Source organism: Daldinia vernicosa (genome assembly GCF_022497035.1).
Source record: "Daldinia vernicosa strain CBS 139.73 unplaced genomic scaffold F5Y00scaffold_48, whole genome shotgun sequence".
Classification (NCBI taxonomy): domain Eukaryota; kingdom Fungi; phylum Ascomycota; class Sordariomycetes; order Xylariales; family Hypoxylaceae; genus Daldinia; species Daldinia vernicosa.
The window spans coordinates 1-64,918 of record NW_025953964.1 but is presented as its reverse complement, the minus strand read 5'-3'; the positions used below and the strand labels follow the sequence as shown (position 1 = coordinate 64,918).

The 64,918-nt window shown below is 45.0% G+C and overlaps 22 protein-coding genes across 22 annotated transcripts in view; 8 read left to right on the top strand and 14 right to left on the bottom strand.

Moving 5' to 3' along the window:
* F5Y00DRAFT_244774 (glycoside hydrolase family 3 protein) overlaps positions 1 to 3,984 on the top strand; it is a 4,174-nt gene extending 190 nt beyond the window's left edge. Inside the window, exons 1-5 of the mRNA XM_048008880.1 lie at positions 1 to 609; positions 911 to 1,065; positions 1,120 to 1,508; positions 1,562 to 1,748; positions 1,812 to 3,984. The exon at positions 1 to 609 is cut by the window's left edge and continues 190 nt beyond it. Coding sequence (XP_047861967.1) covers positions 538 to 609; positions 911 to 1,065; positions 1,120 to 1,508; positions 1,562 to 1,748; positions 1,812 to 3,627 — 2,619 coding nt within the window. The 5' untranslated portion in view covers positions 1 to 537 and the 3' untranslated portion in view covers positions 3,628 to 3,984. The remainder of the gene's footprint in view (positions 610 to 910; positions 1,066 to 1,119; positions 1,509 to 1,561; positions 1,749 to 1,811) is intronic.
* Positions 3,985 to 4,240: 256 nt separating this feature from the next.
* On the bottom strand, positions 4,241 to 5,572 carry F5Y00DRAFT_272302 (uncharacterized protein; the record flags this gene model as incomplete). The annotated part of the gene is made up of 5 exons (XM_048012949.1): positions 4,241 to 4,266; positions 4,323 to 4,801; positions 4,852 to 4,856; positions 5,016 to 5,117; positions 5,165 to 5,572. 5 exons carry the CDS (start codon positions 5,570 to 5,572, stop codon positions 4,241 to 4,243), a joined length of 1,020 nt encoding a protein of 339 aa, XP_047861966.1.
* Positions 5,573 to 7,386: 1,814 nt separating this feature from the next.
* Positions 7,387 to 9,118, bottom strand: F5Y00DRAFT_244765 (FAD/NAD(P)-binding domain-containing protein). Its single transcript, XM_048008879.1, has one exon. The coding sequence runs from the start codon at positions 8,967 to 8,969 to the stop codon at positions 7,533 to 7,535; it is 1,437 nt and encodes a 478-aa protein (XP_047861965.1). The 5' UTR covers positions 8,970 to 9,118; the 3' UTR covers positions 7,387 to 7,532.
* A 757-nt stretch (positions 9,119 to 9,875) lies between these two features.
* Positions 9,876 to 13,708, bottom strand: F5Y00DRAFT_244763 (uncharacterized protein). The gene is made up of 2 exons (XM_048008878.1): positions 13,432 to 13,708; positions 9,876 to 13,255 (listed from the first exon to the last, which is right to left on the bottom strand). The coding sequence occupies exon 2, from the start codon at positions 13,075 to 13,077 to the stop codon at positions 10,210 to 10,212; it is 2,868 nt and encodes a 955-aa protein (XP_047861964.1). The 5' UTR covers positions 13,078 to 13,255; positions 13,432 to 13,708; the 3' UTR covers positions 9,876 to 10,209.
* On the bottom strand, positions 13,232 to 13,708 carry F5Y00DRAFT_150500 (uncharacterized protein). The gene has a single exon (XM_048004525.1). It carries the CDS (start codon positions 13,660 to 13,662, stop codon positions 13,387 to 13,389), a length of 276 nt encoding a protein of 91 aa, XP_047861963.1. The 5' UTR covers positions 13,663 to 13,708; the 3' UTR covers positions 13,232 to 13,386.
* Positions 13,709 to 21,417: 7,709 nt separating this feature from the next.
* On the top strand, positions 21,418 to 23,279 carry F5Y00DRAFT_254873 (general substrate transporter; the record flags this gene model as incomplete). Its single annotated transcript, XM_048010221.1, has 2 exons — positions 21,418 to 21,952; positions 22,012 to 23,279. The coding sequence occupies 2 exons, from the start codon at positions 21,418 to 21,420 to the stop codon at positions 23,277 to 23,279; spliced, it is 1,803 nt and encodes a 600-aa protein (XP_047861962.1).
* Positions 23,280 to 23,602: 323 nt separating this feature from the next.
* On the bottom strand, positions 23,603 to 24,673 carry F5Y00DRAFT_150398 (uncharacterized protein). The gene is made up of 3 exons (XM_048004524.1): positions 24,472 to 24,673; positions 24,213 to 24,390; positions 23,603 to 24,141 (listed from the first exon to the last, which is right to left on the bottom strand). The coding sequence occupies exons 1-3, from the start codon at positions 24,484 to 24,486 to the stop codon at positions 23,927 to 23,929; spliced, it is 408 nt and encodes a 135-aa protein (XP_047861961.1). The 5' UTR covers positions 24,487 to 24,673; the 3' UTR covers positions 23,603 to 23,926.
* Positions 24,674 to 29,825: 5,152 nt separating this feature from the next.
* F5Y00DRAFT_244749 (putative GMC oxidoreductase) lies at positions 29,826 to 32,353 on the top strand. The gene is made up of 4 exons (XM_048008877.1): positions 29,826 to 30,683; positions 30,737 to 31,337; positions 31,385 to 32,001; positions 32,067 to 32,353. The coding sequence occupies exons 1-4, from the start codon at positions 30,359 to 30,361 to the stop codon at positions 32,270 to 32,272; spliced, it is 1,749 nt and encodes a 582-aa protein (XP_047861960.1). The 5' UTR covers positions 29,826 to 30,358; the 3' UTR covers positions 32,273 to 32,353.
* A 1,369-nt stretch (positions 32,354 to 33,722) lies between these two features.
* F5Y00DRAFT_264925 (uncharacterized protein) lies at positions 33,723 to 34,016 on the bottom strand (the record flags this gene model as incomplete). Its single annotated transcript, XM_048011726.1, has 2 exons — positions 33,723 to 33,837; positions 33,913 to 34,016. The coding sequence occupies 2 exons, from the start codon at positions 34,014 to 34,016 to the stop codon at positions 33,723 to 33,725; spliced, it is 219 nt and encodes a 72-aa protein (XP_047861959.1).
* Positions 34,017 to 34,541: 525 nt separating this feature from the next.
* Positions 34,542 to 36,670, top strand: F5Y00DRAFT_244747 (carbohydrate phosphatase). Its single transcript, XM_048008876.1, has 3 exons — positions 34,542 to 34,897; positions 34,949 to 36,021; positions 36,192 to 36,670. The coding sequence occupies exons 2-3, from the start codon at positions 35,118 to 35,120 to the stop codon at positions 36,377 to 36,379; spliced, it is 1,092 nt and encodes a 363-aa protein (XP_047861958.1). The 5' UTR covers positions 34,542 to 34,897; positions 34,949 to 35,117; the 3' UTR covers positions 36,380 to 36,670.
* Positions 36,671 to 37,765: 1,095 nt separating this feature from the next.
* Positions 37,766 to 39,556, bottom strand: F5Y00DRAFT_272301 (uncharacterized protein; the record flags this gene model as incomplete). The annotated part of the gene is made up of 4 exons (XM_048012948.1): positions 37,766 to 38,389; positions 38,451 to 38,740; positions 38,805 to 39,207; positions 39,263 to 39,556. 4 exons carry the CDS (start codon positions 39,554 to 39,556, stop codon positions 37,766 to 37,768), a joined length of 1,611 nt encoding a protein of 536 aa, XP_047861957.1.
* An 808-nt stretch (positions 39,557 to 40,364) lies between these two features.
* F5Y00DRAFT_150336 (uncharacterized protein) lies at positions 40,365 to 41,888 on the top strand. Its single transcript, XM_048004521.1, has 3 exons — positions 40,365 to 40,999; positions 41,073 to 41,508; positions 41,570 to 41,888. Exons 1-3 carry the CDS (start codon positions 40,694 to 40,696, stop codon positions 41,665 to 41,667), a joined length of 840 nt encoding a protein of 279 aa, XP_047861956.1. The 5' UTR covers positions 40,365 to 40,693; the 3' UTR covers positions 41,668 to 41,888.
* On the bottom strand, positions 41,889 to 42,980 carry F5Y00DRAFT_150337 (uncharacterized protein). Its single transcript, XM_048004522.1, has one exon. It carries the CDS (start codon positions 42,631 to 42,633, stop codon positions 42,109 to 42,111), a length of 525 nt encoding a protein of 174 aa, XP_047861955.1. The 5' UTR covers positions 42,634 to 42,980; the 3' UTR covers positions 41,889 to 42,108.
* Positions 42,981 to 44,995: 2,015 nt separating this feature from the next.
* F5Y00DRAFT_264920 (uncharacterized protein) lies at positions 44,996 to 46,763 on the top strand (the record flags this gene model as incomplete). Its single annotated transcript, XM_048011725.1, has 4 exons — positions 44,996 to 45,059; positions 45,128 to 45,621; positions 45,676 to 45,807; positions 45,858 to 46,763. 4 exons carry the CDS (start codon positions 44,996 to 44,998, stop codon positions 46,761 to 46,763), a joined length of 1,596 nt encoding a protein of 531 aa, XP_047861954.1.
* A 176-nt stretch (positions 46,764 to 46,939) lies between these two features.
* F5Y00DRAFT_150322 (uncharacterized protein) lies at positions 46,940 to 48,412 on the bottom strand. Its single transcript, XM_048004520.1, has 2 exons — positions 48,016 to 48,412; positions 46,940 to 47,890 (listed from the first exon to the last, which is right to left on the bottom strand). The coding sequence occupies exons 1-2, from the start codon at positions 48,181 to 48,183 to the stop codon at positions 47,117 to 47,119; spliced, it is 942 nt and encodes a 313-aa protein (XP_047861953.1). The 5' UTR covers positions 48,184 to 48,412; the 3' UTR covers positions 46,940 to 47,116.
* Positions 48,413 to 49,182: 770 nt separating this feature from the next.
* F5Y00DRAFT_254868 (uncharacterized protein) lies at positions 49,183 to 50,830 on the bottom strand (the record flags this gene model as incomplete). The annotated part of the gene is made up of 2 exons (XM_048010220.1): positions 49,183 to 50,289; positions 50,420 to 50,830. The coding sequence occupies 2 exons, from the start codon at positions 50,828 to 50,830 to the stop codon at positions 49,183 to 49,185; spliced, it is 1,518 nt and encodes a 505-aa protein (XP_047861952.1).
* A 1,006-nt stretch (positions 50,831 to 51,836) lies between these two features.
* On the bottom strand, positions 51,837 to 53,234 carry F5Y00DRAFT_264917 (uncharacterized protein; the record flags this gene model as incomplete). Its single annotated transcript, XM_048011724.1, has 1 exon — positions 51,837 to 53,234. The coding sequence occupies one exon, from the start codon at positions 53,232 to 53,234 to the stop codon at positions 51,837 to 51,839; it is 1,398 nt and encodes a 465-aa protein (XP_047861951.1).
* Positions 53,235 to 54,224: 990 nt separating this feature from the next.
* F5Y00DRAFT_264916 (oxidoreductase domain-containing protein) lies at positions 54,225 to 54,961 on the bottom strand (the record flags this gene model as incomplete). The annotated part of the gene is made up of 2 exons (XM_048011723.1): positions 54,225 to 54,619; positions 54,700 to 54,961. The coding sequence occupies 2 exons, from the start codon at positions 54,959 to 54,961 to the stop codon at positions 54,225 to 54,227; spliced, it is 657 nt and encodes a 218-aa protein (XP_047861950.1).
* Positions 54,962 to 55,217: 256 nt separating this feature from the next.
* On the top strand, positions 55,218 to 57,283 carry F5Y00DRAFT_150200 (cystathionine beta-synthase). The gene has a single exon (XM_048004518.1). It carries the CDS (start codon positions 55,409 to 55,411, stop codon positions 56,972 to 56,974), a length of 1,566 nt encoding a protein of 521 aa, XP_047861949.1. The 5' UTR covers positions 55,218 to 55,408; the 3' UTR covers positions 56,975 to 57,283.
* F5Y00DRAFT_150267 (P-loop containing nucleoside triphosphate hydrolase protein) lies at positions 57,283 to 58,604 on the bottom strand. The gene is made up of 2 exons (XM_048004519.1): positions 58,586 to 58,604; positions 57,283 to 58,529 (listed from the first exon to the last, which is right to left on the bottom strand). Exon 2 carries the CDS (start codon positions 58,444 to 58,446, stop codon positions 57,592 to 57,594), a length of 855 nt encoding a protein of 284 aa, XP_047861948.1. The 5' UTR covers positions 58,447 to 58,529; positions 58,586 to 58,604; the 3' UTR covers positions 57,283 to 57,591.
* Positions 58,605 to 58,871: 267 nt separating this feature from the next.
* F5Y00DRAFT_244732 (ankyrin) lies at positions 58,872 to 61,988 on the top strand. The gene is made up of 6 exons (XM_048008875.1): positions 58,872 to 59,063; positions 59,131 to 59,534; positions 59,589 to 60,398; positions 60,448 to 60,520; positions 60,581 to 60,845; positions 60,905 to 61,988. Exons 2-6 carry the CDS (start codon positions 59,277 to 59,279, stop codon positions 61,695 to 61,697), a joined length of 2,199 nt encoding a protein of 732 aa, XP_047861947.1. The 5' UTR covers positions 58,872 to 59,063; positions 59,131 to 59,276; the 3' UTR covers positions 61,698 to 61,988.
* A 97-nt stretch (positions 61,989 to 62,085) lies between these two features.
* On the bottom strand, positions 62,086 to 63,868 carry F5Y00DRAFT_244728 (glycoside hydrolase superfamily). The gene is made up of 4 exons (XM_048008874.1): positions 63,510 to 63,868; positions 63,115 to 63,400; positions 62,883 to 63,042; positions 62,086 to 62,826 (listed from the first exon to the last, which is right to left on the bottom strand). Exons 1-4 carry the CDS (start codon positions 63,625 to 63,627, stop codon positions 62,536 to 62,538), a joined length of 855 nt encoding a protein of 284 aa, XP_047861946.1. The 5' UTR covers positions 63,628 to 63,868; the 3' UTR covers positions 62,086 to 62,535.
* Between the last annotated feature and the right edge of the window lie 1,050 nt (positions 63,869 to 64,918).

Genomic DNA, 64,918 nt, shown 5'->3' with positions numbered 1-64,918 from the left:
TCTCTAGTTAGTCAATGCGTCATCCTTCGAGGCGAGAGCTGTAGGGATTTCCCAATGTAATCTTCCTTGTTTTTGACTGCCCATTAATGCTTTGTTAAGATGTACTACTACCACCCGTTCTTGGTAAGTCTCGCCGATTGTTATGACGCCACAAGACGCGTATTTCTTAGTCTCTGTATTATGATAATGCCGTCTCAGCTCGATTTGTCCCGTCTAGTTCAAGCTTCCCATCTCGAATCGGATCCTTAGCTAGCCCCCCAAGCGGAGAACCCTGCTCATCGTGGGTTCGCCGTAACCTTGCAGCGTGCAAAATTGTGCTGACGAGGAATCTTGAGAATCCAATCTCTCACCTTGATTAGTCGCATGCAAATTGCTGATCACTTGATCCGCAGGTTTACAGGGGTAAGAGCAACTTTCGAAGTTATTAATAGGGAGACTTGTGCTCGATTTTATTGTCCTTTGGTGATCTATCCCTCTCGGACCCTGCCTTGTCTTCTCATCGGATAGGACGAACTTCATACGAACGATAACTACCGTATGATAGCCGCGATGCGTTGCGTTCCGTGGGTCGCCTTATTGGCTGTGACCAGGTATACAGCGGCAAATGCGGTCAGTCACCCCATCCATGCATTCTCCTGTATTCCCCTCGGGCGTCTTCGCACATTCCTCTTCATATCATCCACAGTACCGTGAAGACTGTCGTGGAGTTTATCCCCATCGATTTAGCATCGAGTTCTAGATCCCCCCACGCCAGTCGTATTGCATGTGAAGCAGCTTGAATTCAAAATCTTATAATCTCTGATGTCGTGATCTGATCACGGTTGAGCCAAGGCTTTTCAACATGCAGCTCCGCAGATTTTTGGCACAAATACTGCCGATTTCGCAGTTCGTAATATCTGACAATTCGCAGGTCGAAAAGCGAGATCTCGCCTACTCCGAGCCGCACTACCCTTCTCCTTGGATGAACCCTACTGCGCAAGGATGGGAAGATGCTTATGCCAAAGCTAGGGAATTCGTCTCCCAGCTTACTCTAGCAGAGAAGGTCAACCTAACAACCGGCGTCGGGTGAGTATCTACATTCTGACCATTCACAGAGCCGTATCGGCTGACGAAACCTAGTTGGCAAGGGGAGCAATGTGTTGGTCAAGTTGGTGCTATTCCTAGATTGGGGTTTCGTAGTCTTTGTATGCAAGACTCTCCGCTAGGCATTCGTTTTGCGGATTACGTCTCAGCTTTCACGTCCGGTCAAACTGTGGCGGCTTCGTTTGACAGAGACCTCATCTACCGGCGAGGCAAGGCCATGGGCGAAGAGAATAAAATTAAAGGCGTCGACGTACTTCTAGGGCCAGTAGCTGGACCTATCGGGCGAACACCTGTAGGCGGACGTAACTGGGAAGGATTTTCTCCCGATCCATATCTGACCGGCGTCGCAATGGCCGAGACCGTTAAGGGAATCCAAGATGCTGGCGTGGTTGCTTGCGCTAAGCACTTTATCGGTAACGAGCAAGGTTAGAAGGATTAGACGAACCCTTTTGAAGTGTAATTGCTAATACAGGTGCAGAGCATTTCAGACAAGTCGGCGAGTCACAGGACCGTGGATACAACATATCCGACACTCTGTCGTCAAACATCGACGACAAGACGATGCATGAATTGTATTTATGGCCATTCGCGGACGCGATCCGGGCCGGTGTCGGTTCTATCATGTGCGCGTACACGCAAATCAATAATTCATATTCTTGTCAAAAGTAGGTACCAAGTGGTTGGTTGCTATTTTATTTCCGTGCTAACGCGCTTTTCCCGTTTTATAGCTCGAAGGCGTTAAATGGGCTCCTCAAGAGCGAATTGGGGTTCCAAGGATTTATCATGTCAGACTGGCAAGCTCAGCACTCTGGCGCGGCCAGCGCCGTAGCCGGGCTTGACATGACGATGCCCGGGGACACCGTCTTCAACTCCGGATTTAGTTTCTGGGGCACTAATCTTACTCTTGCGGTGCTAAATGGAACAGTACCTCAGTACCGAGTTGACGATATGGCGATGAGGATTATGGCGGCTTATTTCAAGGTCGGTAGGACGTTAGACCAGACTCCAATCAATTTTGATTCGTGGACTCGGGATACATTCGGGCCCATCCACTACGCCGCCAACGAGGGTCATCAGCAAATCAACTGGCACGTAGACGCCCAAGAAGATCACGGAGATTTTATCCGAGAGATAGCTGCCAAGTCAACCGTGCTGCTCAAGAACAACGGTGCTCTCCCACTGAAGAAGCCCAAGTTTCTCGCCGTCATCGGGGAAGATGCCGGTCCTAACCCGTTAGGCCCGAACGGCTGCGCTGATCGAGGCTGTAATCAAGGAACTCTCGCAATGGGATGGGGTTCGGGAACCGCCGACTTCCCTTACCTCGTCACTCCTATCGATGCTTTGCAAGTACAAGCTCTCGAAGACCGTACCCGTATTGAAGCTGTTTTGGATAATTCCGCGTCGGCGACGATTGAAACCTTGGTCAAGCAAGAAGGGACTACCGCTCTAGTATTTGTCAATGCCGACGCCGGCGAAGGTTATATTAGTGTTGATGGCAATGAAGGGGATCGTCGCAACCTCACACTTTGGGGCAACGGTGATGAGCTTATTAAGAATGTTTCTTCTTTGTGCAACAACACAATAGTTGTGATACACTCGGTTGGGCCTACGCTTGTATCGGACTGGTACGATTCACCCAACGTTACTGCTATCTTATGGGCTGGTTTACCCGGCCAAGAAAGCGGTCGCTCAATCGTAGACGTACTATACGGAAAAGTCAATCCTGCTGCCCGAACTCCTTTCACATGGGCTACGAGTCGAGAAGACTACGGTGCTGACGTTCTCTATGAGCCTAATAATGGCAACGGTGCACCGCAGCAAGACTTTACCGAGGGTATATTTATCGACTATCGGGCCTTAGATCGTGCTAAGATCGATCCTATCTTTGAGTTCGGATTTGGGTTGTCGTACACGACGTTCGAGTACTCGGATATCCAAGTCGAGAAGGCCAACGTCGAGGAGTACAAACCCACAACAGGCACAGGTGCTGAAGCCCCAACCTTCGGCAACTACTCGACAGAGCTTGAGGACTATCTCTTCCCAGAATCCTCTTTCCCTTATATATGGCAGTACATTTATCCGTATGTGAACACAACGTCATCGCTCGAGGATGCATCTATGGATCCTGAGTTCGGCAAGACTGCAGAAGAGTTCCTCCCTCCAGGAGCGCTAGAATCCGCCGCACAAAAGCTCGACCCCGCCGGACCAGGCCTTACGGATCAGCCAGGTGGTAACACTAGATTATTCGACGTCTTGTATACGGTAACCGCTAAAATTACCAACACTGGCGACGTGGTGGGCGATGAGATCCCGCAGCTGTATGTTTCCCTCGGTGGAGAGGATGATCCGCCGGTAGTCCTCCGCGGTTTTGATCGAATTCGGATTGATCCGGGCTGCACCGAGGTTTTTACAGCAACCTTAACACGACGTGATGTCAGCAACTGGGATGTCGAATCTCAGAACTGGGTCATTACCAGCTCCGCCAAGACCGTATTCGTCGGTCCCAGCAGTCGCAAGTTGCCTTTAAGCGCTCCGTTATCATAGGATATAACGACACATAAAATCTAATTTCTGGCCAGGGGATGTCAACAAGGATAGAATACCTGCTAACATAATCAGTAGTTAGCCAGATGCAAATATTCTAGTATATAATCTATAATATTAATTCTTGGGCTATATGTGATAGGTTACGACCCTCGATAAACCAGTATAATATGTAAGTTTACGAGGCCTATGTATTAGGATGTAGTTAAGAGAATAGGTTCCCATCGGGAGGTGGTCAGTTCCGGTTAAAATAAAACTAAGTTCAGAAGATTGGGGATAAGACTACATTGGGAAACAATTTTAGGTATAGCGTATACCCATTGTATGTACATATGAGTAGGTGGGTTTTAGATAGTGACTTGAAGTTAACATTGTAGGTACAATAACTACTGTGAAGCCAAATTAAACATAAGGTTTTCGGCCCGCTAGCTTGGACCCACATCCGCAACCTAACTGCCTAATACAACGACGCACATTCAATTCAATACGTACCTAGGTACCTAAGTACCTATGTAACCCATATAATTTCCGTCTTATACAACCATATCTCTTCTCATGCCGCCGAGCACAACGACATTACATATGTCGCCGAATGTATCCAAGAAAAGATAGTTTACCAGCCAGGGAGACCGGGGAGCCCTAGGTAAGAAGAAGGATTAGCATCTGTCTTATATGAAATTAGGGAGACCACTTACAGTCGTCACCAATATCTTCCTGAACACTTTGTGACTTGACGCAGTCTATGGCAGCCTGGTCTGTTTGCCTCTGCAGCGGCGAGCAGCGGTCGCCGGAGCACTTTCCATCCATAGCCCTCTGAAGCGCATCGCCTTTCCAGCCGAATAGATAATCGCCGTGCAGGCCATATCCTGTAGTGTCGTTCATGCTCCATACAAAAGGCTGAGAGCCATCTGCAGGCCACTCGGCCTTGTTGTTGAAAGCACGTGTGTCGAACATGATCTCGTACATGATCTGCGGGATCTTGACCGGGTGGGTTGAGGGACAAGCACCACCGCTCTCAAACGTTCCCGAAGCAGGGTACGCCACGTGAGACTTGTGGTCAGGCGAATCTAAGTTCTTGCCGTCCCAGCATGAAGGGAAGTGCACGGACACTCGCCATCCTCCGCCGCATGGCTCCTTGGGGAACGCTTGAGTGTCCGAACCTGTGCAAGGGGCACTACGATGAGTTAGCATATATATATTAACTTAGATATCAAGTTAACTTACCCCCCCTGCATGTATAAAAGCATTTCATGTCAGCTTTGCAATAGTACAATTCTAGGGTCTCCGCTTTATTCTTTCGGTGGAGTCGAAATGATAATCATCGTATACCTCACCACGGCGGTTTCGAGACCATTCTTCGACAAGGGGACACGAAAATAACTACATACAAATGGATTTTGTGCAAGATTAACTTCACATCTATAACAGAGGCCCTTCTGCATTGTGCTGGCTTGTCTGTTCATCGGGTCACCGACTAGCATTCGGAAACCCTGACCAAAATAAGCGAATTCTTTTCAAGACTTCAGAACCCACTCACCGGCGGGAATGCAGTCACTTTAGCATTCGGTTGATAGCCACGAATGTAGTAGATAGTCATGCCGGCCTCGACATTAAGTCCTAGGTTGGCGAATTGTGGTACTCTTTTATAGGTGCCGTTGCGAGCCCGGAAATATAGGTTGGCCGTCCAGTAGTTGGAGAAGTCTTCGGAATAGGTACAACTAGTACAAGTGGAGACCGTAGGCGGGTCATGATCGACAGGTTTCATGGAAGCGTTAAGAGAGTTTCCGCCGATGATTTGGTGCATGTGCGCCGAGGGCATATTACCCGGCTCTACCAGCGGGTCGATTCTGTCGATAGTAAGTTGGGAGCATCCGAAGCGCATAAGTTCTTGCGCAGCAGCCATGTGGACGGCTGCTGCCACGGGAAGAAGAGATTTAAGCAGCATCTTGGCTTGGAATATGAGAAATTACTTAGAGAAAGCAGAAAGATCAAAACAGCCAGCCGGTGGAGGCGAGCAGGCCTTCATGCTTTTATTCTTCGCCGAGACGGCGTAATTCGTGGCTCTCCGGATAAAGCCAAGACGGACGGAGTGGTAGGTCTCCGTGGTTATTGGTTAGGTTGATATGGCAGTGCAACTGCCGCTCGACGAAGCCTTGCCGGTTAATAACCCTAGAATCTGGGGGACAGGGCCGGGCAGCAAATCTGATGGGAAGCCCAAATTACTTTTGGCGGACGCATTCCTATTCCGACATATTAAGCGGGGGCAAAAGACTCGGTAGTGTTCCAGCAACCGAATCAACCTTCGCCTAAGCAGTCCAACGTCATTGAGCTTCAGCTCAGCATCGCACGAAGACTCTTTCTAGACAGGACGGAACAGGCTTCCTTAGAATATACTGGCATAGACGCATCTCAGCATATGCCGAGACCCCCTTTGCAAGTTTATTTATATCATCCTAGCAAAACTAAAGTGCAATCACCTGCCCAGACATTCTCTGGGTGATAGTATCGAGAGAGGTGAATCGCGCACGTGTAGGCGCATATGAGATTTAATATACTACAGGGCCTATAAGCGATTATAAATCTACCGGATCAGGAAATTTTGACCAGTCCGATGGATAGCATATACAATTTTATCATTTCTCCTCCCCCTTACTCCTATACTGACACTGCCTCATAGCATGACAAATTATTGTGGCGAATAGGACGAGCTCTTGCCACTAGAATTATCAAGGGGTTGCAATCTTAGGGCCAGCATAGTCTCAAACGTATGACGAGGAAGTGCCATGATGAGTATTGATGTTTGACACTCGGATCCTTTGTTGTTCCTACTCGGCAGCGTTTTGAAATTAAGGCACCTATATTCATCACTACAATATAATCATAATTCCCCGTTGGTTGGTAAGAGCTTACAGCGCAGATAGGCATCTTGAACTATACTTTTGGAAATTTAATCCTGGCCAGACGTACTTGATAATAATTTACCTACTTAAATACCTTTACCTAGGCAAGAAATAAAAATAAAACTAGACTGTGCCCCAATCCTCTACGAATACCAGCTACTAATGGTTTACGTACCATATAGGGGTACCTAACTAACATCATGAGCTATTTCCAACTCTTCCAGCTATATCGCAGGGAAGATAATATGGACAATCTCGTTTCCTAAGACTACCGTCCTTTGTTTATAGCGAGTCTCCGGAGTCATGCAACCTTATTTGAGCAATATGGCATCCTTTTGTACCATTCATCAATCCAACAGATTTCAAAACCAGAGGGATGAGTACCTAGGTATATAACATGCAATCCTACTATAGCTGCAGATGACAACTTATTTATCCCGAGGCCTGGCCCTTTCATCAACGAGCAAGCCTTATTGCAGGACGATTAAGCTTATGAGTAGCCATTCATGTTACTTTGGCAGGTTCCCGGGGAATGTGACTAGGTAGAGCTTATCTTTGATTGCCAACGTGATAATTAGGGTTTTAACATTATACATCTTAATCCCTCCAAAACTATAACATATAACAAAATAGCGACGCATTCTTGGAAAAGCACCCAAGGTCCTTAACCTATTCTCCTCCATGGCAACAATGGTATATAGTTTCCATTATAACCGCCGCCAAGAAAGTATGGACCTAATATACTGGGAATATGAAGAATAAGTAGGTGTCATTCAAAATATCCACAAAGTCATGACAGGCCTCGAGACACGACGAGAACAAAATAAAATCTTACTAAACTAATACAAGTATTCAACAGCTACGGAACTACCCTGCTAAAATATATTGTTCATCCTCCAAACCACCGGGGTTATGCTACTAGCACATACCGTCTATACATACTTCTCTGAACAGCACTTCTCACTCCAAATCTGGATCTAGCTACACTACTAGATAGGTGGTAGGTTATAGCTTAAGCTCAGGATACTCTGGTAGACGCCACGCGTAATCTCCCTCTGGCTTTGGTCGGTAGGTTAGGGGTTCAATTTTAGATACCGCCCATATTACGTTTTGCAAAATCCAAACGCCCAACTTGGAAGACGGGAAAAAGACACCCATAAGCTCTGTGGGAAGTTTCTGGATCTCATCAATCCCAGGCCGTACTACCGTATCATACGCTTTTAAGGCACTGGGGACATCGTTATTATGTCGTGCCAATTCTCCCGCAAGGACGTAAGCGCCGATAAGACACCCTGTTGTCCCCATTCCCGTGAATGGAGTAGGGCAATAGCCTGCGTCTCCGAGTAGCGCAACCCGACCCTTGTACAGCTGCTTCATTCTGATTTGAGCTAACTCGTGCGCCCAAAAATCTGTCGTTGTTTTCATACTGTTTAGCAATCGATCGGTCTGCCAACCGGCACCCTTGAAGGTCTCCGTAAAAGCTTCCTTCTGCTTCTCGACTGATTCTTTGTACGACTTTCTCAGATTATCTGAATCTGCCATGGTAAAGAGTAGGACCTGTGTCACCGGTCTGCCACTTGTTCTGGTAAGTAGCATCCTTCTTCCCGGTGCGTTATAAACCCTTGCAAGTGTGCCCTCGTCTTCGCTACGTGGGATGCTGTAGTAGGCGGCGTGGACTCCGATAGACTTGAAGGCTTCGTCGTTAGCTTCCTTGCCAAAAGCCATGCGTCTGGTACGCGATGCTTGACCATCTGCCGCTATCACCAGGTCGTAATTTTGCTTCTGCCCGTCAGAAAAGGTAACGTCTACCCCGTTATCGGTTTGTGTGAGTTCTGTAACTTCCTTGCCGAATTCGTACGTCAGGCCCCCCTTTCCCCCAAGCTGCTTCGCTTGTTCATTCTGCTCAATACTTGCGTCGTAAAGCACTTTAACCATGTCACCACGCATGATCTCAAACTCGGATGTCAAAGTGCGACGGCTTTGACCAGCAGGGTTGATGCCTACAAGCGCCTTCCGTCGTCCACTCGAATCTATGACCTCAAGGCCGGTTTCGTCAACGCACGCTTTTTTGATCGCATCGAAGATCCCCATCTTCTTTAGGACATCAACACCTTGGTTCTTGATATCAATTTGTTGGCCTGCCACACGTAGCGAGGAAAATCGCTCTATGACGGTGACCTTGTGATTGGGATCGGATTTTTGTAGAAATATTGCAAGGGCCGGGCCAGCAACACCAGCACCTATAATCAAGATGTTCAAAGGCATCCCGACTGATGAGTGTAGTGTTTTGTTATTGCTAGAACTATGGTGGGAACCGTTCGTGGCGAAGAATCGAACAGTTGATCGCGGAGTGTACCAGCCAAGGCGTCGACTTGATATGATGATGTTTCTAGCTGCTTTGACGGTTGTCAATGTGGATAGATTTGGGAGAAGACGCTCCATACTATGTGGTGTTAACGGTGAAGTATAGCTCTCGTCTTGCGGACTGCTGGAGTTGCTGGACTCGGATTACAGGACAGAGATAAATGTCGTTGCTCAAGAGAATGAAGCTGGTCATAATGCCATCAAAACTCAGCACGGTATAGGCGAGGCCAATGATTATATATTAAATTAAACAGCATATCACCGAAGGAGATTTACTTGGTCGCCCAGAGTCTATTACCTCCGTCATTCCCGCTTACGCCCGCTTAGGACCGTCTCGCACCTAAGCACAATAACGCGTCTCCTGACTCGGGTTTAATTTTTCGCCTTTACATTTTCTAGCGCGTTCTATAGTATGTATTTTGGTCCTTTTACTTTTGAAAAAGATTTGCGGTAGGTTGTCGGACATAATCTCGATGGTGCAAGGGCTAAGGACGAATTCGCACTCGTCAACGAAGAAATCCGACCCATCCTTTGCTCCTTAACATTCGCTAACTATATTATTGTCTTATTTCTTGGCTACCTGAGATGCCCATATGTGATTAAGCGGAAAGCGAAATACCAAGTGATAGTGAAAAAAAAAAGGCGATATAGAATTATTTACTGTCCTTCCAGTTACGCTTGTTGATACGTAGTTACATTTTCTATTACGCGCCTTGAGTTGCAAAGTGTGCTGGCCCCAGCCAAGCGTTGTAAATAGGTAGTCATCTTCTACTTTAATAGACTCATGAGCCAATACTCGCCATGAGTAACTTGAAGAGCGCTCCGGCTGCGGCTCACATTTATTTCCCTTGCCTTATATCTCACTACTGGCCTGTCTTAGCTATGATAATAGTTAGGGATGCTCGCATCTTACCTACATAAATAACTTCGCGAAGACATACCATATTTTTACTCGAAATAAATTCGCACAAGCTATATTACGCGTTACAATGTCTCAAACTTGCAGTCATGGTATATTTAGGGCTATCTGTCCAATTGGTGGCAATTTCCAACTCTACATGCGGTTCCTCTTGTTCAATCGTGAATCGTATGCTTTATAAATTCACCAACTCACCCTCATACGCCACCACGCCCGCATCGCCATGCATAACGGAAATGATAAAGAATTAAGGCTCACACGGAAGGGGTGGAAATTATACCGGTGTGGAGATAGGGCGTTGGTGGAATGCTGCAAATCTTTAGCATTCCAGTATCCGCGCACGCCCGCCAGTTGATATCCCATAAATATCTCCCCAAGTCCCACGGATGCTGTCCTCAGTTACCAGCCAAACATGTCGAGAATGCCTTGAGCCTCTGTCTTTGCCATGCACTGGATGCCTAGCTGCCGATGCTGGGTGCCCTGGAAGAGCTTTCGCAGGCCCTGTGCAACCTTCCAGCCCTCTTCTTCATCAACAATAAACAAATGTCTCCTCCCGTCCTGATCTCGGATTGTGGCGCGCAGTACATGGAGACCTCGTCGCCGCGAACTACTAACATTTGACGACGCAACATCCCGTCTTCCGTGAGGCGCATGGCGGCACACGTCCCCGCAAGAATGTAGCAGTTCGTTAACACAGTCTTCGGCATCTTCACCTGTCAGAGTCTTGGGGTCGCCACGAATTGATGATCGGAAACGGCTCTTAGGCGTCACTTTGGGAGTAACGTTGGACTCGACAACGCAATGTGCGGGGCACCATATCTCCATCGTTTTCAGCGTCCAGGCCTTGACGTCCCAATCCCGCTGCGGCTCGTTGCGAACATCGTCGTCGATGAAAATACCAGCAGATGAAATGCGAAGAATTAAACCGTCTGTGACAGGTGCCACACCGTTAATGAGTTGAGAAGCTGGTGTCTTGGAGAATTGGTTGACAAAGCTGTAAACAGCCTTGATGACGATTTTGTCTGGGTCGTTGGTCCGATAAGGTGGGTGTTCCGAAGGTGGCGGCGTTGTCCTTGCTGTTGACTGAGATGGAGCATACGATGACTCTGTGAAGGTCGTCTCGCCCGACCTCCTTCGAGTATGATTCTTAGGCTGGTCGTATGGTCGAAACGAGTAAGTTTCTTCGCTAACGCCGCTCGAAGTCTTGGTTGTGCTAGGGGCTGGGTTCGGTTGCTTGGTAGAGGCAGCACTAGGCTTACTAGACGTAGTACTCGGGCTCGGCCTAGGGGGGCTTGATCTAGCAGGAGATGGAGGCCTAACGGGCGGTTTTCCGTTCGGCCAAGGGTTTGTTTTCTCCCCGACCGACGAGTAGGCGTAGGCACCTCTCCTACTTTCGGCTTCCCTTAATCTAGCAGCTTCAACTTCCCTGATTCTGGCTTCTTCTGCCTCTCTTAACCTAGCAGCTTCCTCCCTCTGTCGAGCCGCCTCCAGTTCCCTCTGTCTCTCAACCTCTCTTTGTCTCTCGGCTTCTCGCTGCCTTTCGGCTTCTCTTTCCCTGGCAGCTTCTTCTTCCTTTCGCTTAGCGGCCTCAGCTTCCCTCAGCTTAGCAGCAGCTTCAGCTTCTCTTTGTACGGCAGCCTCCGCTTCTTTCAGCTTTGCTCTCAAAGTCGCGGCTTCTTCTTCCCTTAGCCGAGCTGCCTCCGCTATAGCCTTCAGCCTAGCTGCTTCGATTGCTTCCTTGATTCGGATTGCTTCCTTTTCCTTAACTTCCCTCTCAAGCTTTTCTCGGAGCGCCCTCTCTTGATTCAATCGTTCATGCAGTATACGTTCCCTAGCTTCCCGTATTCTGGCTTCTCTCTGTTCCTTCTCTCGCCGCTCCTTCTCCTGCTGCTCCTTTTCGCGCTGCTCCCTTTCTCGCTCTTCCTTTTCGCGAGCCTCACGTTCCTGCTTCTCTTTCGCTTCTTGTTGACGTTTGGCTTTCTCTCGAGCATCCTTCTCGCGTAGCTCTTTTAGTCGTCTAGCTAGCTCCTCCTTCTTACGCCTTTCGGCCTCCTTCGCTTTTAACTCCTCTTCCCTAGCTTTTCGTTCTTCCTCTTTTCGCCGCGTCTCCTCTCTAGCTTTTTCCCATGCGCCTTTAGGTGGGTCTCTAGGGGCCTCTTTAGGAGTTTCCTTGGGGGTCTCCGTAGGAAGCTCCTTGGGAGGCTCCTTAGGAAGCTCCTTGGGGGGCTCTTTGGGAAGTTCCTTGGGGGGCTCTTTGGGTGATTCTTTAGGTGGCTCTATGGGAATTTCTGGAGGGGGCTCCTTGGGCTCTTTGGATGGCTTCTTGGGAGATTCCTTGAAAGATTCCTTATGTTCCTTGTGAACCTCCTTGTGAACCTCCTTAGGCAGTTCCCTAGGGGCTTCTCGAGGAACCTCTTTAGGAGCTTCCTTGGGTTTTGATCTGGGTTTTGGCTTGGGAGGCTCCTGCGGGGGTTCCTTCGCAGGTTCCGGAGACGGCTCCCGGGGCGGTTCGCGGCGGGGTTCCCGAGGTGGCTCAGGTCGCTGCTCTGGTTTTGGTTGTCGTTTCGGCTCACGTCTTGGTTCTCGCTTCGGCTCTCGCTTCGGTTCCCGCGGCGGTTCCCGTGGTTCTTGGGGTGGTTCTCGCGATGGTTCCTGCGGCGGTCGACGTCGAGGCTCTGGTGGTGGTTCTGGTGGCGCGCCCTTAGGCTCGTTGGCTTGCGCATGCTGTTGCCACGATTGCTTGGGCCGCTCCGCGCCAGGAGTTCCAGGTGCGGGCCCGTGCCGAGGAGGCGGCGGCGGCGAGGCGTGAGGCGGAGGAGGCGGAGGCGCATCATCATTAGGGGGTGGTCCAGCGTTGGGATTTGGGCCACTGGAATAGCCTCCAGCTCCGGGACCGTACCCCCAAGGATTCCCATTGCCTCCTGCCGGTGCCGGGCCGCCACCTTGTTGCGTTCTCCCCAGAGACCATGCCCCGATTCCGACTGCGATCACCAATAACACCATGCCCATATTCCCCATTCCTTGGAAGCTGCTCCACCACACTTGAAAAACAGGTGCCATGGTCTGACCGAGGACGACTAGAACCAGAGCGCTAGCAAATCCCGCTGCGAAGCTGTTCAGGTTTGGCTTCAGAGAAGGGAGATAGAGGAAACCGGATCCCGAGGAGTGCGGCGGTATAATGAATATGTCATATTTGCCCGGGGGTAAATTGGGATTCGCCGGCCGGGGAATATTGCCATGCGGCGGCGGAGGCGGAGGTTGATCCATCGCGACGGTCTAGCCGCCAAGCGGTGAACCTATCGGAATGGCGACCAAAAGGAAGAGGGTAGACGTTGAATGCAATTGAGAAAACGGAGGACTCGCGATTATAAAGAATACGGTGGTGAAAAGTGAGGGTATCTCGGAAAGGCCATGAAGGATCGTAACGTCGTAAAAGGTGCTGTCGCTAATACAGATTAGATTATTGTTATTGTCATCGTATTGATAGGGATTGGGGGGGTAGACGACGAAGGGCAGGTATCGAAAGTATGGGATGGAAAAAGAAGAAAAAAAAAGATTTCTGCCAAGTTCCAAGAGTCATCTAAGACGAACAGGGGACATATCATAACGGAAATAACGTACCGTAGACAGAAGGGAAAAGAAGGTAAAGGTCAGATAGCGCAACGCCCAAGTTCCATGCAGATAGATGAAGCAGCAAACAACAACGATGGAAAACAGGTATTCGATGGATCGCAAATCAATCACTTGAATGTAAAGATAAAATGCTATCCAAGGTATTTTACTATGTAGGTATGTAATGTAGGCTGTCATCAAAAAGAGGAGTCGGACAAAGTGGCGGTCATGAAATTTCATGAAGCTCTTTGTGCAAGTCCTTTTCTTTCGAGCTTGGCACTTCCCCCTGCCAATGTTTACTTGTGAATTGTTGATGCAGAGCTGCTAATCGAACCCGGGTTGACAGGTCACAACTTTGTGAAATGGTTGCATTACGCTAAAGGTACTTTAGCCAATGAGACTCGGAGGCTCACAGAGAAATGTCTGAGCGTGGCGTAATTGTTTCTTTTATCGGCATAGCACAAGTTTATAATAGGTATAGTTAACTCTATGTTTTCTAATTAAGCGTCCCCCCCGCAAATGCAAAATGCACAACTCGACATCTCTCTCATCCCTACCCATCCCTTGTACCACCGTAGTTGAAAGCAGTAAAATATTCCATTCTCTGTCGCAATTCACTTCTCATGTGCGACTTGTCCTTTTTTCTCTTATTTTATAGTCTTTTTCTATAATTCAAAGTCCAAGATGAGCATAGACAATTTATAACAAACTAGGTACCTAAGGTACTTGAATAATGGCAAGTCATTTGCTACCTCGGCTGTGCTGCTCCGCAACGGTCAACGGCCAAAATGAATCGACGTTAAAATGGCGCTCCGAAACATCACTTCCAGACGCTGTCAATTGGCTTGCGTTGCACGATAACGGTCAACAAACGCGCCAGGTCAAATTTCAAGAGAGTCCCCACTCCAACCATCAATACAATACTATAACGAATCACGGGTGGACAGGCGGATTGGCGGATTGGACATCTCGCTTGCAAATGTACCCCTAAACCGACTATCACCGGGGAGCTCCCCCGCTTCCGTGTTTGCGGTTGTCTGTCACATTCGATGAATAGCATTGTTCATCACTCTCACCGAGTTAAATGCTATTACCACATTACAATCTTCTACTAAGAGCTAGGATGTCAATTGCTGCCAGTCCTTAGTATAGGTATAGTAAATATCTAGCCTACCATTTACCAATACCTTAGGTAGGTAAGTAACCCAGGAACTTCCAATAAGGTAGCTTTAGTGTAACATTTTTCTATATTATACCAAGTTAGTAGGTACCTTAGGTACCTTAACTAGATAATCCTTTGGCTGCTTATGGCTACGAGCTGGTTGCTAGGCAACACCTTGGTAATTGGCAACTTGCGCTGTTGTCGGTGCGGGGTCGCCAAGCTGGTGAGTTGTCTCTCAGCGCATCATATCTACTATGTATCATCTCATTTATTCAGAACCAGTTGTTTTCCCTCTGAGGAGTTGTCTTAAGGCTGTTCGCGTGATGTTATGTGATTGCAATTAGAGTCTTACTACATAACTGAAAAGTTCAAGTCTTCCACTAGACTCATGAATTGCAACTGGTGTCTTCCGTCACGTTTCATCCTCGGGATCTTGCATTATGGGTGGACGCCACAAACCCCAAGTTGCACCCTGCATAAAGGGACGGTCCGCAATAGTCTTACCAGGCCAATCCGAGATCAAGCATGTGAAAGTCTAACAGGTATCTATTTAAGCTACATGAAGAAATCTGAGCTTCGGTAGTAAGCAAACCAAGTTAGGGGATTTTTACCATCTTAACGAAATATTAAGCTTTGAAAGGTGACTTGAACATTTACCTACCATACAAGCACCGTCCGCCAGTAAATGATTATACATTAACCAATAGTAAAAATCAAGTTCAGTTACAACCCCGAGCCAAAAATGGCCAAGATACAAAATACCATAGTTATTAGTAAGACTATTCTTTTGTTAGTCTTGTCATGATATAGTAACGCCCCTACCATCTTTGGCTATCTAGGTACCTCAGGTGTTTGACATACCTACTCAGTGTTAATACCTGCTCCTCATTTTAATAAATTCCGGTGACGCTATGTGTTCCTTTTTGGACGAATTGGGTCAAAGCCTCCATATGAAACTGTGATCTTCGGGAGCTACCTCGTGTCGAAGTAGTTGAGTGTTTCCTAATGTCAACAGAACTATTAGATCCTAAATTTATTTCCAACACTTATAGTTCCGTCTTATCAACAGTTTATAAAGCTTAGTCGAAATCCAGCGTATACTCTTGCACGGTTAGCCCAAATGTTTTCATTCAATTAGACCTAACTCCAACAAAACAATAACTGAGGGTATAGTTAAATAAGCGTGTTAGCTCAGCATTAATCCCATATAAACCTCACGAAGCTTGCTACGACTACTAACATTATGTCAGGTATATTTACAATTTCCCACCGAGACGACTAAGTATTATAGCCAGGTCAGTACTTCATTTTAGAGATACCTCTCGGGATCCGGAGTACGAATATGACTACACATTCCAGTTATCCGACGATAATTAAATCAAAATTAATTTCATGAATCCATTGGAGGATAGGGATAGGTCCAAGGGTGTTACAGGTCAGACTCTCAAAGCTACGTACGATTTGTCACTAGTCTCATCGGGTATACTATCAGGAGGCATTAGAGCTATCGGGTGCCTTCAGCCCTTGGGGCAACCGCGAGATTCTACATAAGGAGGATATTCTTCCTTTATCATTAGAAGTAACATAGGTTAAAAGAGTTACTGACACACCTATATATACTAGAAGTCAGGCCTTGCCTCTCATTCCGTGCAGACTTGTATTCTCCGAGGCACAATCACGCAATTGGCTATGTTCAACATTAGAAATACTTTCCATATTACTTGCAACCTTGATTTTAATAAAGTTCAGGCTATTTAATACCTAAGGAAGCGACATTCGTCAACCATTTGAATCTCGAATGCTCCTTGTCAGCTAAACATATTGATAACTGTGAATTGCTGTTTGGTATACGCTATCCGGTCTGTAAGATCTTTCGCAGTTATTACATCAAAAATATATCTTGTTTGCGTTACAGCAGTCAACTACTAAGGCAATACTTAGAAGCTCAATTTGTATTAGGATTCTAGATAAGAATAAGAATCTAGAGCACAGGATGCTTTCAGTAAGTATAGCAGTAGGGTCCTATAGCTAATTTAGAGTTCTTTGCGGAATAATGAAATTGCCTCCTTGCTTCTGGCTCTACCTCATGGCAATTCATGTTGGAGGACACCAAAGGGCAAGGGCTTAAGACGAGCCTATAATCGAGGTTGATATCTATTTTGCTGGATTATAAAGGGAAAGCGTCCATATAACTTTCAAGGCCTATCGGCTTATCGTTTAGAATATACGTGGTGTCTAGCTTTGGGGCAACTTCATCGCACCTACAACAGTTATAGACCTTATCAGCTTATGACTTAAGGGTTTACCATTGCTAACACATTATAATAGAACATACCGGACCTGCGATAGGTAATACGTAGTATTAACCGTGACTAACTCGTGGTCTAGACTTTTCTTCCGAAGCTAACACTACCTAGTCCAGTTACTGATAGCCGGCTTTGAATAGGTTATGCTTAAACTTCTTTGACCGTTTAAGCTAGTTAGTACGCTACGAAAGTTTTAGGGTTACCCATTAATCTACTAAGAAAGGGTCTTGTAGAAATGACACAGACTGGCCTCCCACAATCGGAGCAGAGTAGACAGGCGTAGTGTATAGCGTATTAGCAGCCATGACTATGCAAATACCTGGATGACTATTCTGCGTGCTTACTTGATTACTTTGTAGAATATTCTACACTTACGAAGCTTAACTTGTTTTAAATCATTTTGGTTGAAGGTTTCTTTATATATTAGAGTAAATATTTAAAATCTTTTAGTTCATTCTCACCCCCCTAAATCCCGTTAACGCGTGGAATGGGATTTTGGATGTTGTTAATACTTGCCTAAAATGACAGTTAACCTATAAGACTTTCAACTCTTAACTTGACTCTTATTATCTATAAGCCTTAAGACTAAGCCTGAAATTTACCTATCATTAAAAGATATATGCGTACTAGGCTATATTTTTAAACTACCTCCTTCTCGACACGGGGCTACACAAAATAGGGTAGGAAAGCTCAATAACCGCAAGAGAAACTCGACGAAGGCATTTTTGGCTTGTTATACAATATGAATCATCACTGGCCGAATTCGCTCGATAATCATATAAGCTTTTCCCTAGTTCGGAACCTCGGAGTGTTCGGCATATGTTCCCTGATGATTTGGACATTTAGTTTGCTCATATTTTAGCAATTGTCAAAATTCTAACCTAGTTAGATCCTGCGGGAACCGGCGCTAGGAATTGAATGCAATTTCGAATATCCAGTTCCAGTTTCAAACCCGACGCTAATAAGTCTCCGCAAACATGTCGTATTAATCAGCTTATTAGGCCTCTGTAATCGTACGTTAGCGGTCGAATGCGTGCGCGTTCTTCGAATTATCCAAATGGCTGGATGACTGGTGTGCCTTGAACAGTAGGCTGCTCTGAACAACAGGTGGGACTAGGTTACTGAAATAGTACAAATAACCTCGTACGCAATCATCCCTTTCCTAACAGAAATCCTGTGGGTATCTCAATAAAGCACATATCAAGAGTGGAGCCGCTGATAAAGGCCTTCTACATACATTTCCTGATTATTTGTTGACGCACATTTATTCGGGTCGATCTGGGTGACAGGGCTGAAAACTTGCAAATGTCAACTTAAGGTTCACGTTTTCGTTTGCATCATGCAGACAGACGGGTGTTTGTCGACGTACAGTACACGCCACCCGTCAACGCTAGGAATGAACCGCGTCTTTCGACCAATTGGGATAGCCGATCGAGCTCGGAACCATGCTCTTGGGACGATAAGGTGAGGGGAATGATACAATGAGAATACATCAGAGCATCAGAGCGGAGTCGACTAGAGAGTTAGACCTGTTGGGCGACGGAAGAGGCAAACCGAACTACGAGCAGAGGTTGGGGTTGACAGGATCCATGGGTATCACTGGCGATGCTTTTACGCCAGGCTAGGGATATTACCTGGCCGTCACGGTTACGTAGGTGCGTAGATGAAATTGTCGTTGGCCGTAGAGCCGTTTGTATTTGGCTGTGATCAAATAAGTTATAGATAGGTGCTGAAATACCAAGTTATCACAATCTCTGATAACTCCAAACTTTTTCTATTTTATCAATAGGTACCTATCTAAAATGATATCTGTGATGATAGACAGATCTATGATCTACATGAAGAGATGTGCCTACGCCTTATGTATAATATGATCGACGGCGTCGTTGATGCTATAAAATGGTATCGTGACGTTTACTTCAGTAAGATCTGACTCCTAAGCTTATTAAAGTGGATTATATAAATCTATTGGCCATTAGTAATTGACAAATCAGATGTCATAACGGGTAGTGAGGTTTAAAATCATGATGCGATATATACGCTTTGTTGCTTCCACTACAGCTACCTACTACAGTTACTTCCGTACCTAAGGTAAGGGGCCACGATGTCGCTTTTTAGATCCACGATCGCGTGCTTATGTATTTGTAGGTGTAATTCCAGATCAGACCCAATAATTTTCGGCCGTGGCTTCATATGCGAACTGTACATAGTATCCATGAGGAAAAGTCTTAGGTTTGATTGGATGACAGGTACGTCTGTACAACCATCTTATCTGCACGTAAATGAATTTATATGGTTTACAGGTGTTATACCTGCTATAGGTAATAGGGCCGAGTGGGCTCGCAGGTTATCCGACATCCCTTAAAGACCTACCTCTCGGCCATGTACCTACATTAGGTATCTAGGTACGTACCTAGATAAACTTAACTGCTCAGCTGCTTCACCTGGTTAGGGTGTCGATCGCGTGAACAAGAATGGTGAGGAAAACATGCAGAGAACAATTGCCTAATTTACCTGATCAAGAAAGTGTTCCGCTATACAACAGTATTATTGGATATGTCTAGCAGCATGCTTATATTAATTACTTTATGTATTTGACGTTTGCGATAGAAATTTGTTTGTAAGTTGTGCGGATGAGTTCCGGCTGGTTGGTACTTGTAATGAGCGGGATGCCTCAACTGCTTTCTCCTCGGTGGACTTCCATCGTCTGGGGAATTAATTTATTTCCGTTATCGGTACCATGTTACACTTACCGTGTTAGATGCATAGGTAGGTACTGCGCTAGGAACCGTGGTTGGACAGCGCTGGAGCTGAACAATTGGCATTCGCTACACTGTACCTCCCTGGGTATACTATCTATAACAAAGCATTTCATCATATCATATGACTATTCGCTTACGAACTCGATCGGAAATCGCTGAATCGAAATCTCGCGCTCAGGTAAAATAACCACGCGACCTTACCCGTAAAAATTACTCTAGGGGGAAGGATGATATAAAAGTCCCACAAATCTTAAAGTTGGAACCCGGAGACGGCTACTGAAAATGTCATAGCTTACATATGAGGTAGATCTTAAAATTCGGTGCTAGCCGCTAGTTATAAGGGTAGCTTGCGATAAGTACATAATAGCTTGGTACTGATACCAGCTTATCAGTTCTTTTTGTATGCCGATTCATGGAGTGTGGCAAAAGGAATGCCGCGACACCGATTGGAGATTGGAGATTTGGAAAAGATTTGGAATTTTGCCGAAAACAAGATCACGCCTATGCAAGCCTCATCGGCTGGGCAAAAGCTTGATGAATCAACGAAAAGAACCCGTTCAGCTTGGCTTGAAAGCTTGATCGAAGCTGATGGCCCTTTGCCGTCTTTGGCGAAAAATACACAGTAGCGTATCATGGCATCGAAAGCTTCGGTTCAGCTTCCATGCAGTGTCCCCCACGTATAGTCACATCGTCACATCCATGCATGTACCTAGTCTCATCCCTCCTCCCTCCTCCCTGATCCCTGCCAAGCCCGCCAATTGAAGCTTTGGACCCTTTGCCAACCCGCGCAACTCACGCATAACATACATAGTATCAGGTAATTATCTTGCTAATATACGCCAGGTGATTGGGCATTAGTTATTACCTACACACAGTAGGACCGCGATACAACGTAACAGTCCCTAGCAAAGTCCCAAGGGCTGGTTGCAGACAATCACCTTCCCCTTCCGGCAGAGAGATTCCCAGAATTACGAGCATGTTCCCCCAGCCGTGCTCGACGGATGTAACTCGGTGATATACGCTAGCTCGCTAGACCCAATCTGATCTCTTTCACGACTCGGCCGGCCTCGAGAAGCTTTTTTTGAGACTGCCCTTGTGAAAGACGAAAGATACCGGGACAGGGGTAACCCAAACAAACCCCATCGCTAGACCCGCATGGGTGGCACGAAGATAACGACTCTGTCCGCTCTTACTGGCTGCCGCTCCATGCTCGAGACCAAGAGAGGTAGAGATACGGAAAGTCCGACGATATGGTCTGGTCCCGTCGCTAGTGAAAATAGCTCCAAGAACCTATAAGATCCTCTCGTCTTTCGCCCCTCGAGCCTCGCCGCACGCCGAGAACCATCTATAAGCATGGTTGTTGCTTGATACGAGGCTCACCTAGAGACCCGATTCAGTAGGTTAGATACCTACTCGGTAGTATTTATCCGTGTCAAACCCCGTACATATCTAGCACGCATCTAGTACGCACGTACATAGCTCCCGATATTGCGGGCCACCCTGGGCTTTTTTAGCATAAATCCCACCGTCCCCTTCAATTCTTGCTTTCTTTGTTTTCTAGTATCGCAACCATCTGCGCAACTGCGAACCGTCTAGAGACAGGGATTAGCGATGGGTATGTTAAACACTAAGAGACATGACGATGATGACGACGACGATGACGACGTGGTTTGGCTATTTGAACGCCTGCTGACATGCCCTAGGTAACGCAGCAGACGCCGTCGAGCGTGCCTCGGGCACTAGCTCGCCTATCGACGAGGAGAAGATGTCCAAGACGCCTCCGGGTGATTCCCACAACCCGTACCTCGACCCCTCTATAATGGAGGCGGATTACGAGGGTAAACCGACAGAGGAGGAATTGAAGACTCTGCGCCGAGTTCCCGGCAGCTTACCCGTTGTCGCCTATCTAATCTGCATAGTAGAGTTCTGCGAGAGAGCTTCCTACTATGGTGTTCAGCCCCTGATTAGCAACTACGTTAATCGGCCTCTACCGGAAGGTGGAAACGGATACGGAGCTCCTCCGGAGGGGACCCAGCAGACGGCCGGCGCTCTAGGACTCGGAACCGTCACAGCGAATGCCATTACTCAGTCATTTAGCATGTTAGCGTACGCGCTGCCTATGCTTTTCGGCTGGCTCGCCGACGCGAAGACTGGACGTTTTACTCTTATCTGCTGGGGTGTCGTCGTATTCGGTGTTGCTCACGTTTTGATGGTTGCCGCAGGTGCCAAAGACCTTTTAGCAGCCGGCACCGCCAAGGTTCCCTACTTCCTTTCCGTGTATATTCTATCGATTGGTGCTGGTAAGTCTCTAGCATGGCGCATTTGTATGGAATGGTTAAGACTAACAGGTTCTTCTAAGCTATGTTCAAGCCCAACGTCTCTCCCCTTTTACTGGACCAAATGACCACGACCGTCCCTAAGGTCATGACGCTAGCCTCCGGCGAGCGTGTGATCCAAGATCCCGAGTCTACTACCGAACGAGTCATGCTTTGGTTTTATCTTCTGATTAACATTGGTGGTTTCATGGGAGTTGCTACATCATATTCAGAGAAGTACGTGGGATGGTGGCTTGCATTCCTCATCCCTCTTCTGCTCTACCTTCCCCTCCCAATCCTTCTCTGGTTCCTCTACAAACGATTGATCCTTCATCCTCCGGGTGGAAGTGATCTTGGCAACGTTTTCCGAGTCCTTGGCATTTGCCTCCGTCGTGGCGGTCTTAGGAAAATTGGTCGCTCCGGTTTCTGGGACCTGGCTAAGCCGTCGCACCTCGAAGCTGCAGGCCTCAACTACAGGACCGACTGGAACGATGAATTTGTTGACGATGTGCGACGAACATTCCAGGCTACCGGTATCTTTTGCTTTTTCCCGATCCAGTATATCAACGATAACGGTCTCGGCGCCGCTGCTAGCTTCCTATCAACTATGCTGACGACGAACGGTGTTCCCAACGACGTTATTAACAACTTTAACTCGCTCAGTATCATTGCTATGGCGCCGGTTTTGAACTACGGCCTCTATCCTCTTCTACGGAAGCTAAACATTCATTATGGCCCCGTTGCCCGTATTACCACCGGTCTCGCTATGTCGTCTCTGGGTGGTGCTGGTTATGCTATCTTGAACTACTACGCTTACCAGCAATCTCCCTGTGGCGAGTACGGTTCAAGCGACTGCACCAAGGGTACTGGTGTGGCCCCTATCAGCATCTGGTGGATGGCTATCCCATTTGCCGTTGGTGGTATTTCGGAGCTGTTCGTTAACGTGCCCGCCTACGGTATCGCATATTCGCGTGCTCCTGTTAACATGCGTGGTTTGGTATCCGCTCTGAATTTGTTTAACACGGCCGTGGCCTATGCTATCGGCTTGGCTTGCTCCTCCGTCATCACTGACCCGTACTTGACGTGGGATTTTGGCGGCCCGGCCATCGCCGGTGGTGTTCTTACCATCGTCTTCTATTTCACTTTCCGACACATCGACAAGGAAGAGTATGTTCTCAGCCAGAACAAGGACTACCACCTTAAGCTCGAGGGTACCGTTAGCGTTGTCGGCGAGAACGAGCTGAACAAATCCATTAACCGCCCCGCACCCATTGCCGAAAACGAGGAGCTGATGATCTCGCAAAAGCAATAAGCTTCTCTGTTTTGCTTGGGTGTTTCTCTCTTAACGTGCATGTTGTATGTGTATTACGAGTTAATGGTGTTGATATCTGGACGGCGGGTGCCGTTAAAAAAGGGAAGCAAAATGGCTGCCTGCTATATCTTTGGCGTCCGTAACAACTTCTGGCTTTGCTCTTAGATGGGAGTACAGTTACAGGCGGCTATGATATTGAATATAATATACTGTTGATACCACATTTCCGTCGAGCATTTTCTACTACTGGTGAATATTCCTGCATAACTAAAGGCCTAACTAAGAATACACCTGAAGACGATATGTTGAAGTATATCCTTGACCTTGATCTGGTGCGGTTACGTTACAGCTTTGTTGCGACATACATATGATCCGATAAATTTTGTTATTCAACTCTTCGCCGTCTCCTGGTCGAGCAAACCCCAATTATGGAACACTTCGGGCAGATTTCGTACGATTCTTCGAATATAATTCTTAATACATAATTCGTGATGATGAATGTTATGACATAGGGCATGTGTCATCATTTTGAATAAATGAGATGCTAACATGCTCAAATTCCTATATGCAGAGCACTCATAACCGTTCACACAGTTCAGTATTGGATCAACGTGGGCCCTACTCAAATCAACTTGGACGGCGCGCACTTAGGTGCACTCCACGAAGTTATTACCGCTTGCTCCGGTATGCGTGATAGCGCCTTGGTAGTCGCCAGCCTCATTGAAAACGACACGGTCCGCACCGGGGCTGCCTCCATCATAAGGGTCGAAGCTGCTTAGGATAGGAAATTCATAGTAAGGGGCCTGCCCGGGGAAGTCAAAACCCTCGCGGTTATTGTATTGGTGAGGATAGTCGTTCGAACCTGTTATATGGGAATAGGTTGTCAGGTATACAAGATAGATATAATAATCAGTAAATCAGCATCTAACGTACCGACAGTCTGACCGGACTGGTGTAAAGAATAACCCTGCTTTACGGCTTCATCAATATCTTCCTGCCAGTAGCAAACCTTGCCGCACGTAGCTACGCAAGTCTGATCTTGTCTCGTAGCAACTTTCTCTACTGCGAGGGCTGATACGTTTACGATGGCCAGGAAAATGGCAGGGAGGATCTAATAGAGAACGCACATAAGTGATCCTGCCCAATACGATGCATGGGGGATTCGGGAGGTAACTCATTGCCGTGGACATACCTTAGAGCCAAACATGGCGGGCGGCAATGGCGTACAGCTTGATCGGTCGAGAGATGGAGATGATTACAGCTTTGACCTTCAAAACCAAGAGCAAGTGCTGGTGACATGTCGATGGTAGCATCTTGCTTACTACTTATAACGGAGACCAAGCGATATACATAAATTCAGGTCGGCGTACGAATATCCAATCCAAGACCTTTGACGAGAGAAACGGGTCAAACCATTGGACAAGAAAGCCCATCTGAGATCTTCATGCAAGAATTCGGTATTACTGGCCCTGCGCGACATCGAACAAGACCGTTCAGCATGGATGAGAAACGGGTTGCGTAACGCAGATCCGAACGCATCGTGACAAGGGGTGTATACCTGCCTTCCCCTTTCGGATCTCGTATGTACATCTGATAGGACCGTAGATATATGCCATATCTACTTCATACTACCATTAGCAGGACCGAGGGAGCTTATTTCCTCAGCTGGTTCTCTTAGGTACGAAAGCCGCCGTCCGGGATGAGAGACACGGTATATGAAAGGGGAAACCGGGACTGCGGGTGGTCGCTTTGGTGCGGCACGACAACGGATTTAGCAGTGTGATTGGGCGGATAGCTCAGCTCACTAGGCGGCAGATCGACAATGCTGCACGGGCAGACGGGCATCACCTGCCTATCACCGCAAGATCTACTGCCCTGATTTTGTTAGTGAGCCGCTGCAATCGTATCACCACGAACTAACACATAGTGCAACTTGGCCTGGGATCTGTGTACATACCTAGGGTAGGTTAGCTACATACATACCGGACACTACTGGGAATAGCAGGCTTCGATCTCGGGATTACGAGGGTTGCAATCGCTACGTTTCGCATCTGCGGGCACTAGCATCGAATATCTGGGCGCGGACCACTTCGTTAAAGCAAGAACCATGTTATCGATATGACTTATTCTTGGAGTTAAATAAGTAAAAACGCGATCCGGCTCTTTTCCCCCTTCTTTTTATGGTTTCCTCTCCGGAGACACGTGGTAGATGTTAAAAAACTTCGTGATTAAAGTTATATCAGCCGATTTTCGAGAATTCAAGTTTTTTATTACCCTTAACTTTTAAAAATTTTATGTTACTTAAATAATTAAATTATCGAATTAAATTATTTATATTAAGTCGGTTACTTTTAAATTAAAAAAAAAGCCGCGTATTAAATATAATAATTATTTTAAAGTCGTATAAATTAAAAACTTTATATTATATTTTAACTTTTATTATTATAAAATTTAAATAATTAAAGTAAACATTTTTTTTTTTTAATAATTAATGTTAAATTTAAAGTAAATAATTAATTTATAAATTAAAACACCGTTATTAAAATTATTTATATAAAAGTTATTTTAAATTTTTAAATTTTTAAAATAAATATTTTAATTTTAAATTAATAATATTTAATTAAATAAAATTTAATTAATTTATAATTTATTATATTTTAATTATAATATAATTTTTTATTATTAATTTAATTAATAAAATATTATTTTTAAAATTAACGTTAAAATTATTAATTATAATTAAATCATTTAATTTTTAAACTTTTAATTATTTTTTTACTTTTATAATAATTTTAATATTTATAAACGTTATATTTAAGTTTAATAATATTTTACGTCGTTTTTATAACTTCGTATTTATTAATATTTTTTATAAATATTTAACGTAAACTTTTATTATTATTAATTTTATAATAACATTATTAAATGTTTTATTAATATTTTTAAATAAAAACTTTACCGTAAATTAATTAAACATTAAATTAATTTAAAATAACTTTTTTATTAAAATATTAATATTTTATAAACTTAAAAACGTTTTTAAAAACGTTAAAACTATTTTTTCGAAAAAATTAAACTTTTTAAAATTAATAATTAAACTTTAAATCGTTAAAATAATATTAAAAACCTTTTAAAATATAAATTAATAATTTAAAAATTTATTATAATTTTAAAAATAAATATTTATAACTTTTTAATTAATTAATATATTATTTTTAATTAATTGTTTATTTTATATTATTTAATAAATTATAATAAATTCTTTTTTATTAAAAAAAAAGTTATAATATAATTAATAAATTTTTATAAATTTATAATAATAATTTTATTTTATAAACGAAAATATATTTACGTTAATAATTTATAAAACGTATAATAAATGTAATAAAATAAATATAATATAAATTTTATTTATAAAATATTTTTAAAAAAATTTTAATATAATATAATTATTATAATTATTAAAAATTAATAATTATTATTATTATTTATTAAACGGTTTTATTTTTTTTAAAAAAATTATATAAAATTATCGAAAAACGATATTATTATTAATTTAATTATTAAAAAACGTAATAAATTATTAACTTTTAAATTTAATATTTTTTTTATTAAAAAATTATTATTATTATATGTTTTTATTTATATATATAATAAAAAAATTTAAAAATTAACCGTTTTTATTAATATATTTAATTATAAACATTTAAATTTTATTATTATAATTTTTATTAAATAAATAAAGTTTATATAATGTGTAACATTATATAAAATTACGTATAATTATACGATAAGTTAAAATATAAAATATATAATATTATAATTAATTAACTTTTTATTATAAAAAAAATATAACGTACGATTATATACGTTATATATAATTTTTATATATATGTAAATATTAAAGTTTAAAAACTTTAATGAATAATTATTAATTAAATTAATTATAAAAGTTATAAATAATTTTATACGATGTAATTATTAAGTTAAAATATATTATTTTAATATTAATAAATTTTTCTTTTTTAACGGTTATTATTATAATTTTTATTAATTTTCGAAATAACTTTTAAAATAATTTTTAAAATAATTTTATAATTTAATATATAATTTTACATTAATAATCTTTTTTTATATATATAAATAAACAATTAATAATATAAGTAATAAAAAGCTTTATATTTTTTTATTTTTTATTTAATGTAATTAATAAGTTTATATATTAATGTTATATAAATTATATACGGTTTTATAAACTTTATACGACTTTATAAACTTTATTTAACTTTACGATTATTATATAAAAAATAATTACATATAAGCCTTTTTTTTTAACGATTAAATAATTAATTCGTATAATTAATAAAGTTGTTTAATATTTTATCTTTTATTACTTAAAAGTACTTTATTAAAAATAATTATAACGGTTAACTTTTAAATTATTAATTTTTTATTAACTTCTTTTTTAACGATTACCTTTTTATATTTTTATACGATTAAAAAGTCGATATAAACGTTTTTATTATTAAACGCCGTTAATTTTTTAACGTTATAACGGTTTAAATTTTCGTAATAAACTTTATAATAATATAAATAATTAACGAAAATAATACGTAAATATAATAAAACCTTTATTTAATATATAACCGTTTATCATTTAAATAATTTTTAAAAATAATAATAAAAAAACCTTTTTATATAACTTTAATTAATAAAAAAAAAAAACCATATATTAATAAATAAATTAATATTTCTTTTATTAATTATTTTAATTTCGTTAAAGTTAAAGTTAAAGCCTTTTAAATCCTTATATTCGTTAACGATATAATTTTTAAATACGTTTTTTTAAATTTTAATTATATTAATTATTATATAAACAGGTAAAATATAAGTAAAAGTATAAACGAATAAAGTGTTATAAGTAATGTTATAATAATTAACGAGGTTTAATAAAACGGGTTTATTATTAATATAAAGTAATTACCGATAAAATTTAATAAAAAAAAAAAAGTCGGTTATTATCGTATATAATTATTTAAATATAATAAATTAATTAAAAAAATTATTTTTATAATTTATTAACGTTATAAATTCACCGGTTAAACTTTAAATAATAATAATTATAATAATAAATCTTTTATATATAATAAACGTAAGTGTTATAAACTTATAAATTAAACTTTAAATACTTTTAAAATTTTATAAGTTTATAAGTTTAAATTTTAAGTGTTTTATATTAATATAATAACTTTTTAATTAATTATAAAAGGTTATAAACTCGTTAATTTAAACTTTAAATACTTATAAAAGTTTAAAAACGTTTATTTTTTTTTATTTTAAACACTTTAAAAACGGGCGTATTTATTTTTAATAAAATTTTTAATTATTTATATTTACTTTTATTAAATAAACATTAATTAATATTAAATAAATAAAATTTATATAATACGTAATATTATATAAAATTACGTATAATTATATAATAAATTAAAATACAAAATATATAATATTATAATTAATTAACTTTTTATTATAAAAAAAATATAATATATAATTACGTATATTATATATAACCTTTATATATATATAAATATTAAAGCTTAAAAGTTTTAATAAATAATTATTAATTAAATTAATTATAAAAGTTATAAATAACTTTATATAATATAACCGTTAAATTAAAATATATTATTTTAATAATTTTTAATAATAATATATTTTTTATAAACTTTATCGATAATTATCCCGTTATTTTTAACCTTTTTTATTATTTTTATTTTATTAACATTATATATATATTTAAAAAATATATTAATAATATAAAAAATTTTAAATTAATTAAAAAAAATATTAATATTATCGGTTATAACGCCGTTAACACGTTTATAATTAATTAAATAAATTTTAATTATTTTAACATTAAAATAATAAATTATAAATTATATATATTAATATATATTAAAAATAAAAAATTAATAATTATAAATTAATAATTTTTTAATAATATTTTTAAATTAATATAAAAATAACGTATAATTAATACGATTTAACGTAATAATTTATTAAATTAAATCGTTTTTTTAATATTTAAATAATTTTTAATAATTTTTTAAATATTTTTCTTATATTTAACGGTTTAATATTTAATCCGTAAAATAATATTATAAAATAAAATATTTTTTAAACGTTTACCGTAAAAATATATTTTCGAAAATATCGTTTATTATTATAACGTAATATAATTAAATTAAAAAAGTAAACATTTTAAAATCGTTAAAAAATAAAAAATTTAATAATAAATTTTATTTTTTAATTAATTTAAAATTAATATAATTATATAATAATTTATATATAAACTTTATCGTAAACGTATTGCGTTTTTAAAGTAACTTTAATACGAATGGCTTTAATAATAATATTTTAACTTAATTCTTTAACCAACTAGTTTAACCTTCGGATATTGCTGGGATGTAAATTATAACATGTTATTATAAGATGATAAAATTTAGCTAAGCCATCTATTGTCAGCAATTGATTAAGAAAGCCGTATAGCTATGATCGTAGCTTGCGGGAAAGCATGGATTGCTTATTATGACTTAAACCCCTCCACGTGTAATTTCCGGCAACTTCAAAGAGTGATAATCTGCTTAACTAGTAAATGTAAAGGGTAGAATCTATGGAAAATGATTCCATTCTAGCTTCTCAGCCCTACGCGGCGCTACATCTAAACCGATTCACTACAAAGCAAGGAGAATGTTACGCAATAAATACCTTAGGTACCTAGCTTCCCCGCAATCCTATTAAGACAAGCCCCTAGACTAGACGATCCAAGGCGGCGAATGATATGCGATGGTGCTGAAAACGCCCGGGAATTCAGTTCTATCACGTCCTAGAACGGCAATCCGACGCGATGATTCGGTCCGTAGCGATATTTCTTGTCAGCCAGCATGGCTCTAAAGAATCCTCCTGTTCGATACGGTATGATATTTCATAAGTTTAACGTCGGCATTCCAGAGAGTCTATCCTAGCGTAGTCTTCTCATCGATGGGTTCTATCTTAATGGGAGTTTTTCATCGGCAATGAAACTAGCCATTCCTCTAATATTCATCGCTCTTGGTGCCAAGGCAGAAAGCGAAACCTTTGACTATGTGATCGCCGGCGCTGGTACATGCGGACTTGTGCTTGCAAATCGATTATCAGAAGACCCGAATGTCCAAGTCGTGGTTGTCGAGCCGGGCGATGATGTTCGTAACAACCCTAATGTCACAGACGTTGGCGCGTTCCTCCGCGCCTTAAATACCGAGATCGATTGGCAATATACCACGACGCCACAGCCGGGAGCTGATAATAAATCAATCCCTTTCCATGCTGGCAAGGCCATTGGAGGGACTAGTACAATCAATGGTAGGTCTAATACGGCCTCATCTCTTGGTCAAACCCGCTAATATGTAGTCTAGGTATGACTTACATCCGAGGCGACAAGGCTGAGTTTGACGCATGGGAATCTCTCGGGAACGACGACTGGAATTGGGACACATTATATCCATATTTCAAGCAAGTCGAACAGTTCTCTCCCCCCACTACAGTCCAGCAGGCCGCTGGTGCCACTTTCAATGCAGAATATCATGGTGAGGATGGATTGATGAAAACGGGCTTTCCATTCAGACTCCTTAACGGATCCTTCTACGAATTTGCTCAACAGGCTTGGGAAAGTTTGGGTTACCCCCTAAACCTAGACGTTAATGGTGGTGAAACACGCGGGTTTGATGTTTGGCCACAGACATTAGATAGGGACGCAAACATTCGGGAAGACGCCGCTCGAGCGTTCTACTATCCTATTGAGCAGAGACCTAACCTCAAGATTATTAAGGGAACAGTGACGAAATTAACTTGGGCGAATTCGTTAGCAAGTGACAACACGCTCTTGGCAGACGGTGTTGAATACCTGGATACTACCGACCAAACAGTCGCTATAAGCGCAGTGAAAGAAGTCGTACTGTCCGCCGGGTCTTTAAGAAGCCCCCTAATCCTTGAACGCTCAGGGGTTGGGAATCCAAAGTAAGTTGAAGCGTTAGCCAGTCATATACACATATTGACATAGTTAGTATCCTTAAAGAGCACGGCATAGAAACGAAGATCGACCTCCCCGGAGTGGGTGAACATTTGCAGGACCAGCCCAACGTAGCCCTCGAATACACTTCAAATATCAATCTGACAGGAACTGTGCCGTACGCAACATTTGCCACAGCTCAAGACCTATTCGGTAAACAGACTTCCGCAGTAGCAGAGGAGACATATACCAAACTATCCGAATGGGCCCAAAAGGTCTCGGATATTAATAACAGAGCCATTGATGCTCACCAATTAGAAAAAATATTCCGCATACAACACAACCTAATCTTCAAGGACAATGTTACAATTGCCGAAACCCTAACCTCAGCTTCCGGCAATATCCTCCTGTCAGCATTTTGGCCTTTGTTGCCTTTCTCTCGAGGTAGTGTCCACCTCAAATCAATCGAGGCTAGCGATCCCGCAATTGACCCAGAGTACTTCTTGATCGATTTCGATCTCTCAATCCAGACCGAGCTTGGGCGGCTCTCACAAGACCTCTGGTATACAAGCCCGATCAGCGATGTTGTAATTGGTAATTTAGTTCCTGGAGACGAAGCACTGCCTCGCAATGCTACTGATGCTCAATGGGCGACTTTCATTGCAAGAACCGGTAAGACCGTCACAATGGCAGACGAGACACTCCAGTGGTGCCAAACTGACCGCAATTAATAATAGTAACCCCTAATCACCATCCTATCGGGTCAGCTTCGATGATGTCCCGCGAGCTCGGAGGAGTCGTTGATCCTAAGTTCAAGGTATACGGGACATCTAATGTTCGTGTTGTCGACGCGTCCGTGCTACCAATGCAGATTAGCGGCCATTTAACTGCCACACTTTACGCCATATCCGAGAGGGCAGCCGAATTTATTAAAAGTCCATAGTATACGAAGGTCCGGGCCAAAAGTCTTGTACATCTAGTTTTGGCAAACCACGTGTGAGTAAAAAAAGGACCGCACGGTATTACTTAAGCTGTAGTGGCTAATGCCGCTATAAACATAATGGTAAACAGGTACCTAAACTTAACGTACGGGCCACTATTTAAATTTTAGCTTAGCAGGTAGCTAATATATAGTATTAATAGAAAAGGATGACGTTCGAATACGGTGCTAAGGACTTTTACACGTGCAAGAGTTTTGGCCCAAACCTTTGTACTTAAAATACCTATTTAGTTTATGCTTAACTTATTCTAATTCTACTTCATGCTCAAGCAAGACGTATCAGCCACACTTCCAGTAACTCCAAGAACATACCTAGATACTAGAAAACAAAACAGTCAGTCCTGGATCTTGGTGATAGAAAAGTAATAGCAAAGTCATGGTTGCGGTGGATCTATGCATACGTTATTGAGATCGCCGGATTCGTATGCCCCGTGCACACCGACACATTAAGAGCAATGGTTGTGAAATCAACAACATTAGCACAGGAAGAACTACGGTCGCAGTAGGACAGGATTACTTTGACTACCTAAGGCATCTAGATATTCATCTGCGTGCCGTTAGGTCAAGAATACTACCTAAGGTAATCTCGGGTCAAAAAATGTAAGATTGGCCGAGCTAAATATATACCTACATAAGCTCTATGGTATCGCCCCTATACTCCCTGATGCAAGTTGCCGCACTCCTAAATTCAACGTCATTCACCCCCCGGTCTTATGCACATCCCAAAATACCTTACCCAAACACCCGGAATGCGTCGTAAACTCATAAATGCTTAGGTAGTAATAAAATGCGGAAACGATCTTCTTTAAAAAAGGACATACGGCGACTGCTCCTCCCATTATAAACTTGGTACATAGTCCTGTACCAAAATTGAATTTAGTACCGCGGCATCGCTGGCTAAAGGGTTCCGATAGAAAAGATGCCCCCTTTCCACGAATGAATATTGGGTAAGTATCCATATAAGGTAGGTGTATATGTTTTAATACCCGGTGGATGGATTTGCACTTCGATGTGAGCTGATATGCAGCAGCGGTATATATTCGTATGAAACGGTTATCCGATATTCGGTTTTGTAGAAGAAGTCCAAATAGGGCGCCGAGAAGGGCTTGCTCGTTTCTGAGCTGTATAACTTATAGTATGGGGCGAGATTTTGAATCGGATATAAACCCGGAGAAGACGGACCCGAGCCTTCCCGGGTATAATGGTGATTCTATAGTGACCCACAGCAAGAGGTGGCTGGATTGCGCTGCTGGGACGTTCTTCGGAATTCCGTGATTACACGATGCTCGCGAGGATGTGGCGTTTGTACCTCGAGGCGCATCTCACGCATAAACAATTTGGTTCCGGTCGACTCCTTTCCCCATCTTTGGCACAGGCAGCGGTAGTGAGTCCCCTAGACAGCACTGTTCCTCTCTTGCCTCTGCTCTCTCGTCATGAGAATGATTCCGGCGCCGATGAAGAGCACCGCTAGAATGCACACCGCTGGGACTAGAGCGGCGGCATAAGTCCTTTGCAGTTCAGGTGAGACGCCGTTCCACGCTTTTGCCCATTCGGGAAGGGGAATCGACCCGCCTTCCACTAACCAGACGATGACGAAGATGGCAAACAGAGCAATGGCAAACACCGCCTGGAGAAACCCGAGGAGCGAACGTCGAAAGGATGAAGGTTGTTGTCTTAAGTTGGCCATCTTCGTCTTCCCCGACCTTGATGGAGGAAGATTCTTTTGTCACATATTATACTCTCGAAGCGAGAAAGTGGTGGATACAAGCAAGCGAGAGAAACCAAACGACCGAAATCAAACGAAAGAAATCGTAGGTAGGGCTGAGCGGGGGGCTTGGGAGTCTTTGGTAAGATCGAGTACATATACATAAGTTGGCCGGAGCCCGAAGGCTGGCCGAGAAGCTGAGCGGTGGGTAGCTTCGGGATCTTCGGACACTACGTGTTTGTCTTACTACGTAGGGCGGCCTTCTGTAGATGTGATTGGCCGGCTTAACTTATAAGTGGTGTAGGACTCTGTACTATTTCCATATATAGTACAAAGCCGTCGTGGGATTAGACGGATCCGGGCTTAGACGTGCAACCTATTAGAATTAAAACCGGTTTACCCGATATTGCCACCGCTTTAATATTATCGACGCCATAGGCATTCCGGCGGATGTCTTAAAACAACGCGACCAAGATCATCCGAATAGATACACCCTATCTTTTATAAGTCCAACTGCTTTTAAACTATGTATACCTTAATGATTTATATAGAACTATAACATGTACCTAACATGATCTTGATAATAATATTGATTAAAGACGGGAATATAAGCTCGACGATTATTGTATCCGGGCCCGTCCAAATCCAACAACCTAATAGGCAGCCGGCAAAACAAACCTTAACTTCAGCCCCAATTTTCCAATGTTAATATATAATCCTATACCTACGTCATTTCCTTTTTTTCGCGAGCTCTTAACTATAATAACACAACTCAAGGTCTAGGTACTCACCTCGTTGCTCAAGTGATGAGCGAATTAATTGTATTATTATGATACCGGCTTATGTAACCATGTGAAACCTAGGTACGTAACATGGAGGTATTGCATGTAGATCTACATTAATCCGTAGATTAGTGGAGCTGGATCCGTTCGGTTTCCGCTCGGCTGGCGGAGCACACAATCCCGAATCAAATCTCAGCCGTAAGGAAACAAACAGCATCACATGTACTACATTGTATGTAGATATAATTGATCGGCGTTAGGAGAGTCCTTATTATTGTTATTCCTAAAAGAAAAATTCAAAATGGATAGCCCATATTCTAAAGAGTTAAGAGTTGCAATTGCGGCGATCCAATCGGCAGCTAAACTCAGCCAAGCCGTGATCTCAGTTGAAGATAAAGGAGTCATCGAGAAAGATGACCTTAGTCCTGTCACGGTAGCCGACTTCGCCATTCAAGCATTGTTAACCGCTACTATTCACCATGCTTTCCCTCACGATAAATTTGTTGGGGAGGAATCGGCAGCAGATTTGCGGGCCAACCCCGTTTTGTTAGACCGGGTGTGGAGGTTGCTGCGAAGACTCGAGGACGACCAAGCAAAGTCTCTCTGTAAGCTACCAGAGACACCCGATCAAATGTGTGAGATGATCGATTGGTGCGGTTTTGGTGAACCCGGTGGCCCGCAAGCCGGGCGAGTCTGGGTTTTTGATCCGATCGACGGCACAAAAACGTTTGTCCGAGGCGAAGCATATGCGATAAACGTCGCGTTATTACAAGGAAGCAGTCAAGTCCTCAGCGTCGTCGGTTGTCCTACCATTTCTGCCAACGCTGTGGCACCCATTACAAATACCTCCGTAGATCCTACGGGTCGGGGATGCATCGTATTCGCCGTGAAAGGTCATGGCACCTACACTCGCGCGTTGATAGCGTCGTCGCTCGACGAAGCCCAAGTTCGTAGGATCGAGCCGCATACTGAAGCTGAATCATCACAGGCCTTACGGCCGGTATCTTGCTATAACATGTTAGACTCGGGAGTAGACGATGTCCATCAATTAATTATGGACAAGCTGAATATCGAAAACAGAGGCTGCGACTTGCTCGCATGGGTTCTTCGATGGGTAGCTCTTGGTATCGGACTCGCAAATATGACCATCTGGATTTACAAGCAGCGAAGTCGGACGGGGAAAATATGGGATCACGCAGGAGCCAGTACGTATTTAGTCTAACATCAAAGGCTCCCTTTCCACCATTTCTTAACCTATCCCTGGAATCAGTATTCCTCCGCCTGGCCGTTTAAAAGGTCTTATCAATCCCAAGGCATACTCAGTCCCCTAAAATTCACAACCAAATAAGCGATTACTAACTGTAGCTGCCTAAAGTGCTCCTGTTTGAAGAGGTTGGTGGTAAGATTACGGATATTGATGGGAAACCAATTGACCTTGGGGTGGGAAGAAAGATGAGCGCCAATCATGGCTTCGTTGCTGCCCCTAAGGCGCTTCATGCCACGGTCCTCGACACCGTACAAAAGGTTATACGCGAGCAGGGGAAAGGACATTTACTTGGTTAAGCTAATGACGAGCATGAACTGCGACCAGCGTGTTTATATATCTTCGAGGTGCCTAACGATAAAAGTTTCGGTGTCTACAGCTAGGATAGACCTCACACCCCCGAAGGTGTGACACAGCACGGCTTATAAGCGAACCAACGGCGCCTCAGTAGGCGACCCCCGAACACCAATTTTGCACCGAACACGAGCGCACCCGGAGGAGCCAACAAGAGCAGCTAGAACATCATCATGTATGCCTTTTAAGGTTAGATTTGCAGGATATTAAAAGACCAATACAGTATATATATAGACAGATATTTTATATATTAGTTTTTAGATAGCTCTGCATGCCGCATACCCCTAGGGAGGTCTGCGGGGGCTGGTCCTTCCCCCTCGCCCCGGCGTTAAATATACCAACCAACGATAAAAGTTTAACCCGACCTTTCTTAAGGCTATAAATTCGCCTTTCAAAGAGCTACTCGGCCCGTCTACAGAGTATGGTGCTCTCACAGACCCAACACAATGAGAACGGTGCTCTTCTATATCCATATCTGCTCTTATTATTATGATGTTTGGGTGTCTGCTGTTATGTCTTATAATTATACTAATATAAAAGCCAGCATTACTAATGTCGCTCATTCAACCCACCGGCCCGGATATTTCAGTATTCTTCGAAACTATCACCTCGTACTATAGCATTCTACCCTTTCGATTCCAAGAATGAGCCGTAGATAGAGAGATTTCTATGAGACGCCTAAGAAACCCCGAAGCCAAGACAAGTATCTCAGCGAGAAATATAATATATTAGCTAAGGCGTTCATGGTAAACGGCTTACATCAATGAAACTTATCTCTAGCATAATAGATACTAACCATAATAAACGTAAGCTGAGCATGAATTTTTAGACTCTTTCAACCTATGGTGCCATAGCATGGACTGGGTACTTCGATCTAATTAAACGGATAGTATTTAACATTTCTATACTACATGTTCTGGGAATTCTAGGTGGGGATAGGGGGAAAGTTATTTGAATAAACTTGATTTAATCTTAGAGAGGAGATGGGCATGCGTCGAGTATAATGAATACGAGGAACCCAAGGAAATCAAAGATGACTGTTAAGGCTATTTATGACACGCGATACGCGAAGGTCATGGCAAAAGATATCAGTATTTTAAGTACATTGTAAAGCTAACCTAATACATAAGAATCATACAATTTTAAACGTTAGGTATAGTACAGAGTAGATTAGGTCACTAGGTTATCCTATAATCTAACTTGGGGGATTTCTGGAGAGTCTAACTTAGGAGACTCGTAAATTACCGTTAAATACCTAGGTACCCCAAGACTAACTCGGTATTAGCACCTATTAACCATTCTACAGATAACGTAGGAATTCATAGAGGGCTTTAGTCGTAAAGATCGTCATGAGGTTGTTCCTCGTTAGCGACAGCACCACCCCCGTCATTGGGAGCAGGGGGGTCAGGCAGCGGAGGCAAAGGACCCGGCGGGTGCTTAACTGCTGGATCAGGAAAGTCATGCGGAGCATGAAATTCTGGACCGGGGTCAAAAAAGTCGGCGCCGTCGTCGTCTTCGTCGGCAGGCCCGTCTTCACCGTCGGCAGGCCCATCAAAAAGGGGATCGTTTTGAAGAATTACCGGTAGCTCTCCTGGTGGTACTTCTTCCATATGCTCTACCATTAGTGGTAGGTGTTCATCTGCGTCGTACATCATAAGCTGTAGGAAGGCTTTAACGGAGGCGTCCGTCTCTCGGGGTACTCCATTATAAAACGCCTCGTTCCTTGTCTCGACAGCCAGTTCTACTAGGGGGAGCACATGTCGTAAGTTAACCGGCAAGTTCGGGTCGTTGCTCATCCAGAAACCGATCAGATTCTTTAAATCCAAGTCAATCGTCTCATTTGCTTCATATAATAAGGTTGCAGTCGTCCAAATTCCATTATGAAATGATGGCTGCGCCATAGATTGAGTGAGGATTTGACGGGTGTAATCGTTCATAGCTAGGATGAAAAGTACCTTCGGGGGAAGGTCAGCATATCGCCTTCCATTTTTAATAGTATCCAAGGTATTCACTCACTTGTCCCATCCACCACGCATTTTCCTTTGGGCCCCGAGCATCCTCGATAATGTGTGCTTGCGAGAAACCGGCGAGCTTAAGAGGGGCCACGAGGTTATGTTCCGGGAAATCGTTTGGGGCACCAAATATAAAATTACGGTCGGAGATACTCCCATGGACTAAACCTCTTGGACCAACGTCACCCGGTGGAATGGTTTCTAATCTCGGCTCTGGAACTTCTCCCCTGCGTCCGGCGTCGCGGTCCTCCTGCGACGGCCTCCCGTATGCCATTCCTATACATGCCCTCACCACTTTGGGGGTTAGCATTCGAGAATTTACATTCTAAGATTAAAAATAAAAAAATAGGTGACATACTACAGAGGGTTATAGACCAGAGGACTCGGTTCGGGATGATTGTACGATGTCGAAAAGTTCTCTCTAACATCCTATTTAAAGTGCCATTCTCGAGATACTCCGATATCATATAGGGGTAGTCGTTTAGCGCCGTTAAGTTTAATTCCTTAATGACTCTTCTAGTAGTCATTCTGCGATCTTCCCTTCCCCTTCTTAGCCGAGAAGGGATGTGAGGATCCCTAATCACTTCCCTAGCTCCTACGGTTACCCGTCGAAATAGTCGTGTAAGCTCATCAGCCGCATTCTCAGCAGAGCCACCACCTCCTGCGCCTCCTGCGCCTCCAGCACCTCCAGCGGCTCCTGGTAGGGGCGGATATTCAAGTGTGACTATTGGGTGGATGATGTGCTCTGCGGGGTGCATGGACTACTCTGTTGTTAGCATAGCGAACTTGATATTCGAAATATTAATGACCTCGGACCTGGATTGTTTCGATCTCGTTCCTTAGCAAGTCCTCGGACTCGTCACTGAGGGCTCGCTTTATGACTAGTCTACGATACCGAGTCTTAGTTATATGACCCTCCTTGACTCCTAAGCGAACAACTATGTTTCTTATAGTGAAGCTTTCGAGTCCTTCATATTTCCATTTCGACACTACGTTATTAAAATTCAGCTTTAGTTCGTTCAAGTTTCTATGAACTTCGGTAGGCATAAATAAATGATGCCTCTGCCCGGGCGGGAGAGGAGGGACTTGTGCATATTGCGGTTCTGCCATTTTTTAAGCAAATGTTACGGTGTAAGAGTCGAAGGGTTCAATAGGGCAGCTAGATGGTAGCTTAGAGCTTGAGATAAAATACGTAGGACGCTTCTAGATGATCTACGAAACAATAAGAGCTTATGGTAGATATACAAATCTACAGGAAAAAGGATAGAGTTGATAATTTCTCGCTTCTTAAGATAAAGCAGGACGTTTACGGTCAACTCTCACAAAGAATTAATAACCAAGCCACGAGTCTCTGTTAATACCGTTGTCCTACATGTAAAAGAGAACTATCTTATATCTGTTTTCGTCCATGGGAAGCCATTCTGGCATGATGACTCTTAGAGCTATATAAGGTATGTTTCTCGTGCTGCAGTTGATGCATCGCTATTTTACTAACTCATGATAGTGGGCCATATTTAGATGAACAGCAGGATTTCTTTATATAGGTAACTAACTATAACTATATCTTAACGTACTTATATTTTGAAATTAAGTTGAAACGGACGTCCATGAGTCGTGGTGCGTTAAAGTAGGTGGTCGTAAGGAGCTTTTCAGTAGTTTATCAAATTGTGGAATTTATCAAGAATCGTGTGAAGCCTGGGAAGAATTATAGGTGATACATACATGGTGTACATACGTGCATGTATGTATGCATGTACCTACATACATGGGGTACATCTAAGGCACCTACTAAGGTACATACAGGAAGCCGTCTTCTAGCTTTGACCAATTGGAGGGGCGGTATAGTGGACCAACCCACCCGACTTTTCTCCCGGCCAACCAAGCATGAGGAAAGCTCGAATGACACTATCCTACCTACCCCTAGCTTGTAACTTTTTAGCTAGGAAGAACCGCGACAATATTCTTTTTTAATCGCATCTTGTGCTCACATACAGATCACAGATCAAATTATCATATACTCTCGTTCAGAAAGTCATTCATTGATTTTATCGTAATTTATCTACGTCCCGTACTTCAATTGCCTAGTCGCGATCTGTAATCTACAATTTACAATCCCACGCTTGCAGCAAAACAAAAACATTCTTTGATAGGTATTAGTTACAGCACATATTACCGTATTTGGGTACTCCCTACCATTATCAATACCTATCGCGTATCCAAAAAATATATACTCTCCTGACCGCGAATATGTCAGAGGAATTTGCCGAGGATGTCGTCGAGGAGCAGCAAGGCAATCCAGGTGCCGATATTGAAATGGCCGAGGGTGACGAGGCTGAGGGCACTGTTGCTAGAAATAGTAGCGGAGACCTGCCCTTCGCTGAGGGTGCTGACATCGAACCGCGTACTAGTTTTATAAGTTATCTTACCAGTCCTGTCGTGACTCTGGTTGTCGGCAACGGCGAAACGGAGACTATCCTCGCTGCTCACCAGGCCCTCCTCACCCAAAGCCCTTTCTTCTCCGATGCCTGCGCGGCCTTCACCGACGATGGAAGCGTAAGTCCCTTTAACACCATCCTGCTAGCAATTATAACTCTGTGTCTTGCCATCTTCTAATACCTTTCTGTAGCCGCGACAGATAGAGCTCGCGACCGAGGAGCTAGACGCCGTCGGTTGTTTCCTAGAATTCCTCTATACCGGCGACTACTTCCCTAGGAAGCTTCCTGGTCAGCGACTACTAGAACAAGACCCGTCTATCCCCGCCGTCGACGAGACCGGTGATCAGCTCCTGAAGCATGCGCGCGTCTATACCCTAGCCGAGAAGTTCGGGATGGACAAGCTGAAGAGCCTCGCGAGCAGTAAGATTCACTGCGTCAACTCGACAGCAAAGGGGGAGATCACGTATGCCCGTTACATTTACCAATACACCAACAAGGAGGATACGACGGTCCGTGCTCCCGTGGCCAACTTCTGGGCTACCCGCAGCCACACGCTACGTGCGGAGGCGGAGGAAGAATTTCGTTCTCTATGTTTGGAATTTCCGCAATTCGGTTATGATGTACTTAGTAAGTTTCCGAATTACTCAGATACCTGTACGAGGGAGATCGTGACCCTAACGCATTTTAGCTCGCGTGTTGGACGAGAAGCTCAAGCGAGAGCGGAACGAAAAGCTGCATCCGGCAACAGGAAGCGGACGCAAGCGAGCCCGCCACAGCAACGTCTAGCTGTGCTCTTATTTCTAATCAGAGCTATTCACCTTTTTATTTTTATTTTTAGTTGAGACGGCGCTGGAGTTGTACGAATGCTCTAGACTACGTGGTGTACTATCCTATCTATTTAAGGGGAGGCTTAAAATCGGGGCCTTTCAGCATGTTTGCTTTCGGTAGAGCCCAGGCAAGGTTATGGTGCTTACGAGCTCGACAGGAACAGGATGGGATTCTGTATAAAAAAAATATGTTACATATTAAGCTACGAATGCTAAACTAGACTCCCCCTTACGACTGGTTATAACCCTAGCAAGGTAAACTTAGGCGCTGTAAATCCTCAGTGGTATAGTATAGTTCGTTGGCATCCGATTGTGATGGAGGTATATATACGTAGTGCTCCCATTATTTCCACCTTTTTGCCATGCCCAAAAAAATCCTCCAACTTCATCTATTATTAATCTATAGCTGCAGGGCACCGATCGCCGTTGCTGAGAAGAGTAGGGCTACGATTGTACATCCTAGGGTGCTCACGGTAGTATATTCGGGTCGAAGGCCAGCAGCGGCGCCGGGAGATTCCGTTGAGCTTGGGTTGTCGTCGCTGTCGCCGTCGCCGCTGCTCTGGGTTGGATTCGAGCCACCGCTATGTGTGACAACGATGCTAGCGCTGGCCGAGGTAGGTAGAGGCGCCCCCGTATCGGTGGCTGTGGCTGTAGTGTTCTGGTTGCAGAAGATATTCCCAGGAGAGGCCCCCTTCTCGCCTAGACACTTGGTAAGGTCGCCAACGGTCTGGCCCGCGGCGAGGCAGTAGAGTCCGCATCCGTCATAGTAAGAGACTACGTCGGCAGCACCGCAGCACGCGCCCAAGATGTCGGTGTTGTTGCCCGTCGCAGGTAGCGCACACGCCGCGTCCTGCACTGGGATGACGTAGAGTAGCGCGCCGCAACCCGAGGAGGACGGCGTCGGTGTAGGTACGGATGAAGCCATTTTCGGGATTCGGGATTGGAGTGATTTCTGAAACGGCGTTGCGAGTATATAATAAATTGCTTTTGAGGAGGTAACGAATGTTATAGTTATGCAATGACGAGGTTACAATTTAGAGGGAATCCTAAGAAATGTCGAGTGCGTTCAGCTTTCGGGCTGAGAAAAGCTTTTAATACGGGCTTGTGAGACCGTTTCGACAAGGTCCCGGCCGCGAGTGGGCTGAGCTGATTCGAACCAACGCGACTTTTCGTTCTCCATCTCGTATCCGGGACGGGACCAGGAAAAACAAAGGCTTGCTAGGTAGCTTGGCTTGACAACGATTACTTAAGACGATGAAGACGATTGGACGACACGGTAATCGATGTCTGTGCACAAGTCATCAAGCAGACCAAACTCATCACTATGTATAATATACCTAGGTAATAATACAGTGGTAATAATAAGATTGTCCCTAAAATAGCAATTAGATATTGTAGTGTATTTCCATCAGTCTCATTATTTGTCTTGTCAATTCTACCAGTTCTGCTAAGTCGTAGGATTTCTTTACATAGCCTCACCACCGCTACAGTAGCAGCGCCGTTTGGGTTATATGTATGTTGTCATCTCGTTATCCTTTAAGGGCAGACGGGAAACCGGTTTTTGGCGGCGTGTTCCATTAACGGTGGCAACCATATGTAAGAGAACGAGCTATCAGTGATTAAGAATCCTTCGGAGGATTATGAAGTGATACATAAGCCACCATCTGCATCTCGAACATCCCCCGAGGGTTACAGTAGATGGAAGTTGCCCCTGAAATATATATTATAACGATATATGTACCTACAGCACACGTGTTGTAGGGGAGCGTGGCGTGGGGTCGTACAGAGTAGTTCAGCTGAAAGTTTTGGTGGTACTATAGGTGCGGAATCACGCGGTCTTACAGCGTTGTAGTCGTATAGAACTAGAGACGCAAAGTTATGCCGACTTTATGCTGACCTACATTTAGAAGGTTAGGTACTTAAGGTACATGTATTTAGGTACATAGCGCTGTCTATCGAATCCCGCACCATCGGAATAGCCCCGAGCCAATAAAAATATTATACGGGGCTTAAGAATTACTAGAAAGAGCGAAGATTTTAGCGGTGTTCGAAGATGAAATATACAGGCGTGAGATTCGACAGACTGCGCTACCTGATACCTCTTTGTAGGTATTAAACGTATATGTAGCAGTTCTTGCCGGAGACCGGCATAATCATTGTGGGGGTGGGCCTGAACTATATATGTACAATACATCCTAGAAAGATAGCTTAGGTAGGTACCTACTAACTCACCTAAGGCTACCTACTAACCTATCTAGACCTAAGGTTAGTATGTATGTACATACAACACCACGAGGCAGTGGATCCAGGGGCCGAAACGTCCAGCCCTATGTGTTACACTAGGTTCCTATATGCAGGTAGATATGGGTAATTTCCAAGGTATTCTTATCCTTCGACTCAGACCTATGTACATTCTTCTTACTTATACTCATCCCAAAGGGAGAAAAATAAGCCATATGCGTTAATTTACGCCCTGTGATACCCAAAGGATCCCTTTATAAGTATTTTAAACCGTTCGGTCTTAACAGTAAGGTGAGGCGGCTACCTATTATCGAGTCATAAAAAAATTAGAAATTTCCTCTATCACATTACGCAAACGTTGAACTATGCCTAGCTCAACGGGTACTTGTTGTTCTTTCGAGATTTCGGAACATAACATAGACCCAATTCACTATCTACCTACCCAGATAGAATATCGTGATCGGCCTGATATAATCGACTATCCCTTGGAGAGTCTAAACTAGATACGTTATTATACAATATCGAAGACTGAGTTTATAGTAAGCCGGGCCGCATTCAGTGGATTGACCAACGGTATCGGTATCGCGACTATCCAGTACCGGGGGCAGGGGTAACGTCGTATGCAACCCTTTTGCTGCAGATCTAGCGCACTCGTGATGTAGCAACGGGTTTGGATGGTCTAATCACTGACAGCTCACCTATTGGCTTATCTCGTTCTCGCTCGACTATTTTTGTCATCACCCTACCCGACCGGAATTGGTGTCCACGTCCGACTCTGTCGAGAGCTCCTGAAATGTGCCCGATTAAACGGGCACAGCCGCTTCTCTAATAAATGGCCACACCTGGAACTTTATATGAACTGCCACGCCTATTTTGCATGTTTCATTCTTGTGGCTATGCCTCTATATCATGGTATTCGTATGCGTCAAAAGGTGCAACTTAGCACGTTCTGAAGTCGCCAACGTTTCCCCGCTTCGGCCCGCGAGACTACCTACTTGATCATATCTTACACCATCTTAGCTAACTCATATATACAGCAGCACATCATGGTTGGAGTAGCTGGCAGGAGCAAGGGCTGCAATACGTGTCGTAAAAGGAGAGTCAAGTGCGGTAAGGACAAACCCTCTCTGTCGGATCGGTCTTATCTGATAAGTTCGCGTTATTAAACCTGGAAACAGACGAAGCAAAACCCCAATGCTACCGCTGTATTAAGGCAGGCTTCGAATGCCTAGGCTATCAGAGAGCTACGCAATGGCGACACACTTCTCTGGCCCCGGTTCCTGCATCTCGGCTGCATATGCCTGAATTCGTAGGTATTGTGCAGCCGGTGCCTGTAAGTTTCGTGCCGCCGCCGGAACTTAGTTTAGATGCTTTCGAAAGAGATATGTGTACTGCTCACATGTTCGGAAATTTCGTGTGGAGGTCCTACGGAACCATTTGGCTCAACCAAGCATCCGAGGGTAAACTGGGTGGCCTCTCTCTCGATGCCGTGACGGCCCTTTCTCAGTTGAGCTTCGGCTTGAATAATAGGATACAAGAACTCCAGATCAAGGGGGCGGCCCAGTACGGAAGATGTCTGAGGATCCTAGCAGAAGAGCTTCGCAGAGATAACGTTGCGGGCTACGACAACCGAAGGCTAGTGGTGCCTATTCTCGTCCTCATGATGGTTTCGGTAAGTCGTCGCCAAACCCAAGTTAAAGACCTCTAGTCTGATGATACTACCTAGGCAATTCAAACAGATAGAACTGCTGCGGTCTTTCATCTAAAAGCTATTGAAAAAGTATTAATGCTATGTGGTCCAAGGGCCTTTCAGCAGCAGCCCTTAAGGAACGCCTTCGAGGCTGCCAGGGCCACGCTAGTATGCAATTCAGCTGGACACCCACGAATTGAGTCGCTGACAGCTTATAGTTAATTGCCTCGTTATTCTCCAGGCGAAGAATATTTCTCGAAGATCCGTCCTGGCAAGACATACCATACGCATTAGACCCACACGCGAAGCCCCAGCAGTCGCGGCTCCTTGACATTTTAGTCGCCATACCAGGCTTGCTAGAAGAGAATGCTCATGTCGACAGCATGAGTTATTGTCCAGAGGACGACTCCGCTACACCTTCTCTCATTTCAGATAAGCGTTCGAGTTGCCAGGAGCATTTATGCGAACGCATCGGTGTTCAACTAGAGAAACTTTTTCGCTGGCGCTGGGACTGGCAACGCGAACACGGCCAATACGTCTCTGTAGACAAACACAAGTGGAAATCAAATACTCCTTCTCCCGCGGACTCAGAATTCAGCGGCAATCCGAAAGAACTCGGTCGCCTGCGGTTTGATCGTTCTGCGCATGCTAATGATATCATGCTCTATAATTCCGCCCTGATGTGGTTGATGACTCTCCTATGGAAGCTTAGACCGTTACAGGCGAAATCCATTATACAAGGATGCGCACGACGTGCTGCTACCTCGTCAGCTCTGTCGCCACAATCACCACCGTTATCACATAGCATCTCGTTCGAGCCGTTAGTTCAGCCTGGTGTCGCATTTTCCATCCGAGACCCCGCCATTGAAGTTTGTCGCGTTTTTGATTGGCAATGCCGACGCCATGAGCAGTGTAACGCTCTCGACGACCAAGCTTGCCTATATTTATTTCCGCTGGGAATGGCCCGCAGCGTCTTAGATGCCGAACCGCGGTACCAGAAGTGGATCGATGACATGCTGGATTCAAGCCCCATTACCGCAGGCTATGGCAGACACGGTGGGAGCGTAGTTGGCTTTAGCTCTTACATTACAAGATGTGCTCTCAATCCCGATATCCGATGCTGAAAGAAGATGTCCGGTGTCCAGGCGAAAGCATCATTAGCCCCTGGGTTTACACGATCCTACAATGAGAAATTATCTATTCGGATCTATAAGTAGGACCTCAGACAAGTACCATACACCTTAGAGTCATTTATGATAGTTAATGATGACGATGATGGGCGTAGATTTATGTGCAATCTTTTTCTGAGCTAAAAGGTCGTCCGTATAAATTAAATCTATGCCAGATCGAATAGGTTCATACACATGTTAGATATGCACTATTTAAATATTCTCGTACACCATAAGAAACCAAAGCCACAACACCGTGTCGCTTATAAAACCCAACCATTAAGAAGCAAGCGTTTTGTTGGCATCAATTATTGCGTATTTGACTGGTAAGGCACTTGGTACGGCTGCTCCGGAGCCGGTGTGCCTTGCATGTTATAAGGGGCAGGCGTACCCTGGGGGCTATATGGCTGAGCAGGCTGGCCAGTTTGCTGGGGGTATACGCCTGTCGTACCGGTATATCCAGCGTTCTGCGATGCGTAGGGATCATATGCCTGGCCCTGCTGATACTGTGGTTGGCCGACCTGAGGGTATGCCGTCTGCTGGGTCCATTGCTGATTAGGCTGCTGATGTAAAAGAGGTTGTGACTGGTTCGCCGCGTAGTTCTGCGGTGGGATTCCTGTTTGGAGCTCTGTAGCACCCGGGACACCGACGCCTGTATGATTTATTCCGGGGGTAGTGCCTGCAGCAGATGCTTTCTCGGGGTTGTCGGTTGAAGCACCGGCAAACGAGAGACGAAAATAGTGGCATACATAAGCGAACGTGGGGACGAATAATAGCATGACGAGGGCGCAGACGCCAGCTATCCCGCTTAGGATACTCAGAGCCCCATTCGTGGCCACACCAGCGCGCTTCCATACCGCACAATGGCCGCTGTTAATCGTACTACCGTCGCTGACGCAGCTAGCAGTAACGGGTACAGTGAACTTGCTCCGCCGATTCGCGGTGGCACCCATGGCTGCTAGCCAAAATATAATCATAAGCCCATCGAGCGTGAGGATCGCCCACGTATTGTAAGCGCGCCGGCAAGACGACACTTTCTCGGCCAAGAGTGCGTATACAGCGATGATCCAAGTGAATATACCCTGTTGGTTAAGAGAATAGCATTAGTTATGAACTTATCTGCTTTGGGAGAATGGGGGTAGAGGACGACAAGACGAGAAGGACTATAAAGAAGGAGAAGTCCTGAAAATAAAAAGTCGAAACCTACGCAGACGATAACAAAGCCGAGCTCGTCATAGTATAGTCCGTGGATCCACCAGCCTGTTAAAGCCACTGCGATGAGGGCTAAGACAATTTGGAAGACTCGAAGCGCGATGAACCATGCCGGGGTCGGGATGATAACCTCCCCTCTCTTATTTGCATTTGCCGTTTCCATTTGGGTGGTCGCTCCAAGTATTAATTCTGTTCTTTATCGTATAACCACGCAGAGGTTTCCTCGGTCGACCGCGTCTCTCCTATTCGAGGGTCGTCGCTCTCGAGATGCTAGATACTAAGCCGTGCGATGGACTGTTTGCTAGAATTTATAAGCCCTGCCAGATCTTCTGAGGAAATATCAGCACCGCCTTCTCGGGAGCGCAAGCCCGGTAGTTTTATAGACAGTTCCCTCCCATTCCCCTCCCCCCTCCCCCCCCGCATCAGCCCTAATCAGCCTTGATATATACGAAGGGTCTTTTAGTCACCCCCAACCCGCATCTGTGCCTAAATAAGTGCCATTTAGTATTGGGCTTTAGCCAAGGAACTAGGAATCAAGGTTGTTATCGCGAGGAGTCGCAAAGAGCTCACTGTCAAGTGCCTGTTCTAGCAGCTGTAGGGTCCTTTCAGCCGCACCAAGTTGGTTATTCGCATCTGATTGGCCTCGCCCACTTCGCTTCCTATACACGTAACCGACTATTGTTCAGCTGATTCCCAATTGAGAACCGACTTGGCTCAACCAGCCACTCGCAGCGTTTCCTCAAGCGAGCCGTTGCGCTAATTCCGTCTAGAGCTACGCTCAACTTTAGAAGCGCCTTGGCAAGGCGGAATCAATATTCTTCTTTGCGCAGTAAACGCCATGGCGGTGTGGAGCCCGTGTTCTGGGTAGACTTCATTTTAATGATTGTAACTGAAGTCTTGAGCTGGAACTCTTGTACAAGAACTACGCGATCAGCGTTTCATTATTGGACGCATTTGCGACTCCGCTAATTCAAATGAGATGACATTAGCAGGTATGCATAATATGCCTTTAGATCTCTAAAGAAGTTAAATGTAATCCAATGCTAGGCTAGACTTAACCTTCTCGAGGCACCAGATAGATATATACAAAATATTAAGGCACTTACTAATGATATAAGTGATTATAATCGTAGCTTAGACTAAGGTGTCAGCACGAACACGCTCAGACTAACGTAGATTGGCAGTATTTATCTAGGACAATGATATGTTCCAGATGCCTCCGTATTTTTATGGCAGGTTTCCCCTTGAGATACTTTGCCCATTCGGTATTGACTGTAGGAGCGCTAGGGCGTCTCTCTTCCGTAGGCGCAACCCGGGTTCCTACCACAAGAAAGCTCTCGTCTTCGACTATCATCTTGCCTCTGAATATTAGTTTTCCCTGGTCGTCTTTAGTGAACATAACTTCCGATCCTATAGCATCCTCTGCCATCGTTTGCAAGCTAGCGTCCGAGAACCCCCTCCAACGCATCTCCCAGTTTTGAGTTCCTCGCGGCTTGGGGCCAACCCATACCCCCGGCTTCAGGACGCAAGCTTTCTCGAAGACTTCTATGGAGTCTTCTAATATACTATTAGGCATAGGACTCGGTCGAAAGCGTGCGAGGGCGAGTAAATCACCAGCTTCGATTATAGCCCAGAGCTGTCGTCCAGCCTTTTGGTGCTTCGAATTGTTATCCATCTGGACCGTCATGGTCATAGCCACAGGCTCGCCTTCGGACACACCCAAAGCCTTAGTTAGTCCGATGGTACTAATCTCGTACTTTCCCATAACATTCCAAGCCCAATCAGGGCGCTCTTCAAGATAGCGTGACGTCGCACCCGCGTTGACGACGAATCCAGGGATCGGACCGGGTTTATTCTTTGTCGAAATGATCCTTCCCGTACGAGGATTCTCCCATTTGTTGTGAGGTTTGGGCAGGGGTCCGCCGGCATCCTGCAACGCCAACAACTCTCGCTCATCCTCCTCCGTATCGGAAGGAGGTTTCTGTTCCCACAGAGGCTCATAGAGCTGCTTCCAATCCTCTAGCATCCGGGACGCATCGGTTCGCGCCATCGGGTCTTCGGCGGCAACCTTATCCTCGTCGCTCTCGGGGCTCGTATCTTGCTGCATCCCCTCTAGGATCAAATGTTTTCCCTTATACACCATGGCGAACTTAACACATATCTTGGGGCCTTTATTATTTTCGCCTAGGTCATTTTCCTCTTCGAACAGGAACTGACCTTGTGCCCGAGTCTCCCCGCCTAACCTAAAGCCGTCTTCTTCGCCGCGCCACTACCCAAGAGATTAGTCAGAGACCTCATAATCAAGGGAAAAGATCAAATGAAGTTATCCCAAAGCGGGCACCGTTAGTAAGTCCGGCACACGGGGTAGGCCAAGATAAAGAGCCCTCGAAGCTACATACCCTCATCAACCACTCTTTTGACTTCGGGCCTGGTCTCACATCCTCGGCCAATTCGCATGCAGCCTCAAAATCAGAGAGAAATAGTTTGCCATTAGAACTTGAAGCGATCGCGTTCTTCGGGCATAGTCTCATTCTGCCAGTAAGATTTAGATTTGGGAAATTAAAGAAGGCATATAGCTGACACGTATGAGAGCTAGTATGCGTATAACGCATATCTAGAACATAGTCGTCAGCATCCACGGGCTGGTACTTATTTGCACAGCTAAGGGTGTAGCGGCCGGTCACATCCCAGACCGCCGTGCTCGTTTTGCTTGAGCTCTTATGCCTGACGCGTTTTACCGGCGCGTTCTGCGCTTGAGGATTGCCGCTGGACGCTTTGAGCGGCCGTTTTACGCCCGAAGGTGACGTCATCGTGTTCAAATTATATTTTAATTTTCCATAATATGAATTAATATAGAGTTGTAGTTGAAGGCATGACTACCTATGAGCTGGCAGAAACGGGAGCTGACTTGATTCACCTGCGTCGAAGAAAATGAGGCGAGCGCTTATCCCCTTGAGCCCAAACCAGGCCGATCAACGCTAAAAAGGGGCCCGGGTTTTGGGCTCCGGGGATAAACCGTGCCCAGAAGCCTCTGAAAGACGGGACCAAAACCAGGGGCTCAAAAGCTTAGACCAATGATGTCAATTTTCGAGGTCATGAAGTAACAAATGCATCCAGTCCGGGTCCACCGCTACTAAAAACAGAGTACGCCGCCAATGACTCTTAGATGATGAGTCTCGAGTAGGTCGTCGCGTGTGGGGAATGGAGGGAGCATCTAAGGCATTAGCAACGGCACAGCTATTAGACGATCAGATATCACAACTTGAGGAAATTCATAGATGATGTATACGAGTGGAAGATCTAGTTCTATCAGCGGCTCTACTTGGTGTCTTTATAACAGGGCTAAAATATCTGAAGGTGGGCAGTGAACATATCTATGATCCAAATAGCAAGACATTATTTTGCTAGCTATTTCCCTGCCGCCTTTCGTAAACCTCATAAGCTTAATGAAATAGAAATATCAGTTGCAACTCTGGATTATTAGGTAGAAAGCATCGCTACACGAACGGGACGCGTCGTAGTCAACTCAGGGTATTTCTTCGCGAATCTATCGTCATATGGGACATCTCAGGTGATATATAATTTAACACCAGCTACAAGAGATATGAGGGGACACTTGGGTAGGCAATAGAGCCTAAGGCGGCGGACGGCGTAGAACGAATAATACGAAGTTTCAAATGTAACATGTGATAAATTATCTCCTATACCCCCGATGAATCAAGAAATCGACCTACAATATATCTTCACTTCGTAATTATCCGATAACTACCCAATAATATCTCCGTTAGCCATTATATACCAACACGTAGAATATAGCTAGTCTACGTTGTCGCCCGTACTTAGTCTCATTCTAGCCGGCCACGAGCTCTTCAAGCCGCACAAAGTGGTCATCATTGCCCTCGAGACAACTCTCTTATCCGGATCAAGTATATTCATATCGTTGTCGAGCAGCGATCCATATACAATCCAGTTCTGCCAGGTTGACTGCTCGGTCTTGATCGATAGCCATGCGATGTATGAAACCCATAACGGCCAACAGATAGCGACGAACCATCTACAAGCGCTCTTAACCACCCAGTGCGCAACCATAATCCATAAGCCAGAACCCAAACACAGCTCTATGTTAATCTTCTTCATAAATATATGACCAAGTGAGGAATCATACAAATTATATATGCCAAACCGGAATAAAAGCGCTTGAGCAACGATCACGCAACTGCAGGCGATTTGGTAGGCCGTGTATGCTAACAGGTGCATAGCAGTCGCCCGGAGAAGCTGGAAAGCAAGTTTAGAAAAGGGATCTTGACCACCTAGCCCTAGGATGATTGGTTTTTCCGCTCTCGACATGAATAGGAAGACGGACAAGTATAAGAATGCCGCTGTCCACACCTGTATAAACGACGGGACTCCGTACTCCCAGAGCAAAGCCCTCGCGCCGAATGAATCATTCATCTCGGGCCTAGGCAGAGCGAAATAAGAAGGTAAGCCCGCAATAAACTTAGCTAGGTCTACTGATACTAGTTTCGTTAACTCAATAACAGCGGAGCCTACTATTAGTCGAATATATGACATTTTTACTGCAACTACATAGTGGAAAGTCAATATAGTAATGCCACTAACCATCTCAATAATAGGCTGATGGAAATACGCCGTATCGTGGTAGAATGGGACACCATTTTCCCAGTCGGCACGACCCTCGTCATCAACAGGTCCCCAACCAAGGCGCTCCACAAACAAAGCTTTTATCTGAAGTGATATAACGTCGATTATGACTTCCCTCGCCAGGTCAAGTATGTTGCCAATAATTTCGAACGCCAACGTGCTGAGGAAAGAGATAGCTACCGTGAGAATTATTCTAAAGGATATTCGTAAGAGGTAGCGCCGATATCCGTGTTGGAGCAACCATTCCGTATCTAACTCGGAGTGTACGAGAATTATCAGCATTAAAAGCGCGGCGCAGTACCATGTTTCGTTAAGGTTAAAGGGGAAAGGGGCCTCCTTGTCATCTAAACTCCAGGCTTCGTCTGGATATTCAGGCGGCTCGGCTTCTTGAACACCTCGGTTTCGATGTACAATGATCTGCCACCATGACTCCCAATCTATGCCACGATCCTCTTCTAATACCAAATTTTCAACTTCGAAGTCCAGCTCCGACTCTTCGGCTTGAGATCCCTGATCTTGATGATCACGCTCGCCCTGTAACTCGTTATCCATTATTGTGGGTATGAATGAACCAAATGAGTGTTTATGAGCACTTGTTTTCAGGCAGTAAATAATACTTCCGGGTGTTCTCCGTGGTTCTATACGCCGGCAATAGACAATGATGATTATAAGTGCGCATATATTTCATGGGTTTCCAATAATAGATTCCCTTATCTTTTACACGATTCAAGAAATTGTTTCATTAGACAAAGAAGATACGTATGTTCACTCCAACTTGGAGCATACACATCTATGTACATATACTATATGGCTACATTAATACAAAAAGATATAAAGATAATGAGTCTTGTTAATGTAACTGTAGGGGTATAAAGGACCAATGTTATAAGTGCTATGCATGTTAGCAATACAAAGAAATGGGAGAGAAAGAAGGCATGTTCACAGATGCATAGCGAGCGCAACAAGTGGGTTCGAAGTATGATTTACGAGTGGGAAATCCTTAGCCATGTAAATATAGTATATTGGTGGCCGTCAGGAATGGCTAGCATTGCTTCACCTCGGTTACTTATGTTAGCCATGATACCACAATATCTACCTTTCTTTTATAACCGCTCGTAGGAACAAAAATGCTGGATAGTATATGTTGAACAGCAAGTATTTCTATATTGTAATTTGATGTTTTCATGACTTAAATAAAATTTGTAGAATAAGTCAAAAGGGGTGTAGGTTCATAGGATGTTGAAAAGGGGGGGCTATCACACTACATAGTAACATTGTATCCGCTTGGCTGGCATAAAACAGCAAACCCACTATTTTCAGTATCGATACATCAAGATTGGCTAAAGGATATAGACTGGTTGCGTTGAACTTACGTACTCTACCGATTATAAAGGGTTTGCTGTTTTATCCAGTCAAGCGGATAAGGGAAGATAGGTCAAGCTAGTATAGTCAATTTTACTTCGCGCTCATCAATGACCCATTTTGTGAATCTTGAGACGTTTATTCACTATCATAGGGGTCTCCAAGGCTGGCCTAAACTATCTAAGCTTTCTCATACATGACGTCTGTCCTCATGGTGTACTTTGTTCCCTTTGTCACTATAACCCCTTCGTGATACATGTCCCTTTGTTGAAAAATTACTAAGCTTCCCGCCGTAGGATTAATATCTAATTTTCCTTCCCGAGGATGCTCAAAGTCCACTCCGAATCTCGTTGCGCCCCATTCTACGTCCTCATCACCATTCAGATATAAATGAGCAGTCAGATAGCTTCTAGCCCCGTCCTCGTCAACAAATTGCCCATCGCAATGCGGCCTAAAGCATTGAGCTGGACCGTACTTTAAAAATCCCAGCTCGTGTCTTAGCTGAGAGACTCGCCACGTCTCATTATGGATTATGGGGAACTGACCAGCAATGTCAAGAGCGTCATTCAAAATGACTACATTAGGAGGTATATGTGGGAGTATCCGCTCAGAAGACAATTAGCGAGAGCTCGGGATGTGTAAAATATCCGATCACAGAAACGGGAATTGAGGTCTAGGATCTGGTAGCTATCGTAAGTAGTCACTGTAGCGGCAGGCCAGGGGGCACCATTAGGTGGGCTGACGAGTTTAAGCAGGTCTGCACATTCACCTGGTGTGAGGATATCTTTATTGGTCATCACGAAGTAGCTCGCATACTCTTTTACTTCGGTATCGTTGAAGTCAACGATATGCGCTGAGATAGAGGCCGGAGCTGCTCGGTTGAAGATGTCTCCATCCTGACCATTATCCGATGCCATTTTGGGGTATGCGGCCTCTATGTATAGAAGCCAGCGTATGTAATTTCGAGAGTAGTATAGTAGGTTGATGTTAAAATTGGAGTAACAAGTGTGGATGTGAGATGAAGGCCGGCCTGGGCTAGACTTTCTACATTGCTACCTGTTAAGTCTATTCCTGAAATGCGCATATTGTCGGCACGTTTAGTGGGTTGGTTAGTGGGCTGGTGGGCTGGTGGGCTGGTGGGGTGGATTCGCAAATTCTCGCCTCATGCCGACTGCAATGGCGAGATTCCGTCTGACCTGAACAAAACTTTAAATTCTTCTGTATTTTAGGTAGTTATTCCTTCCCTCTTTTGCCCAAAAGATATTATATTTGGCTTTAGCATTTCTTCATATTCCTCCAAGAGGTCATCCCCGTCATCTAATCCTAGCTAATAACTAATATCTCCCGTCTTAAAACTGCCCGTCATGACTACCACGAACGGCACAGTACCTCATAACCCGCCGCATGCCTCGACGGTCATATCCGCGACCGAACTGATCGGCAACACGCCTTTAGTACGCCTGAACAAGATCCCGCAGTCTTTCGGCGTCGAGAGCGAAGTATATGCCAAAGTAGAACTCTTCAACGCTGGCGGTTCTGTCAAGGACCGCATTGCCTTGCGGATGATCGAAGAGGCCGAGCGAAGCGGCCGTATCAAGCCTGGCGATACCCTAATCGAGCCCACCAGTGGAAACACCGGCATTGGTCTAGCACTGGTAGGCGCGATCAAGGGATATAAGACTATTATTACTTTACCTGAAAAGATGTCTGCCGAAAAGGTTTCTGTGTTGAAAGCCCTAGGCGCAACCATCATCCGCACACCGACCCAAGCGGCGTGGGATAGCCCCGAGAGTCATATCGGCGTGGCGCGGAGGTTGGTTAAGGAAATCCCCAACGCGCACATATTGGATCAATACTCAAACGAGAATAACCCGCTCGCCCACGAATTTGGCACGGCCGAGGAGATCTGGGAACAAACCGGCGGCAAGATCACATGTATAGTAGCCGGTGCCGGAACAGGTGGCACCATTACGGGGTTGGCAAAGGGGCTGAAGAAACATAACAAGGATATCAAAGTCGTGGCTGCCGATCCCCAAGGGAGTATATTGGCTTTGCCCGAGGCGCTCAATGACGAGCACCGCGACGAGCCGTACAAAGTCGAAGGAATCGGTTACGACTTCATACCTGACGTGCTCGATCGAGAAAAAGTTGACAAGTGGTACAAGACGGATGATAAAGAATCATTCAAGCTTGCGCGACGGTTGATTGCCGAAGAGGGGCTGCTCGTTGGCGGAAGCTCTGGCAGTGCTATGAGTGCTGCGTTGAAAGCAGTCAAGGATCTCGGGTTGGGTAAGAATGACGTTGTCGTTGTCATCTTACCGGACAGCATCCGAAGCTATCTGACAAAGTTCGCGGATGACGACTGGCTTGCAGCCAATGACCTTTTGCCGCCTGCCGACTCGGCAGCAAAAGAAGCAGTGGCTGATATCGTTTCCGAGAAGAAGTCTGAGGACCCTTACTCCGGAGCAACAGTTCGTTCACTGAGACTGAAGCCGGTCCTCTCAGTTCTTGCCACCAGCCCGTGCGCCGAGGCTATCGAGACCATGCGCGATAAGGGCTACGATCAACTCCCGGTCCTTGCCAGCGCAGGAGGCAAGCTCGTGGGTCTCGTCACCCTCGGCAATCTCCTCAGCTACGTATCACGCGGACGAGCTAGCGGGCAAAGCCCGGTTAAGGATGTCATGTTCGATTTTGGCAAGATAGACGAGGTGGTTACCGACCCTAGAGAAGGAAAAGGAAGCAAGCGCCGCAAGTTTGTCGAGATCACGCTTGACACGCCTATCACGGAACTCAGCAGGTTCTTCGAGTGGAACAGCGCTGCCGTCGTCACCGAGCCTAGCCAAGGGAAAGCAAAAGCGCTCAGCAAGCCCCTCGCTGTGGTCACCAAGGTTGACTTGCTGACCTGGATGGTGAAGCAGGTTAAAGCTTGATCGAGGTTATATTTCTTACGGCAGTTATTTTTGTTGTCCGCTACTAAGCGACTGAAGGCAAGTCGTCGCATGGCGCTAATGTGGAATTTCATCTGGATCATAGACAGACCAACTCAATAATCTAGACTTGGGTGGGTTATACATGGTGGACTCAACATCTACAGACGGAATCGGTTATCCACTTTGGTTATTTACATAGGCATCGTTTGTAGAATACGGTGTCGTAATGAGATTACGTGTTATGGTACTAAAGTCATCTTTACACGATAAGCTGCGACATTGGGATGTTGTATCATATATCGATGCTTGGCATTAATACATATCCAATATATCGGGGATACGGACTCTGCTGCCGAGGTTTTAATAGGAGGTAGGTACGTTAGGCACCTCAGCTATTAATGATGATATGGAAAGCCCACCTCGTATAGCCGCAAGCTCGACTAACGAGGGATAATCTCACGTGAATACTCAATATGATATTAATGCTAGACCCTCGGCGGAATCTATAAGATATACATGAAGAGAACTTGGGGAAAGACATGGTCAAGCGAACTGCTAGCAACCAGCAATTTTGCTTCGCCCACCGAACCCAGGATTATTACATATTAAAGCGACGTTTAGATTCTTTCTGATATCCAATCCCACCACTTGTCTACCTTGCCATCAAGGACGCTCCCGCCGATCACGTCAACTTCGATATCGAACTCCCTCATCTGACCGAAGGAAAACTTCTCGGAGCCGTACTGACCCAGCCAATCGTCCTGTTCCTCGGACCCGACCTCATCCACGCCAACCCCCGAATCTAGCAGCCCTTTGCTTCGAGACCGTCTTATCCGGCCAAGTTCTGCCTCGAGGTTGCTCTTGACGAGGGAGGCGGGCAAAGCGGTGAATAGGTCTAACTTGTTCGCAGCGATAAGGACATGGATCGCGGTGGGTGCTTTAGAAGTCTTCCCGGCGCCCGTGCGTTTCTGCAGTGCGAGGAGCACATCGTATAAGAAGGATGCAGCGTCCGCTAAGCCATCATCCAGGCTAGCGGCGTCCAGCACATATATGATGCCCCGCAGCGTATTCGAGGCGATATGGGTCATAGCATGCTGATTTCGCAGCTTTCCATGCCCCGGAGTGTCGACGAGTAAAAACTTGCGGTGGGATCCTGGGGCATCGATACGTGCAGCTTCTCGAAAGGTAGTAGCGCCGTGATCATCGGAAACGGTTAGTTCGACAGACTGGGGAACCTGCGAGGTGTGCGTAGCGGCAGCGGAGTCGCCACGCTCAAGTAGGGTGAGGAGAGAGGTCTTGCCACCGGCGGGAGGTCCTGCGAGCAATATAGACGGGAGAGAAGTATAGGGCGTAGTTTTGACGATGTAGAAGTGTACGATAGTCGGTAGGAGGAAGACGATGAGGGCGCCGACGATGAAGATTTCGGTCGAAGGCGTGAGGAGGTACTCGAGGAGTTGCTTGAGAACCTCCATTTTCGCTGCGGTGCTGCGTCGCAATGGCAGCGAAAAGGAAAAGAGATGGGGGAAAGAAGAGTTGTTATTTAAAACAAGAGCAGCTTCTAGGTAAAGTTTAAATTTGCCAGGTCGTATACACGTAGGGAGGTTAGGTTACCTAAGGTTATCGTGCCATGTTGAAATTTGTACCTGCGGTATGTACGATCAACTTCGTTGGGTTACAGTGTCATCATTCGATGCCAAGTCTTAAACTTAGAGGGTCCCACTTTAGCTTAACGCATGTACCGTCCCATCGGGAGAGGTACGTACTCGACAAGCCGGGGTATCACCAGCCAGATATTGAACGTACGGTGGCTAGAGATTGCTAATGCCGCAATTAGAGAAAGTGGCTTAGCACTGACGACGGCTGGAACGGCAAGGCGGCACCACCAAATGTCACGGGCGCTTTTACGTAGCAGTGTAGCAAGTTGACGCGGATTGCTGACCTGATCTGATATATGATAATTCGAGGCAACCAACTCATTACCTACCTAATACATTAATGAAGTATCTTACCAAGTTACTCGAGCATCCTCGTCTAAGACTAAAGACTAATATGATGATGATGTTGTCTTTTTGAATTGGGCATCAAATTTGTAAGGAACCTTATTATCCATTCTGTTTGAATTGTATGAAATACAAGTGCCTAACTCTTCTTCTCAGCCAATTCCTTCTCCTTGGCGATCTCTCGCGATACTTCGATTCAGCTAGACTTTTTTTTTTTTTTTCGTTCCTTTGTTAATTAATAGCTCGGAAGACCTGCGAACCGACCGTCCTCCTTATTAACTCTTCAGGACTAGCCACGCGCGATGGCCCAAGATACATTATCAAATGCGAATTCCGCCGGCGCTCCGATACAGCCGTCTTCGAAAGGCCCTGCCGCCGCTCCGAAGCTCAACTCGCAAGAGATGGAGATGGGTAACCTTCCTAGCGGCGATCCGCCCCCGTCCGAACCGGATATTATGCAGATTGCTAGAGTAGGGGATATAGTAGCTATGGAAAAGCTTTTTGAGACGTCGGATTTTGACGCGACTTATACAGACGACGAGGGCATCACGCCGCTACACGTATGCGCTGGTCCACCCGTCTTCCTCTGATACCCTACTAACGATCCTTCGTAGTGGGCAGCTATTAACAACCAGTACGCGATGTGCAAGTTCCTCATCGAGAAAGGCGCCGACATAAACAAGAAAGGAGGCGAGAGCGTCGCGACGCCGTTACAATGGGCTGCCCAACGATCAAACTACTACACCGTCAACCTTCTCCTCCAACACGGCGCCGATCCTCTCATTACCGACGCACAAGGTTACAATACTCTTCACATCTCGACATTTAGCGGAAACGTCTTGTTGGTAGTATTATTGCTACACCAAGGCATTCCCGTCGACGTAGCCGATTCTTACGGGCATACGTGTCTCATGTGGGCTGCATACAAGGGCTTTCCTCAATGCGTAGACCTCTTCCTGCGATGGGGTGCGAGCGTGCACGCGACCGACGAACAAGGCTTCACAGCGTTACATTGGGGTCTAGTCAAAGGTTCACCGCTATGTATACTTAAGCTTCTGGAATACGGCTCGGACCGCTTCGCGAAGACGGGCACGGGGAAGACTCCCGCGATAACAGCGAAGGATCTCAATACCGTCAACGCCTGGCATAGAGCCTTGAAAGAATGCGGCTATGACGAGGACGGGCACGTCGTAACTCCCTGGTGGCCCGGCTCGTCTTTCTTTCTCAAGGACAAGCGCGGGTTTATGAATAAAGCCTTGTTTCTCTTGCCCATCCCGCTACTATTCACCGAGCTAGTAGTCATGGCTCACTTGCCTGTAATATTGTCGATACCAATCGCGCTCCTGATCGGGTTCGGCTTCCAGTGGGCTACCAATCAGATTCTCGAGTATGCCCCCCCAGATATGAGACATCTGCATAAGACGGTACGTATTCTCGGCCCGGGGAGAATGGTATATCACTAATAGGCCTCAGCCTTGGCTAGCAGGAATCTTTGCGGCATCTTTATTTTTGGTAGGCGTAAGGTGGATTTTGACGATATTCCCTGGTGAGTTTTTTCGATTTCTTGGCAACCCGATATTCGACACGCCAAGTTAACCAGTTTAAGCGACGTTTTCGCAACATCCGCTCCTCAACTTCACATTTCTCTTCTTCTACAGCCTGACGGCTTACTTTTATGCGGCGTGCATGGTCTTCGACCCCGGATACGTTCCCAAGCTCAACGGGATCGCGGAACAGAAAGCCGCAATCGACGAGTTGTTAAGCTTGTGGAAATTCGACGAGTCTAACTTTTGCGTCACATGCATGATTCGGACTCCTCTGAGGAGTAAACACTGCAGGCGATGTCAACGGTGCGTTGCGAAGCATGACCAGTAAGTACCACATCCAAAAGTCTACGTAATACGCGTCGGCGCCAACTCACACGATATAGTCACTGCCCCTGGGTAAATAACTGCGTCGGCGTTAATAATCACCGGCACTTCTTCCTCTACCTCGCCAACCTCGTCTTCGGTATCGTTTTCATCGATTGGCTGTTGTATTATTACTTTTCCGAGCTCCCCAAATCGGCCTCGAAGGGAGAATGCTTCATCTTGGCCGAATCTATATGTGCGGTCGTCAATGGCGATCCGTATACGGTACTACTCGGCATATGGACAACGCTGCAGCTTACGTGGGTGGGTATGCTTATTTTCGTACATTTTGTTCAGGTCGCACGTGCTATGACAACGTACGAAAATATGTACGGTATTCAAGACGGCTCGGCGTCATCGCTAGTGTCGGCTTTCACGAGCACCGGAGCACCCCTCGACCCGAACCATCCCGATGCTGCGGCTCCCCCGTCCGCGGCTGACGATCCCCTGGGAACCGGCAAAGGTGCGCACGCGCATAAGCACAAGGGGTTTCTAAAGCAGTGGGGTAGGCTCCTCGGTGTCGACACGTTCATCGAGACGGCCACAGGTCGGGGCGCCGCTACCGGGAAGACGATGCGGAAGAAGCGTAACCCCTATAACAAGGGCTTGGTACAGAACTGTCGCGACTTCTGGTGCGACCCGGCACCCATATTTGGGCGCAGGGAGACGGGCGACGCGATGTTAAACGGCGAGAGGATTAACTACACGGAGATTTATGAGAGCCCGGCCGCAATGAGCCTGGGGCTAGGCGGCGCAGTTTCAAGCGGGCGGAGGAGAGGCGGGTACGAAAGCGTAGCCGGTGACGAGGTGTAACGAGCGATTGTTTTAAATGGCGACATGATAGATCACTGAGGTTTATGACTTGGCGACGCCGAATATCGGGTTGAAGACTCGATGGCAAGTAACGAGTTACTTATTCCTAACGGCTCAGGGAATAAGGAATCAGCGTGTACATTATTGACTTGCGATATCTAACAATCCTAGTGATGTACAATGAAAGCGCAGACATTTCGGAGATGTTGTCAGCATTCAATTGTCTTCCGTGCTCCCGTATGATAAGTTCAATATCAGATTTGTGTTTACTATGTACATATGGTAAGTAACTCTTATTCATATTGCTTAATAAGGTCAAAAGAAAGTCCACCGTAAGAAGTTCTAACTATGTAATCTTGTTTGAACGAGAGACTAAGAAATAAATGCCGAAATGTACGTCCACGTGGTTCAAGATAGCCCACTCGTAACGATCTATAAAGTATCCCCTAAGGCTTCACGGAAACCCAGCAGGACGCCGATACGAGATCCAAGAAATCCGGTCTATCCGATGACCTTTGACCAATCCTGTAGGGCATTGGCGTCAGAAGCGCCCTTCACGACCGAAGCAATATCCACATCGCCCTCGACGAAGATACCGAAGGGGTCGCCGGAATCCTGTCTAGGGTCGTAGGAACAGGTCTTCTTAGGAAGAAACTGCCAGTACAGGTTTGGCAGACCAACTTTGTTGATATCGTTGGCTTGAGCGGGCAGCTCGCTCTTAGCGCTGTTGGCGGTAGTGTTAACCCCCCATTCCTCGACAAAGATGAGCTTGCCACCGGCCTGCTGAACCCATTTTTTGGCACCGCCAGACCATTGACCTAATGATGCGTTTAGCTGCTTATATTAAGCCAGGAGACAGATGTATTTCCAACACAGGAATGAACTTACCGGGGTTGTTAGACTGGCTACCAGCATACCGATGAATGGCGATCAGGTCGATCTCAGGGCACTGCGTAGCAGCCTCGATGAAGGTGCAGTCATGCGAAATGTCACCGCCGATACCTCCAGTCGCAATTTGGATCTTGTTGTTAGCACCCAGGACGTTGCGAAACTTCTTGGCGCGCCCGCAGAGCCAGTTCTTCTGGTCGTTGTTCTTGCAGACCGAAAGGTCTGGCGACATGGGTTCGTTCTACGTTTTTCGACAATGAGCATTCATAGATGCGGACTCGAAGAGATAGAACCTACCTGGAGGTCAAATGCCATGATTGCGTCGCTCCAGCTCTTCCATACCTTGCCGGAGTGGGCCCCCTTGTAGTTGAGAATATGATCGATTCGATTATCGTAGGCTTTGATGGCATCGTCCGAAGAATAGAATCCCGACTTACCAAACTTGGTGTACACATCCCTATATATTTTTAACCGTCCATTGTCAGTCCGAGTATAGTAGCTATGGACACCCGAGTAGCGGAGTACTTACTTTCGATAGTCATCAAGAAGCGAGTTTGCATCGTGAGGCGATATAATCGCCTTGATACCTTTCTGAGCTAGCTTGTTGACAACTTTATCAACGGCGTCCAGCGTTTTGTCATCGAACTTGCCCAACTCGGACTCCAGTGGCCCTACGTTAACCGCGAGATTACTGCCTTTTTCACAGTTGCCAGCGGCTTGTCGGTTTACCCACACACGCACGACTTTGACGCCATAGTTGGAAAGGTCCTTGATGTATCGATCTTGGTCTTGGTCAGACAAACCCGGGAGGAAGTCTAAAATACTAAGAGTTAGTGTTTAATTCAGACCGAGAACTTCGTCACACTTCTGGCCGCTAGTCCTATGCCGTTTTGAATTAAAGGAATATTCTTCGATATCACATACACAAGTTGGGGCCCATGAATGAATGGGAGCCTTCTCTCGGTTCGACTTCGTGTAGGGGAGATGCCATAACTCCCGGGAGCGCTAAAGCGCCAAGGCTGAGAAGCAGCGATGTCTTCATTTTTGCCAGCCGTATTGTTGTCTTCGTTATAATATGAGCAAGTTGTTTAATGTTAAAATCAGTGGTTGCTCTTGGATATTTATGCGAAAGCGCGGGGTAGCGTAAAGCTTTTATCACTTCCACTCTGGCCTGACTGTCAGGATTCTAGACGAGACATTCGGGACCAAAGACGTGTCCCATATGCATAGCCGTAGGCTTCCATAGCTAGGCTAGACTTCCTTGCTGAACAACTAAGTTGTCTCCACGATGTTTGGTCCCACCCTGTGATACTTCCACACCGTAGATCATAGTCCTACGGACCAAAAGGAATATACCGTTGCCATCCTATTTCCGGGCACGATTCGATCCGGTGCTAAGATTTAATTTCAGCTCGCAACATGAAGCTTAATAACTCCCTTTGAGGTTAAACTATGACATCAACCCCTAAGCTGACACATGAATAGGACTCTCCTATTTAATACTTATTGGCAAGATGACATAACCCACGATTCAAAGGGGGAATATCGTATATATTGCGGGAACAGACTAAGCTTCCTCGAATGCACGTGGTGACTCAGGTTTTAGACGGTGGCTGAGGATAATGGTGGTAATTTCGCACCATCAGGACCAATTGAGATAAACCCTCATGAAGGCCGCAGCGAACGTGTCGTTAACTCACCATTAGAACCATAGAAACTATTAAGATCAGCAGCTAGGAATACCGCTTCTTAATACCACAATATCCAAAAATATGTTGGAGTTAAATAAGCCTAAGTATCTTACATATCTAAATTTAAGGACGCATATGCTTCAACCTTGATCTGTCAGCCCCTTTCATGTTCGTTAAACTACAACCGAGCCCTTCTAAGCAATCCATATATTACAATCCCCGCCTTAACCCCAACCCAACCCCAACCCTGAGAACTGCAACCCCGTAAGCCCGAGTCAACCCGTCCAGTAACCGCCACCCGTAAGGGCTCGTGGCGGCCAGGGGCCACGCTGGGTTGGCTGTGCGTGGGGACCGGCCTGGTTGCCATGTGCGGCGGATAGCACGGCGCTCATGAACGCGCATGTGGAAGCCGAAGCCGTAACACCCGTCGTTACCCCCCGGCGGCCGTCAACGTGCGGGAAAAGACAGGGTTAGGGTAGGGTTAGGGGTAAGGGTTAGGGTTAGGGTAGGGTTAGGGTTAGGGTTAGGGTAGGGTTAGGGTTAGGGTTAGGGTTAGGGTTAGGGTAGGGTTAGGGTTAGGGTAGGGTTAGGGTTAGGGTTAGGGTAGGGTTAGGGTAGGGTTAGGGTTAGGGTAGGGTTAGG

Bases quoted from the DNA above. Each gene is read 5' to 3' on its own strand.
- F5Y00DRAFT_244765 (XM_048008879.1), bottom strand. From the start codon at position 8,969: ATGGAGCGTCTTCTCCCAAATCTATCCACATTGACAACCGTCAAAGCA.
- F5Y00DRAFT_244763 (XM_048008878.1), bottom strand. From the start codon at position 13,077: ATGGATCAACCTCCGCCTCCGCCGCCGCATGGCAATATTCCCCGGCCG.
- F5Y00DRAFT_150500 (XM_048004525.1), bottom strand. From the start codon at position 13,662: ATGAAATTTCATGACCGCCACTTTGTCCGACTCCTCTTTTTGATGACA.
- F5Y00DRAFT_150398 (XM_048004524.1), bottom strand. The intron at 24,142-24,212 runs GTACGTTAGATG...CCCATATAACAG, and splicing joins CCAGTCCGGTCAGACTGTCG to GTTCGAACGACTATCCTCAC.
- F5Y00DRAFT_244749 (XM_048008877.1), top strand. From the start codon at position 30,359: ATGAAACTAGCCATTCCTCTAATATTCATCGCTCTTGGTGCCAAGGCA. The intron at 31,338-31,384 runs GTAAGTTGAAGC...TGACATAGTTAG, and splicing joins TCAGGGGTTGGGAATCCAAA to TATCCTTAAAGAGCACGGCA. The intron at 32,002-32,066 runs GTAAGACCGTCA...AATTAATAATAG, and splicing joins GACTTTCATTGCAAGAACCG to TAACCCCTAATCACCATCCT.
- F5Y00DRAFT_244747 (XM_048008876.1), top strand. From the start codon at position 35,118: ATGGATAGCCCATATTCTAAAGAGTTAAGAGTTGCAATTGCGGCGATC. The intron at 36,022-36,191 runs GTACGTATTTAG...AGCTGCCTAAAG, and splicing joins ATGGGATCACGCAGGAGCCA to TGCTCCTGTTTGAAGAGGTT.
- F5Y00DRAFT_150336 (XM_048004521.1), top strand. From the start codon at position 40,694: ATGTCAGAGGAATTTGCCGAGGATGTCGTCGAGGAGCAGCAAGGCAAT. The intron at 41,000-41,072 runs GTAAGTCCCTTT...ACCTTTCTGTAG, and splicing joins CCTTCACCGACGATGGAAGC to CCGCGACAGATAGAGCTCGC. The intron at 41,509-41,569 runs GTAAGTTTCCGA...AACGCATTTTAG, and splicing joins ATTCGGTTATGATGTACTTA to CTCGCGTGTTGGACGAGAAG.
- F5Y00DRAFT_150337 (XM_048004522.1), bottom strand. From the start codon at position 42,633: ATGGCTTCATCCGTACCTACACCGACGCCGTCCTCCTCGGGTTGCGGC.
- F5Y00DRAFT_150322 (XM_048004520.1), bottom strand. From the start codon at position 48,183: ATGGAAACGGCAAATGCAAATAAGAGAGGGGAGGTTATCATCCCGACC. The intron at 47,891-48,015 runs GTAGGTTTCGAC...CTTAACCAACAG, and splicing joins TCGGCTTTGTTATCGTCTGC to GGTATATTCACTTGGATCAT.
- F5Y00DRAFT_150200 (XM_048004518.1), top strand. From the start codon at position 55,409: ATGACTACCACGAACGGCACAGTACCTCATAACCCGCCGCATGCCTCG.
- F5Y00DRAFT_150267 (XM_048004519.1), bottom strand. From the start codon at position 58,446: ATGGAGGTTCTCAAGCAACTCCTCGAGTACCTCCTCACGCCTTCGACC.
- F5Y00DRAFT_244732 (XM_048008875.1), top strand. From the start codon at position 59,277: ATGGCCCAAGATACATTATCAAATGCGAATTCCGCCGGCGCTCCGATA. The intron at 59,535-59,588 runs GTATGCGCTGGT...GATCCTTCGTAG, and splicing joins AGGGCATCACGCCGCTACAC to TGGGCAGCTATTAACAACCA. The intron at 60,399-60,447 runs GTACGTATTCTC...AATAGGCCTCAG, and splicing joins TGAGACATCTGCATAAGACG to CCTTGGCTAGCAGGAATCTT.
- F5Y00DRAFT_244728 (XM_048008874.1), bottom strand. From the start codon at position 63,627: ATGAAGACATCGCTGCTTCTCAGCCTTGGCGCTTTAGCGCTCCCGGGA. The intron at 63,043-63,114 runs GTAAGTACTCCG...AAAAATATATAG, and splicing joins CTTCTTGATGACTATCGAAA to GGATGTGTACACCAAGTTTG. The intron at 62,827-62,882 runs GTAGGTTCTATC...CGAAAAACGTAG, and splicing joins TCATGGCATTTGACCTCCAG to AACGAACCCATGTCGCCAGA.